The sequence below is a fragment of the Nicotiana tomentosiformis genome, chromosome 5 (genome assembly GCF_000390325.3).
Source record: "Nicotiana tomentosiformis chromosome 5, ASM39032v3, whole genome shotgun sequence".
Classification (NCBI taxonomy): domain Eukaryota; kingdom Viridiplantae; phylum Streptophyta; class Magnoliopsida; order Solanales; family Solanaceae; genus Nicotiana; species Nicotiana tomentosiformis.
In genome coordinates, this window is record NC_090816.1 from 106,863,648 (window position 1) to 106,935,736 (window position 72,089).

General features: G+C 37.7%; 2 protein-coding genes and 1 non-coding gene across 5 annotated transcripts; 1 reads left to right on the forward strand and 2 right to left on the reverse strand.

Moving 5' to 3' along the window:
• Window positions 1-4,647: 4,647 nt before the first annotated feature.
• Window positions 4,648-5,810, reverse strand: LOC104106608 (heavy metal-associated isoprenylated plant protein 23). Its single transcript, XM_009615186.4, has 2 exons — window positions 5,509-5,810; window positions 4,648-5,374 (listed from the first exon to the last, which is right to left on the reverse strand). Exons 1-2 carry the CDS (start codon window positions 5,663-5,665, stop codon window positions 5,070-5,072), a joined length of 462 nt encoding a protein of 153 aa, XP_009613481.1. The 5' UTR covers window positions 5,666-5,810; the 3' UTR covers window positions 4,648-5,069.
• A 27,035-nt stretch (window positions 5,811-32,845) lies between these two features.
• Window positions 32,846-32,952, forward strand: LOC117279270 (small nucleolar RNA R71). Its single transcript, XR_004509686.1, has one exon. It is a non-coding gene; the product is annotated as a small nucleolar RNA R71 (small nucleolar RNA).
• An 18,309-nt stretch (window positions 32,953-51,261) lies between these two features.
• On the reverse strand, window positions 51,262-58,978 carry LOC104110630 (aspartic proteinase-like protein 1). Of its 3 annotated transcripts, none has more exons than XM_009620158.4 (11): window positions 58,288-58,978; window positions 56,433-56,571; window positions 54,333-54,375; window positions 54,134-54,236; window positions 53,777-54,004; window positions 53,509-53,647; window positions 53,365-53,435; window positions 53,181-53,280; window positions 52,942-53,002; window positions 52,709-52,780; window positions 51,262-51,842 (listed from the first exon to the last, which is right to left on the reverse strand). In XM_009620158.4, exons 1-11 carry the CDS (start codon window positions 58,590-58,592, stop codon window positions 51,586-51,588), a joined length of 1,518 nt encoding a protein of 505 aa, XP_009618453.1. In that variant the 5' UTR covers window positions 58,593-58,978; the 3' UTR covers window positions 51,262-51,585. The 3 variants fall into 3 exon arrangements, with proteins under 3 accessions (XP_009618453.1, XP_070031295.1, XP_009618452.1); XM_070175194.1 differs by adding an exon at window positions 56,690-56,783 and having other exon boundaries at window positions 54,134-54,375; window positions 58,288-58,415; XM_009620157.4 differs by having other exon boundaries at window positions 54,134-54,375.
• Window positions 58,979-72,089: the final 13,111 nt, after the last annotated feature.

Genomic DNA, 72,089 nt, shown 5'->3' on the forward strand with positions numbered 1-72,089 from the left:
CCCCTACAGCCGTACCTACTCTTGGCTCATTATGGTGGGAGGCATCTTCAATCCTCGATGACTCGGGGACTTCGCCCAAGTCTCTCTTCCCGAGACTCCCTCACTCGAGATGGAGTCTCTGCAGCCTCGGAGGTTGAGGTCTTTTTCCTCTTTTTGTCCTTCGTCGGTTTCGGTGCCGGGATCGAAGTCTCCTCCGATCCAGATAGGGGCCTCATGACAGCATATTTGCCAAGGCCTATATGAAAGGAAATTAAGTAAGAAACACTTTAACAAAATCATCAAAGACGTGGAAAGGGGGCTTACCATGATGGCCTCCCATCGGCCCTTGGATAAATCGCTCCATGAGCGCTTGGCGTACGTAGAGGTCGAGGCCAGGTCCCGAACCCAGCTCTCGAGGTTAGGAATTACACCGGGCATTCAAGCGACCGCTACATCATGGAAAAGGATATTGATGAGAAGAAGCAAATGAGCAAAACAATAAATAGGAGCTAACAGTGGGATTGTACTTACGCTTCATATTCCATTTCTCGGAAAATGGCATCTTCTCGGTCGGTATTAGGTCGGAAGTCCTCACTCAAATGAACCGGCCCATCCAGCCTCGGTCCTTGTCATCATCTATGCTCGAGAACAACATCTCGGTAGCCCGACGCTGATGTTTTATTAACCCGCCTCGAAAGAGACGGGGGCTATACAACCTGATGAGATGGTCGAGAGTGAAATGCACCCCCTTGACTTTGCTCACGAAAACTTGGAGCAGAATAAGAATCCGCCAAAAAGAGGGATGGATTTGACCTAGGGTTATTTGATAATTGCGGCAGAAATCGACGATAATGGGATCGAGGGGGCCCAGCGTGAAAGGGTAAGTGTAAACACTCAGAAACCCTTCCACGTGGGTAGTGATGTCTTCCCCGGGGGCCGGAATCACCACCTCTTTGCCTTCCCAGTTGCAGTCTTTCTTCAACTGCTTAAGGAAGCTCTCAGTTATCGAGCATATATACCTCGACATTGGCTCGCATAGACCAGGGACCAACGAAGTTTTGTCGGTCTTAAAGTCGGAAGTGAGGACGGACCTCCCGGGAACACACTCCTCAGGGCGCGGGTCCACTTGTGTTTTGTCGCTGGCCGGCCGCGATGAAGAAGCGCTTTCCTTTTGAGGAACAGTTTTTGATGTTTTCATAATTTGGATTTGAAGTTAAAAATAGATGGAGATGATAAGATTTAGTGTTCTAAGAAGAGGTTAGCAGTGAACATTGTAGATTTGCAGATGAAGAACTTAGAAGATGTAAAAAGCTTTGGAGATTAGAAAAGGTTGAAGATAAAGTTTGAAAGAGTGTAAAAAGAGGCCTATTTATGGGATTCACGGTGACAGTTCAAGGGCACTAGTGGCCGACCACCAACTGATACACATTAATAACTTGGAAAATTGTACCGACGGGACGTTTCGGTCACTTCCGTCACTTACGTCACGACGGTGACGTCATGGCAGGTCAACGTAAAAATCGAAGGCTCAATTCGTTTCTTGTCATTACACTCCAAAGAATGAGGGGGCTATCTATATACGGTTAAAATCGAGCCCACCTAATTTTTCTATCTGACCCGGACCAGGGAGCTGCATCGAAGGTCGGCCCCGTAGTGGATCAGACCAAGGTACGAGGACAAGGTATCAAGTTCGGGATTCGAGGTACCTGTCGAGATCGAGGACAGCAGCGATCGAGACCGAATGAGACATGCATCGAGCAAGATCGAAGATAACATAATAACGGAAAGGCGAAATATCCGTGACTAGTCGAAGATCATGGCGGAAATCTCGGAACGGATCAAATTAGGAACGATTAATTGGCTAATCATGAGATTTTCTTCTGTAATTAGAGTTATACCATAAGTAGAATTCCTTTACTATATAAAGGGGAGTATTAACCATTTGTAAGATATATTGTTCTCGCATAAAAAAGCCAATATAACGCTCTCTCTTTAGCTTATACTCTCTTGTTCATCAGCTTGCTTTATTTTTAACTGTTTTGGTATCAATCAGTTCGAGGGCACCCTAGTTCGAGGGTTGAATTCCGTTTCAACACTGGTTCGCTTTACTTTATAGTTCATTTCTGTTATTAATCTTCACATTTATCAATTGGTATTAGGTGCAATTACGTGTCCTTAAAACCACATTATAAGTTTAATTATTATCCAATTTTAAGGGTAAACACATACCTAACTTTTTTTTTAAAACAAGCACTAAATACGAATTGAAAAGGACATTCCGAGTTTTGTTTGAGAACTCAAATTTGAAAACAAGCAGTTGTTAGGACATCCTAATCCATGTTTTAAAAAGTTTGAGAACGTTTGTTTGAAATATGTTTTGCACTTTTCTAAGAAAATTTAGAAGGTGCGACTTTAAAGGACTGTTTCTTGCCTTTGATCCGACATGAGCAAATTAGGACATCACACATAACAATTATCACACCAACTCTTTACATCAAACCATATTCATTTACTATAGTTATGTGATTTAATGAGATTAGAATGCATATTAACTAAGAATGGCCAAATGTCATATATATATATATATATATATATATATATATATATATATATATATATATATATTTATTTATTAGTTTGGTATAAACACATTAGGTGAATAATATTTACCATAGAGGAATTCTGATCCCTAATTTTACCATAGTCTCATCATTAAGACAGCATTCTCCTTATGTAGTCCTAATTAAGTCGTTGAACATCAGTAAACTATCACTTGTAGACATTTGATTTATTTATTTTTCACCTGTAGACATTTGATTTGAAAAGGAAAAGCAAAGGTCAAATAACAACAACAACAAACCTGGTATAATTTTACGATTAGGATTTCAGGAGGGTAGTGTGTACGTAACCTTACCTTCTACGTTCTGAAGGTATAGGGGTTGTTTCCAATAGACCATCGGCTCAGGAAAAAGCAAAGTCACAGCGTAGTCGAAAAGAAATATAACAACAAATAAACTACGAAAATAAAACAGAAACACGAAACAATATCAACAACAACAAGATAACAAGAAAACACAAGCAACAAAATAACTGGTAATAATACAAATCTAAGTATAAGGAAGTACGAGAGTGCTATACATACTACAGGGAAGACAATGATAAACTCGCGACTAGCTACTAGCCTTCGACCCTAGTTCTCGACATCCATACCTTCTTAATCAGAGTCGTGTCCTCGATAAGCTGCAGATGTGCCATGTCATGCCTTATTACCTCTCCCCAATACTTTGGCCTGCCTCTCCGTCTCCTCAGACCCTCCAATGCCAACGTCTCGCACTACCTCACTGGGGTATCTTGACATCTCCTTTTTATATGTCTGAATCATCTTAGTCTTATTTCCCGCAACTTGTTTACCACATAAGTCACTCTACCATGTCCCGAATATCTTGCCTTTTCTCTATTTTTATTTTCTTATTTTTCATCATTTCATTTCTGATTATCTTTATAAAGTTGGCACCGTTTGTAAGTTACATATCTAAACTCTAAAGTATCGGGTGTTCCTTATTTATTGGTGTTCTCTGTGCCATAGGTGTAATGAATATTTAAATTGACGATAAGAGACTAAGTTCCAGTTTGGCCATAAGATTTGGGAGCTTTTTGTCAGATTTTATTTTTAAATATCTATTTCTTTATGGATTTTAACTATTTTTTGACATATTTTAAAAACAAAATCTTCAAATCTCAAAAATAACTTTAGAGTAGTTTTTGACTCACAAAATTTAATTTCAAATTCTTTGTAAGTAAAATGCATGTCCAGACACAATTGTAACTTTTAAAAATTATTTTTTATCGCATCTTTAAAATCTCGTTTTTCCAAGTTTCAACCAAATTTATGTCCAAATGCTAGCTAATAAAACATTCAAACATTCATTTTTTTTTATTCAATTTGTTTTCTTTTGGTTTTGAAAGGACTACACCTCCCCTGGCTCCCGTCCTCACCAACTCAAGAAGTCCTACTTAAACCGTGGGTGTTGGACCCAATATTATTTGTACCAACAGTTTTCAGCATCAATAGGAGATGGTTAGCGTCAACAACCAGCTTTGCTGTGATATCAATGTTACAGTTGTGCACAACCTGCAGAGAGGAAACTCATCATCAAACATCATCCCACGTAGAAAATCGAATTTTTATTCATAGGGATATTTGGATTATTTATTCCATGATTAATAATAAAGAGATTGTTATGCAGTGATGATTATGAGAATATTATTATGCATAAAAAAGTAGTATTTTTGTCTTTAAATAGTTTAGTCTCTTCATTGCTAATACACTTATATTATTTAATAAGTCAACCAGACATCGCATTAGTTTATAGGATAATCAATTTTTGCATGAAGCCAACCAAAACGTTGTATTATCTTATATGTTACAATTAATTAATCGAGGTCATAAATCAAACTACCCTTAGTACCAATATTTTTTACATTATCAGTATATTTTAATCTATTGTATTACTAGCCCGTCTTATTTTTTAGGTTGCTAATTTCCTTTTTTATGCACAATTACATATAATTATCTTTTAGATATATAATTTAATAGTAAAAATTTCTGTAAATATATAGTAGAAATTAAACTAAAAGAAAAAACAAACAAACAAGCAAAAGAGAATATAACATTCAAAATGACAATGTAGTATTCTTCTATTACTACAAGTTGTAGGTTTATTACAACCACCCCAATTCTAAATTCCTACTAAGTATTTGCCTGACTGCTCATTCAGTACTCCAGACTGTACCAAAAAACCCAACCCTACTCATTAACACCCATGCAACAACAATAACAAAAAAAAATCTAGTGACATCCCACAAGTGGTTATGTAAAAGGTAGCGTCAGACACCCTTACTCCAATCTTGTGAAAGTAGAAAGCTATCTATGATAGATCCATTAATTAACAGTACCCATGCAAAACTTACAATTACAGCAATTAACCTTTCGATCCAATCCCAAAACCCTGCAAACAAACTTGCAGTGCTCTAAAACTTGTGTGTGATAATAGCTGACTTGAACTTGTTTGGAATTAAAGCGGAGTTATTTACATGATAGAACAAGCATTAGGGTTGTCATCACTGAACATGTTGATATAGGCAGGGTCCTCATATCTTGCAACTGTTCCAGTAGTTGGGTTGTTGTGATCAACTCTTCTGACATAACCAGGTGGTGCTTTCTTGTCATAAGCTGCTGCAGCATAGGGCTGAGACACCAAATTGTAAGGGACATAAGGCCATATCTCTGCCTTCTTCCCTGTTGACTTTGCCTTCTTTAACACCTTGTTTGCTTCCACATACCCTGTTACTGTCACCTTTTGTTGTTTCCTGTTTATCTCCACAGACTTCACTCCTGCAAATATAACCAAAACCAAAATATATCACCTTGTTTTCATAGGAAGTTTATAAAAAATGAAGCTACGTACATAGAAACTGTATTACTTTTTAATGGTGCAGGACATTTTGGAAAAAGATTATGGTACTTACCACTCAAGGAAGAAAGAGCTTTCTTGACTTTAAGTTCACAGCCATCACAATCCATTCTGACTTTGAGCTCCACTGTATTAAACTGCTTCTTCTTCTTTTTGGGCTTATCACTGCTCATGATATCAGAAATATACTCCAAAGTTCCTCCTAAACCCATTTTTCTTTTCTCTCTTTATGCAAATATATATCTAAGAAACACAACTTTAATTTAGAGGAAGAAAGTGAAAAACAGAAACTTTGAACCTTTTCTGAGGAAAGAAAGTGGGATAATTATGAGTTAATTTATATTCAATAGATTTTGATGAAATGGAAGACTTTGTAAGAAACTTCCCTTGGATTCTTTCCTTTGCTTTAGAACAGGCTTAAGGACAAAAGGAAGAAAGCAAAAAGGCTGCTCTCTCTACAAACAAAAACTTTTCTTTTTTGCTTCCTTTGATGAGATCTTTCTTTACACAGGCCTACTTCTCTTTTTATAGGCGTTTTCTTTTCTCCAACACTGTTTAAAAAGAGAAGGATGGCCCCCCATTAGACACCACGAAATTAATAGTATGAGCTTGGTTTTTTAAAAGAGTTTAGTACTTGACGTCAATCAGTAAATAATACTCCTTCCCTTTACAACACCAGATATACACGAGCTCAGTAGTTTGGTACGCGAACTAAATTATTTCGGAATATTCCAGGTTTAATTTATATTACATGAGAGATAAGATAAAATAATCTCATATTTAAAAGGGTAAGGTAAGATATGTAGGATTAAATTTATACCTTGTTTAGTTATACCTCAAACCAAACAGAGTATAAATTTATACTCTTATGACACTTTATAAGAGTACTAGAAGAATATTAAATACTGTAATTGGCTATTAAGATATGAACGGTAATACTTAATGGGGAAGAAACAATTTGGGGTAAATGAGAGAAGGTCAAAACTAAAGATGCACACAGTAATAATGAGCCACTAGGGGTCGTTTGGATCGTAGACAAATACATGGATTAGCAATGCCAAAATTAATAGTGTGATTATCTCTTGTTGGGTGTTTGGTTTATTATACTAAAATTGAGTATACAAAGTATCATCTAAATTATTTGTTAGTTTTTAAACTAAAAAATAATGAACTTATAATTGTACAGTAAGATATTTTGTCAAAAAGATAATTTTGTCATTTTGGTCCATATATAGCTTATATATGGATTAGTTATTTCTCGTTGATAGAGGGATAAGATAATACAACACTTGGTGCATATATATATATATATGGATTAATTATCTTACATTTGAAATCACAATCAAACAATGTATTAACTCAATACAAATTCTTATATAATGATTAATTGCTATACAGCATCCCAAACGACTCCTAAGAGTGTGACTATATCAAATAGTGTGTGTGGTTTTTTCTTTTTTATTTTTTTGTATCAAGAGTTAATTTGAAGAAAACTACTGTATGAGAGACTGTTGTTAATTTGAAAAAATAGACCTTGGATGGAAGGTGCAAGAGTGTGGGCCACGTTAAAAAAGAAACCCACCAATAATAGAGAGAGTAGCTTCTACGTGTTTCGACGAATATGCAGCCTTAACACGTGTCCATTTCTGTTGAATACAACCGTCAATATAGGGGAAGACTAGAAGGGGGAGCTGGTTTCAATTTGTTTTCTTTTTTGTTTTTTGATTGAAATAAAGGAGTTGTTAGGAGTTGATTTTGACGTGTGTGAGTTGTATTTGTGCTTTATTTTGGGAGCCTAATGGCGCGTCGTCTATTCTATGCTTAAAGAATTGAAGCGCATCGGGTATTTTTCTAAAAAAGGCAAGATTAGATACGAAATTTTAGAAGAAAAAAAATTTGGTATAAACAAATATTAAAATTTATGTGATTATAAATTATTTCTTTAATGAAAAAATAAATCAAAAAGAAATATTCTTTTTAAATATAAAAATACAATAACTTTTTTAAGCAAATTAAAAAAATAATAGTGTCACAAAAATTGAAACAAAGTGAGTAATTTGAAATGGTTTCACGAGTTTAGGTTCCAATATCCAAGATACTTCTATAAACCTAACTAATATTTATTCCACTTTGTTTTAATCTCAAAAGAGTGAGTGGGAACACTTTTTCCTACCTTCGAATAATGTTAATCAGATAAATAGCATGTTTCGCCAAAATTCTTTTTGCCATAAATATTTTTATTTTAGGCAAATATTTTTTTTCCTCAAAATTAAGGTCTTTGACCAAACTTTTAGAAGAAATTCAATCGAAGCTGAAACAATTTTTGAAAAAATAGAAAAAAGTAGTTTCTCCCTAAAAGTATTTTTTATTGAAAAGCAGTTTTGAGAAAAATATACTTTAAAATACTTTTTAAAAGCTTGGTCAAACATTAATTGGTGCTCAAAAAATATTTTTTAAATTAATTAACCAAATATAAAATACTTCTCGCCAGCTACCAAAAATACTTTTTTGAAATTACCTTGCAAAATAAACTTATTTTAGAAGCGGGCTATAAATTATCTTCCATTCAAGAATTCAATATATCTTCTCTACTAAGACAATAATGTAGAAAACTATGGAACATGTTTTGCTGCAAGTTATAGCTGGAAGAAAGTTGCCTTCTTCACAAAGTAGAGTTAGATCAACAACCCTAATTATTCATGGTATACGGTCAAAACTGATTTCGGCCTTCGTACGTCTGATCGAGACGGGACCATAATGGACCGAAAAAAGTCTTCATAAAATCGAGATGGATCCGAAGATGGCACAAACGAGCTTCAGATTTCAGGTATAAGTTAAACACCGAGCTCGAAGTTATTATCGAGCTCGGGTCCGAATCGAACTATGATAAGATGTGATTGAATCGAGTTTAAGGGCCAGAGTCCAACCAATATCGAGCCCAAATCATTTTCGGACCCCGAGTCAACATCGACCTCAAACCCGCATCGAACTCTAAAGCTGGAAACCAACCAATATCGACCGATACCGAGTCCGATCAGGATCGAGCTCACAGACAAGAGCCGTTGTAACCGCACTAAGGGAGAGAAGCTTGGCGGGAATTAGGGAAAAATTGATTTATCATGGGTTCCCCACTATGTATTTTTAATTATATCTAAAGTAGGGTTCTCCCACTATAAAAGGGATGGCAATATTCCTGTAAAGGACCAAGTTTTTGCTTACATTGTAACTTAAATATCATATACTCTCATACTGAAGAATTATCCTTTTTTAGCTTCATAGATGGACTTATCTTGCTTAATCCATAAATCATTCTCTTCTCAACTTTGTTTATTTTTCATTCTTTACAATCAATATTCGATATTTCCATTTATCCTTACGATTTGTGTCAAGTTATACCACATACCTTTAGAACTATGTATAAATTTAACTCTATCCATTTTTCAGGTAAACAGTTTGGCGCCCACCGTGGGGCTTAGGATAACAGTGGTTATTTGGTACAAATTCGTAAAACACGCCATTTTATGCTTGTTTCCGGAAGTGTCTTTGATTTCGGATTAGCAACGACGAGCTATCAATTAAATGGCCTTACCTATCGACAACGACACTGGTCTTCAAGGTGAGAACAACAACTTGACACCTAGGACCGAAAGGCCGTTTGTCGACACCGTTGAAGCTCGAGTCGAAGTGCCATTAGACGTTAATCCGCATGTGGCCATTAAGGCAAACCTACATTCTGAACCTGAAAATAGCATTCATGGTAGCACTCGATCTGCAGCTCGAGATACCCATAACGTCGAAGAAAACGGCGTCAGCTTGCGCATGATTTACGAAATGTTGCAAGCTCAACAGACAGTAATAGCTCAGTTACAGAGTCAAACCCAGATACCGAGCAGGCCGGAGCCCAGTCCACCCCGAGAAATCGCCCACAGAACGGAACCAGCTATAGTAAGGTCAAATAAGCAAGAGTCGGGGACTAATCCCGAAATTGCTAAGATGTTCGAAGAACTGACCAAACGAATAGAATCATGTGAAAGGAGGATCGAGGAAAACGACAAAAAGGTGAAAATATATAACTCCAGGGTTGATCAGATCCCGGGGGCACCACCGATATTGAAGGGCTTAGATTCCAAAAAATTCGTACAAAAGCCTTTCCCTCCAAGTGCGACTCCTAAACCGATCCCAAAGAAATTTCGAATGCCCGAGATTCCTAAATATAACGGAACTACCGACCCCAAAGAACATGTCACCTCTTACACATATTCCATCAAAGGGAACAACCTAGAGGACGATGAAATCGAATCGATATTATTGAAGAAATTCGGTGAAACCCTGTCAAATGGAGTAATGATATGGTATCATAATTTACCATCTAATTCTATCGATTATTTTGCTATGTTTGCAGATTCCTTCATAAAAGCACATGCCGGGGCCATAAAGGTCGAGACCAAAAAGTCGGACCTGTTTAAGGTAAGACAAAAGGATAACGAGATGCTAAGGGAGTTCGTATCTCGTTTTCAAATGGAACGAATGGATCTGCCACCAGTCACAAACGATTGGGCTGTTCAGGCTTTCACTCAAGGTTTGAACGAACGAAGTTCGACGGGTTCACGGCGGTTGAAGCATAAACTGATCGAGTACCCAGCTATTACTTGGGACGATGTTCATAATCGGTACCAATCAAAAATTAGAGTCGAAAACGATCAGTTGGGTTCTGAACCCGCTGCTAGAAGGGACATCAATCGAGAACAAGGTCCGATCAGGGACCGATACCGACCGTATAGTGGAAGTCACAGAATCAATGAATCGAGACGTAACCCCGGACAAGGCAACAAAAGAAGTGATCGAGGTCAAGGGTCACGGGGGATGATGAACAGAAATGGGTTCGACAGGCCTACCGGACCTAAGGAAGCACTATAGTTATCGGAGTATAACTTCAGCATTGATGCATCCGCCATCGTGTCGGCTATCGTACGCATAGAAGACACTAAATGGCCTCGACCCATGCACACCGATCCTTCCCAGAGGAACCCCAATCAAATGTGTGAATATCATGGCAACCATGGCCACAGGACGGAAGATTGCAAGCAACTAAGAGAGGAGGTAGCCCGGTTATTCAATAAAGGGCACTTTCGAGAATATTTAAGCGACAAGGCCAAAAACCATTTCAAAAACAGAGATTTCGGCAAACAAAACGAACAGGAAGAACCACAACACATCATCAACATGATCATCGACGGCATCGATACCCCTCAAGGGTCGATGCATAAATGCAATAAGACATCGATTATGAGAGAAAAGCGACCTCGAACTCAGGATTGCTCACCCATAGGAACCTTGTCCTTTAATGATGAAGATGCAGAAGGAGTCATGCATCTGCATAACGATGCGCTGGTAATATCCGTACTTATGAATAAAACTAAAATTAAGTGTGCGTTAATTGATCCAGGTAGCTTGGCCAACATTATTAGATCAAAGGATGTAGAACAGCTCAGTCTACAGGACCAGAACCCTGGTTCTAAACGAATTCAATATGGCATGTGAAACCACCAAAGGCGAGATAATTCTGCCAATAAACGTGGCCGGGACCATCCAGGAAACGAAGTTCCATGTAATCGAAGGCGACATGAGGTACAATGACCTTTTTGGAATACCATGGATCCACAACATCAGAGTTGTACCTTCGACCCTACATCAGGTTCTTAAATTCCCAACATCGAAGGGAGTCAAAATAGTGTACGGAGAACAACCGGCCGCGAGAGAAATGTTTGCCGTCAAAGAAGAAATTCTGATATCCTCACCTTTGTCAACAAAGGGGTCGGACTCAAAAGAGGAACGAGATGCCAAATAGCAATCACATACGTCAGCTTCAACCCAACCAGAAAATCGGAAGATCGACGAAGATGATGATCAAAGGATCCATCGATCCTTCGTGGTTCCCGATGATTCCGACGCTACCCAATCAACAATTGAAGAATTGGAGCAAGTCATACTAATCAAGCATTTGCCCGAACGAAAGATATACCCGGGAACGAGATTAACCCCTGAACATAGGAAAAGGCTTATTCAATTTCTTATCGATAACATAGATTGTTTTGCTTGGTCCCATGTAGATATAACAGGGATCCCACCATATATATCGATGCATCGGCTAAGCCTGGACCCTAGGTTCAAACCGGTGAAGCAAAAGAGAAGACCCCAGTCCGAGGTAAAGCACTCATTCATAAAGGACGAGGTTACTAAACTTCTTTAAATAGGATCCATTTGGGAGATGAAATATCCCGAATGGCTAGCCAATGTAGTTGTAGTCCCTAAAAAAGGAAATAAATTTAGAATGTGTGTAGATTATAAGGATTTAAACAAGGCGTGCCCCAAAGATTCTTTTCCGCTGCCCAACATCGATCGCATGATCGATGCCACGGCCGGCCACAAGGTCCTTACTTTTCTCGATGCCTATTCCGTTTATAATCAATTCCGAATAAACCCGAAAGACCAGGAAAAGACTTCATTTATCACCAAGTATGGAATATATTGTTATAATGTGATGCCCTTCGGGCTAAAAAATGCAGGAGCTACTTACCAATGCCTAGTAAATAAAATATTCGAGGAACAAATAGGTAAATCAATGAAAGTTTATATAGATGACATGCTAGTTAAGTCCCTGCGCACAGAGGACCATTTGTCTCATTTGCAGGAAACATTCGAGATTTTAAGGAAATATAACATGAAGCTCAACCCCGAGAAATGTGCTTTTGGGGTTGGTTCGGGCAAGTTCCTTGTCTTCATGGTATCGAATCGGGGGATCGAGATCAACCCCGATAAAATCAAAGCCATCGAAGACATAGCCATTATGTATAGTGTAAAAGCCGTGCAGAGGCTAACAGGGCGGATTGCTGCCTTAGGCCGATTCATTTCAAGGTCGTCAGATCGAAGTCACAGATTTTTCTCTCTACTCAAAAAGAAGAACGATTTTGCCTGGATCCCGGAATGCCAACAGGAATTAGAGGAATTGAAGCGATACCTATCGAGCCCACTACTACTTCATACTCCAAAAGCAGACGAGAAACTTTGCTTATACTTGGCAGTATCAGAAATCGCGGTAAGTGGTGTCCTAGTTCGAGAAGAGCAAGGTACGCAATTTCCCATTTATTATGTAAGTCGAACCTTAGGAGAAGCAGAAACTAGATATCCATACTTAGAGAAATTAGCACTTGCACTGATAAGCGCCTTGCGTATTAACCACTTACCCACTTCGTGCACAAGCCCAAACTACGCCTTACGTATTAACCACTTACCCACTTCGTGCACAAGCCCAAACTATCAGGCCGATTGGCCAAATGGGCCATCGAACTCAATGGGTACGATATCGAATATCAACCCAGACGGCCATCATGTCTCATATTTTAGCGGACTTCATAGACGATTTCACGCTAGCCCTCGTACTCGAAGTTGAAAAGGAACTCTTGTTGAAATCGGGTACATCATTTGGGGTATGGACCCTTTTCATAGACTGGGCTTCGAACGTGAAGGGGTCCGGGCTAGGCATCGTTTTAAAGCCGCATACGGGTAGCACTATTAGGCAATCTATCAAAACTACTAGGTTGACTAATAACGAGGCCGAGTATGAGGCCATAATTGCAGGTCTCGAGCTAACTAAAAGCTTGGGAGCAGAAGTCGTTGAAGCCAAGTGTGACTCTTTACTTGTGGTAAATCAAGTAAACAAAACCTTCGAAGTTCGAGAGGATAGAATGCAAAGGTATTTGGACAAACTGCAAGTAACTTTGCACCATTTCAAAGAGTGGACTTTACAGCATATACCTCGAGAACAAAATAGTGAGGCCGATGCACTTGCAAATATGGGACCATCGGTCGAGGAAGATGAGATCAGCCCGGGGACTGTCATTCAACTCTCGAGATCCGTGATCTAGGAAGGTCATGCCGAGATAAATTCTACAAGCTTAACCTAGGATTGGAGGAATAAGTATATTGAATACTTGGAGAACGGAAAGCTCCTATAGGATCCTAAAAATTCGAGGGCCCTACGAACCAAAGCTGCTCGATTCACATTGACTGCATATGGAACATTATACCGAAGGAAATTCGATGGACTATTAGCGGTATGCTTAGGTCAAGGAGACACCGACTACATCATACGTAAGATTCACGAGGGTACTTGTGGTAATCATTCATGTGCCGATTCATTAGTCCAAAAAATAATCAGAGCAGGATATTATTGGATTGATATGGACAAAGATGCAAAGGAGTTTGTTCGAAAATGTGATAAATATCAAAGGTTTGCACCGATGATCCATCATCCCGGAGAGCAACTTTACTCAGTCATATCCTCATGGCCATTCATGAAATGGGGAATGGATATCGTCGACCCTCTGTCATCGGCCCCAGGTAAAGCTAAGTTCATTTTATTTATGACTGACTATTTCTCTAAATGGGTTGAAGCACAGGCGTTCGAAAAAATAAGGGAGAAAGAGGTTATAGACTTCATCTGGAATCATATTGTATGTCGATTTGGGATACCCGCCGAAATAGAATGTGACAATGGTAAACAATTTATCGGCAGCAAAGTGACAAAATTCCTCGAAGACCATAAAATAAAAAGGATATTACCAACACCGTATCACCCTAGTGGGAACGGACAGGCCGAATCGACAAACAAGACTATCATTCAAAACCTAAAGAAAAGGTTGAACGATGCTAAGGGAAAATAGAGAGAAATTCTACCCGATGTTCTTTGGGCATATCGAACAACATCAAAATCTAGTATGGGGGCAACCCCGTTCTCCTTAGTATATGGCTATATAGCCTTGATTCCAGTCGAAGTCGGAGAACCCAGTGCCAGGTTTCGATATACAACAGAAGAGTCAAATCATGAGGTTATGAATACTAGCCTCGAATTATTGGATGAAAAACGAGAAGCTTCTCTCGTCCAATTGGCCACCCAAAAGCAGCGGATCGAAAGATACTATAATCGAAGAACCAATCTACGCCATTTTAAAATCGGGGACTTAGTGCTAAGGAAAGTCACCCTCAGCACCTGAAATCCAAATGAAGGAAAACTGGGTCCAAACTGGGAAGGACCGTATCAGGTTCTCGAAAACATCGGTAAAGGATCCTACAAGCTCGGTATTATAAACGGCAAACAACTACCAAGCAATTAGAATGTGTCGCACCTAAAACGATACTACTGCTAAGGTACGACCCTCCTATGTTCGTTTATATTTCAAAACTAACCCTTGCAGGAGTTCGATCAGGAACAAGGATGGATCATTCAACACGAAGCCCTAGGTCTGAAAGCACGCGTTGCACTCTTTTTCCCTTAGATCGGTTTTATCCCAAATGGGTTTTTCGGCAAGGTTTTTAATGAGGCAATCATTGATCGTGCTAACTTAGAACAATTCAACAGTATCCGAGGCCTCTTTACAATCGACCTCGAATACTTGGGGGGCATTACCCCTCAAATATATCAAGTTCGATGTAAGAAAGTTACTTCATAACAACAGGGTTCCGATAGGAAAAATTGTAAGAGCTAAATGGTCAAAACGAACCTTGCTCATGTAGTTGGCCCGAGCCCTGACACAAAACATGAACACATGTATAATGACTTACAAAAAAAATGTCTTCTTTACCGGTATCTTATATCCAAGAAACATTCCTCTATTTCGAGATTTATTATGCCAACAGGCTTAAGGGCCGACCATTACCCCATAAATCGGGGACTGCCAACCGAAAAATCAACGAGTTCGAGCAATCACTCAACCATTAAGCCTACGGGCTACACTACTTCGAGTTCGAGCAAGCACTCACTCGACTACTAAGCCTACGGGCTATTCTTATTTTGAGTTCGAGAAATCGCTCACTCAACCATTAAGGCTATGGGCTACATTACTTCGAGTTCGAATCACTCACTCAACTACTAAGCCTACGTGCTACTTTTATTCCGAGTTCGAGCAAGCACTCACTCGACTACTAAACCTATGGGCTACTCTTATTTTGAGTTCTAGAAATCTCTCACTCAACCATTAAGTCTACGGGCTACGTTACTTCGAGTTCGAGCAAGCACTCACTCAACTACTAAGCCTACGGGCTACTCTTATTTCGAGTTCGAGCAATCACTCACTCGACCATTAAAGCCTACGGGCTATATCACTTCGAGTTCGAATCACTCACTCAACTACTAAGCCTACGGGCTACTCTTATTTCGAGTTCGAGCAATCATTCCCTCGACCATTAAAGCCTACGGGATACATCACTTCGAGTTCGAATCACTCACTCAACTACTAAGCCTACAGGCTACTCTTATTTTGAGTTCGAGAAATCACTCACTCAACCATTAAGTCTACGGGCTACTCTTATTTCGAGTTCGAGAAATCACTCACTCAACCATTAAGCCTACGGGCTACGTTACTTCGAGTTCGAGCAAGCACTCACTCGACTACTAAGCCTACAGGCTACTCTTATTTCGAGTTCGAGCAATCACTCACTCGACCATTAAGCCTACGGGCTACATTACTTCGAGTTCGAATCACTCACTCGACTACTAAGCCTACGGGCTACTCTTATTTTGAGTTTGAGAAATCACTCACTCAACCATTAAGCCTACGGGCTACTCTTATTTCGAGTTCGAGAAATCACTCACTCAACCATTAAGCATACGGGCTACGTTACTTCGAGTTCGAGCAAGCACTCACTCGACTACTAAGCCTACAGGTTACTCTTATTTCAAGTTCGAGCAATCACTCACTCGACCATTAAGCCTACGGGCTACATTACTTAGAGTTCGAATCACTCACTCGACTACTAAGCCTACGAGCTACTTTTATTTTGAGTTCGAGCAAGCACTCACTCGACTACTAAGCCTACGGGCTACTCTTATTTCGAGTTCGAGCAAACACGCACTCGACTGTTAAGCCTACAGGCTACATTACTTCGAGTTCGAATTACTCACTCGACTACTAAGCTTACGGGCTACTTTTATTTCGAGTTCGAGCAAGCACTCACTCGACCATTAAGCCTACGAGCTACATTACCTCGAGTTCGAATCACTCACTTGACTAATAAGCCTACGGGCTACATCATTTTGAGTTCGAGCAATCACTCACTCGACCTCTAAACCCACGGGCTATATTACTTCGAGTCCGAATCACTCACTCGACCTCTAAACCCACGGACTATATTACTTCGAGTTCGAATCACTCACTCGACTATTAAGCCTACGAGCTATATTACTTCGAGTTCGAGCAATCACTCACCCGACTACTAAGCCTACAAGCTACCTTATTTCAAGTTTGATCAAGCACTCACTTGGTTATAAAAGCTACAAGGTCCAAATTTGATCAAATTGCCTAAAGCCTTCTGAAAACCTTCATAAGGCATGAATGAAACAAAATCTTCAAAAGGCAAAAAAATAAAACAGAGGCAAGTCGGGAAAATAAAAGATATTTATATATATATACAATATTGTTTACAATGTTGAAAGCCAAGGCTTCAACATCGTCGTCGTCGTCATCATCGTCGTCGTTATCGGAAGCCAAGGCTTCAGCATCGGCTTCGAGCTCTTTAGCCCTTTTTATCTCTTCGGTGAGATGAAACCTCAAGTGTGGATCTCCTTAAGAGTCTCCCTCCGAGATCGGCATTTAGAAAGTTCGGCAACCCAATGTGCTCGAGTTCTAGCGGTCTCGGCTACCTCTCTTGCCTGTACCTGAGCAGCTTCAGCATCGGCCCGATAGACGGCCACGAATGCATCCGCATTAGCCTTTGCTTCCTCGGCATCAGATTTGGCCTTGGCAAGTTCGAAGGCCAACCGAGCCTCGAGTTTCTCTATTCTTCTCGCTTGAAACCAAGCTCTTCTTCTTCATGCCTTAAAGTTGGATTGCAGTCGATGACAATTGGGCCCGCACAATTTCTTTTTCTGTAGCAAGACGGTCCAAGCCATCTTTCCATCCCATGGTCTCCGCCCTTCCTCACGAAGCTGCCCGATCGTCTCTAGTTTCTGCTGCAACTGTGAGATCGAAATATTAGCCTCCAATCCTGAATCAACCCCATGAGTTCTTAACATTATCATTACCTGCTCAGTCAGGTCGGTCTAGTCTTGATGAGTCTTGGCCAACTCAGCTCGAAGGCCTTTCATTTCTTCTTCCCTTTGCCCGGAAAGGAGTCTAAGGGCGTTCTTCTCCTCTGTAACCCGTCGGAGGTCGACCTCGAACCGATGCAGCTCAGCTCGAGACCGAGAGCATGCTTCTCGATGAACCGCCACAGCCTGTGAAAACAGAAGAAAAGAAGTTAGAAAAGAATAGCAAACATAAAAGTAATATCAACGAAGAGAGTTAAAGCTTACCCGATTCAGAGCTTGCTGCACTTCGCAGAAAAGGCCTGATACATCACTAGGGCCAGCACCATCTTTGACCCCAGTAAACAAATCGCAGAAGGGGTCATCCCCTTCATGAGACCGGTTCATTTCGAGGTCCCCCAAAGCTTGGGCTTCCCAAATCGCCCCTTCAAAAAAGGCAGGGATAGTGGGCGAGTCTCCGATTACTATTGCCCCAAGTGACTCGCTTGGAGAGTTCTCCTCAGTTCAAAGAGCTTCAGGACCGACCTCTTCCGATATACCCACCGTTTGTTGACTTCGGTACGAAGCACCCTCGATCTCTAATGATTCGGGGACTCTGCCCGAATCTTCCTCCGATATATCCTCAGTCCGAGGTGGAGCCTTATAAATCACCATCGATTCAGCTGCCTTTGGGGCATCGATGGTTTTCTTCATTCGGGCCACCAGCACGGACCCGTTGTTTTCTTCTTCTTCTCCGTCTTCATCCCTTAGCCGCAAAACTGATTCTATGATCAAAGGAATGGCATTTTTCCTCGGTTTACGAGCCATCTTCGTTTTCGATTTTGGATCTTCGGAAGCAGAGGCTCTTTTTCTCTTATTATCCATCACCAGCTTTGGAACAGAGGCTGAAGCCTCTTCCTCGACGGACGAGGGCCTCAAAATTGCATCTTTGCCAACACCTACATATAGGAAAATTGATTTAAGTATATGAAAAGCATCTCGTTCGAACTACCAAAGATACGAGAAAGGGGCTTACCATGATTTTTGGCCTCCCATCGGCCCTTTGACAAATCACGCCATGAGCGTTTGACATATGTGGAGGTCGAAGCTAGATCCCGTACCCAGTTCTTGAGGTCGGGAACTGCACCGGACATCCAGGGAACCGCTGCATCACAAAAAGGGGATATCGGTGAGAAAAGAAATGAAAGGGAAAAATAGTAGTAGATAACAGTAGAATTACATTTACGCTTCATGTTCCACTCCTCGGGAAAAGGCATCTTTTCAGTCGGAATCAGGTCCGAAGTCCTTACTCGAACGAACATGCCCATCTAGCCTCAATCTCTGTCCTCGTCTATGCTCGAGAACAGAATCTTGGTAGCCCGACGCTGAAGTTTTATTAACCCGCCTCGAAAGAGGCGAGGGCAGTACAATCAGATGAGATGGTCGAGGGTGAAAGGCATCCCCTCGATTTTGTTCACGAAGTAACTGATTAAAATAACGATCCGCCAAAAAGAAGGATGGATCTGGCCTAGGCTTATTTGGTATTAACGGCAAAAATCGACAATAATGGGGTCAAGGGGACCTAACGTGAAAGGGTAAGTATACACACTTAAAAATTCTTTCACGTAAGTGGTGATATCTTCTTCAGAAGACGAGATTAATATTTTTTTGTTCTCCCAATTGCAATCTTTTTTTAGTTGTTCGAGGTGCCTCTCGGTTATCGAACACATATACCTCGATACTGGCTCACATCGACCGGGAACCGACGAACCTTGGTCGACCTTAAAATCAGAGGTAAGAACACACGCCCCAGGAACGCACTCCTCAGGCCGTGGCTCTACCGGTGTTTTGTCGATGGCAGGGTTTGAAGAAGAAGCTTTCTCTTTCTGAAGAATAGTTTTTGATGTTTTCGCCATTTTTGGATTTAAAGATCGAGAATAGAATGAGGTAACAAAGATTTGGTGTTTTAGAAGAAGGATTTTGCAGAGAAGAATCACAGATTTGTGAATGAACTCAGAAGATACGAAAAAGAACTTGGAAAATTTGGGAGATTGAAGATGTAAAAGTGATAAATGGTAAAAGGAGGGGCTATTTATAGATTGAAGCAATGGCGGTTCAATATCAGCGGTGGCCGACCACCGTCTGACACGCATTAAATGCCTTGGAAAACTAAACCGACGGGACAGCTATCACGTGCGTCATGATCGAGCCCAATGTAAATGTCATCTTATATCTGATCGAGCCATTAAAAAATCATATCGTTTCTCGCCACATCGTTCCCGAGAAACGAGGGGACTATCTGTATACGGTCGAAACTAATTTTGGACTTCGTACGTCTGATCGAGACGAAACCATAATGAACCGCAGAAAATCTTCATAAAATCGAGATGTATCCGAAGATGGCACAAACGAGCTTCAGATTTCAGGTAAAGGTTAAACACCGAGCTCGAAGTCATTATCGATCTTGGGTCTGAATCGAACTATGATAAGATGTGATTGAATCGAGCTTAAGGGCCAGAGGCCAACCAATACCGAGCCCAAATTATTTTCGGACCCCAAGTCAGCATCGACCTCAAACCCGCATCAAACTCTAAAGCTGGAAACCAACCAATTTTTTGACCGATACCGAGTCCGATCAGGATCGAGCTCACAGACAAGAGCCATTGCAGCCGCATTAAGGGAGAGAATCTCGGCGAGAATTAGGGAAAAACTGATTTATCATGGGTTCTCCATTATGTATTTTTAATATATCTAAAGTAGGGTTCCCCCACTATAAAAGGGATGGCTATATTCCTGTAAAGGACCAAGTTTTTGCTTACATTGTAACTCAAATATCATATACTCTCGTACTGAAGAATTATCCTTTTTAGCTTCATAGATGGACTTATCTTGTTTAATCCATAAATCATCCTTTCTCAACTTTGTTTATTTTTCATTCTTTACCGTCAATATTCGATATTTTCATTTATCCTTGCGATTTGTGTCTAGTTATACCACATACCCTTAGAACTACGTACAAATTTAACTCTATCCATTTTTCGGGTAAACATTCATAACTTGAAGCTTCTCAGTTCCCTCCTCTTGCTTAAATTAATCCAATACTTGGTTTCTCACAATTGAATTTTTCCTAATAAATTCTTTATCGATTTTCTCTTTTCAATTTCTTTAGTTTGTTAAATATTTTGATTGAAAAAGACAGTAGGGTTCTAGGGTTACATGCATTGTCTCCTAAGTCCTAACATACATTTAGCTGGATATTTCCATACAGGGCTATGTTGACCGCAACATCCTCTTTGACTTTATTATTATAATTTCAAAATTTTGTAGCATTTGTTTTTTATTTTCTTCTGGTTCTGAGAAGTCTCGTTAAAATTTGCAAAGAAACGCAATTATGAGTACCTGTAATTATTTTAAATAATTTTGGACGAAAAATATTTTTTTCACGGTAAGAATATAAATGTTAAACTATTGTGATAAAGATTTCCTTTTCTTGATATAAATGTATAGAGTATTTTAAGAGAAGTTGACAATTATAAAGCACACCATTTAATTTGTTTGGTTGTCGATTTGTGTAATTATCTTTTAACAAGGACCATTAATCAACTTACATATAAGACAACCAATATATGATTATTATAGTGGTTAAATCCAAAGTAGTCATATATTATATTAAACTCATCTTTATCAACTTTCCTGTATAAGGAATAGTTTATGAATATTTGTTTCATGACGTTCCACTGATGGAAAGACATGCATTAAAACTGATTTTTATACAATTAAATACCTTAATATGTTTAATCATTAAACTGTTGAGACGTAAATCCTTTTCTGAAAATGAGAAAAGTTAATTAGGCACACCTCAAAAATATCATCTTCAATCACTTTTTTAAGGAGCCCATTGGAAATTGATTGACAATGATTTTCAATATTTTAAAAACAAATTGTGCTTTAATTGGATAAATTACACTTATCTTCCTTGGTTTATCATAATTACAAAGAGCTCACTTGTAATTCCAAGATTTCACAGTTGCATAAAGCACCAAAAATGTTTGCACATATTATATATTTTCCTTCTGATCTTGGAATATTTTATCTCCTAATTAATCTTGTTTCAGTTACTAATAGATATTCATAAGACGCTCCAGTATACCTTTTACTACAGAAGTAAACAATTGAACTCATGACGCTACAATGTGCGTATGGATAAATGGATTCCTATCTCTTTATGGTATATATGGCCTTTCTTGTACTACTCTGGTACGAGGGATAAAGAATAATTAATTTCAGGATTAAATTTGCACTACCAGAAATTCGGCAAAAACCGACCAAGGTCGACCGACCAACTTTGGTCGGTCAAAAAATTGACCAAAAAACCGACCAAAGTTGGTCGGTTTTTCAAAATATTTTATTTTTTAATTTTTCTTTACGAAACCGACCAACTTTGGTCGGTTTTCTTTGGCGCAAAAATGCGAAAAACTATTTTTGAGTCGCACAAAATTTATTTTTCAAGAAACTGACTAACTTTGGTCAGTTTTTTAATTAAAATAAATAAAAAATAATATTAAAAAAACCGACCAAAATTGGTCGGTTAATTTGGCCGGTTATTTAAAAAACCGACCAACTTTAGTCGGTAATTTTACTTTTTAATAAAACCGACCAACGTTGGTCGGTTATTTTCGTGCGAAAATACAATTAAAGAGTATAAATTAAATAAAAGACAGTCTTAACACAAAATGCACTAATGGTCTAGTGGTAGAATAGTATCCTGCCACAGTACAGACCTCGGTTCGATTCTCAGATGGTGAATCTTTTGATTACATAATTAGAATACCTACCAACTTTGGTCGGGTTTTTTTTGCAATATTTTTTTTTTTGAATTTAATTAACCGACCAAAGTTGGTCAGTATTCCTTTCCGACTCCTAAAATACCGTCCACACGTAAATGGCGCGTTTTGGTCGGTTATTGGCCATTACCGACCAATTTTGGTTGGTTTTTACCGGATATCTAGTAGTGTTGAGATGAGTCTATCCCACGTTTAGTTGGGATAAAATCGCGGTATAACTAATCTCGGGATTAGTTATCCCGAGATTGTAGTGTTATTTTTATCCTTATGGAATGGTAGAATAATAATTGTGGGATAATTAATTATGGGATAATTTGTTTCCCAACCAAACGACCAATCTTATTCCAAGCATTAGGATAGAATATGAAAACTTCGATTTGGGTTTTCAATTTTCGAATTTAAGAAATTTCAATCTACATGCAATCCAACTAAGCTCGGATTAATTTGATTTTTAAAAGTTTGATTACGGGATTAAACGATTTGGTTATTTTAGATTTTTAATTTTAAGTGTCACTCTAAGTGATTTAGGAGATTTCAGTATAATAGGAATTTGATAGCCATTGAAACGATAGTTCAGCATCTTCTTCGACACCATATCTCAAGTTGCATGGGAAAAAGTTATAATCAAATGGGAATATTCAATGAGCCAATGGCAGTACGGCACAAGTATATATCACTTTAATTTGATCTGTAGAAGTATGGTGGTTCATATCAGTAGAAACTAGAAAAGAAGATACCATGTACTTAGTCTGAAACTATATTCTTCTTTAAGTGAAGTGCATTTTTGGCTGATGGACTAATGTCCAAATTGGTAAGCCTGGTAGGGCTGGGTGAACCAACTATAACGACATATAGCGTATAAAATAATTTCGGATTTTCAAATATTTCAATTTTTTTTTTGTCTCAAATTCAATATCTAATCTGAAATTCAAAATTTTCAAAATGTAAATTCAAGATCCAAAACATTATTCAATAGCCTAAATAAAAAATTTATAAAATTTGGATTTCAAGTTCAGTACCTTAAGGTTAAAGTACACAAAATAACAGTACTCAAAGTGAATGGTCTTAAATTTTTGTCCTCGCTTGTCCCATCATCAGAACTTTAAGTTTAACAAATGTTGTCTCTCGTTTGTCACATGGACTACACTTTAACTTTTGACCTTGAATAGAATAAACGGGGATCAAAAGTTAAACACCTCCCAAAAAAGTGTCATATTTCTGCAATTTTTTGCCACCCTACACTCCAGTTTGTGTAATAACATCACAGCTACTAAACTCTTGGAAAGAATTTACTAATAGAATTAACCAACATAAATATGACGAAAATATTAAATATTCACCGAGTTTTTATATTTTATTAGGAAGATGAGAACCCTTGAACACAATTTTGTATCGTATATACATGGTAGGTACTATGAACAGAAAAGGAAAGGAAGATCACAAATTAAGGACAAAGTAGCCAAAAAAACCAAATGCAATGAGGTTAGATTATTTTAACAATTTAAAGGTAAAAGCTTTTAGAAAATGAAAGGTGGAGCCCTAAAGCCAATCATGCACCCTTATTAGGCCCCCAATAATTCCTCTTTTTCTTCATTGTCTTCTTTCGTATATGCCTATCCATATTCCAAAAAACTACCAAACCCACCATTTAATTGAAATAATGTATCAAATAAGTGTTTGCTAGATTTGGCCATTGTCTTAACCTTTCTAAAAAGTTCATGCACACGTAGCTATAGCCTATAAATATGCGAGCCAGATTTTGATATAAAAAATTTTGGGTAGTACCACTTGGAAATAATTTAGTATGCCTTTTAGCACTTGTTATTTAACTAATCTTGCAGAAGATAAAGGAGAAATACTATATATAATAACTATCTCCCCGGCCAATTCTTATCTAAAGATAAAACTATGAAAACTCCCTCAAAACAAGAACTCAATATCTACAGGTTTTAGAAAACTGATCTAAATAAGAAAAATATCTTCATTAAATATGAAGCCCCACAATAATAATAAAAATTTCACAGAAGTATATATTATTACAAGAAGGGAGAAAGAAAAACAATAATATTACAATTCAGTGTAACCATTTCATACTTAACAAGATTGATATTTTTTCTTCCTAAAAGAAGGCAAAGATTTTAGATGCCTATAAACATTATTAAATAGTTTTACCTAAATATTACTCCTAGTGTATACAACATAGAAACTGAGGTAGGACCCCTGTTTGTTGCTAGAGAGAAAAGAGAGCAATTATTTGGAAAGGTGATCTTTATTAGAACCATTATTGGCAAGAAGAAAACAAAAACTTCAATCATGCATCTCAAGGAGACAAGAATAGAAAACAGAAAGTATTGAGTGTTGATGACAGCTCAAGAGTTTCTGGAAACATGTTTTGTTGGACTTAATAAGTATATACTGTATACATATTCTTCAACCTTAATTTAGAAGTAGGTACTCAAACAATAAAGGCAGGAGAATAATTTTCCAAGTTTGGCTAAGATGACTAAATTAATTTAGTCTCTAGCTTCAAACAAATAATTAAATCTATAAACGATAAAAACAAGACTAAATTGAACGTAAAAGTGCAAGAAAAAGATTATTCATGTAACTTTATAAAGTAAAAATATTATGGAGGAAGTTCTTAGCTGTGATCTATTATTAGTTACACAACAATCAAGTCTCAATTATATTAAATAGGAAATTTTACCTCCTATAGCAAAGGTATACACCCTATTTATTATAAATCATTTTTAAATTTTATTTTTTATAGATATCTTTTATATTTTATAGCAAAATAAGTATTTTATGGTATATACTACCATTTGAGGCATGAAATACGCTATTTATATTTTTCCTCTCTCTTAGACAGTTGGACATACCTATTTTTAAGGGATTACCGTTACTATATTCATGAATACATGGCGCAAATACATGTGAATATATGTGTGTACAATTGTATTCATGAATAAAGCAGCGCAAATACATGTGAATACATGCGCGTACAGCTGGACTGCCCTGATTTTAGGCGCTTTTTGTTGCTGTATTCATGAATACATGGCGCGAATACATGTGAATACATGCGCGTACAGCTGGACTGCCCTGATATTAGGCGCTTTTTGTTGTTGTATTCATGAATACAGCAACGCGAATACATGTGAATAAACTACCATAACAACTGAATAGTAGCTATATGAAGTAATTATGTATATGGTAGCTATAGAAAGTTAATAACCACTAAAAAAAAATAGTGGTTTAGAAAATTCCTCTATTAAATATATGTTATAAGGCCCTATGTTAGTATATTGGTGTTTATTGTTTGCTCCTAAGTGTCAGATTACAACAGTTAAATTAAGTGAAAATTAAGTGAAGGCCGCATGATCCTTAACACCATTATCAAAACAGAGTATCATTTGCCAAATATAATATGTTCTTCAAGATAATTTTTCTAAATTAAAAGATTCAAATTTACCCCTCTATTATAACACATGTATCTTAATTGTAGCCTTCATTATACTTTAGAGTCATCTGTACATTGCTGTTAAGGCTTATAGCAAATGGTTTCATATTTGTTATTGACTTTAATAGAGCTCTAGCATAAATTAGATGAAACTAATGTGTAAGAATACTTTTGGTTGGAGCTCCATTACGGTCCAGGGCAAATAAGACATAATTTACTAGCGGCAAGAGTATTAATCACCCACAATATACAGGACGATAAAATTAGTTGAGATATTTCATACTTTGGAGAAGACCCTTTTCCCTATAGTTAAATCTTTGGGCACTTTAACTTAAATATTTGCATCATTTCTATATTAATTAACTATTTGTAAGAGAAAACGGTATTAGTTGTGGGGTCACTTATCCAGAAGAGATCCTTGGCCTAAAATGATTAATCAAAAAGTAAGCCCAAAATAATCTAGCCTTTTTCTCAAGGCTCAAACAATAGCTCCTGCCTAGACCCTAACCCTTATGTAGTTATATTTTAAAGAAAGCTGTGGATAAGAATTATTCGTACAACCTGTTTGTACACACAATATGATACATACTGGAATGGTTTGTTCATAAATACTAGACTACTTATGATTAATGTATTTGTTTATTTAGTGCTCAGGTCTGCATTCTTGAACTAACTCCCATTTTTAGGATATTATACAAACATTATGAAGTCTATTGTCTTCCTAGTTGCAGAATAATCCAAAGAAGAATCAAGCTGTCCTTTTGGACTTATTCTAATACATTGTGTTTATAATGTATGCAACAATGACAGTAATGACATTATAATACTTGCCATCAACTAAGGTTGTTAGGTTGTGGAATCTTCTTGGATTTGCTAAATGGAATCTCACCACAACAAAACTGGTTTTGAAATAATTCTGCAAAATATCTACCAAGGGAGTTTTTCTTTTTTTAAACACTTGCAATGTAAATGCTAAAATATATGGGGCAAAGAATTAAACCCCATGCGAGTTAGACTAGCCTTGAGTCATGAATAAAGCTGTTAATACGGGCTTTGGCATTTGACGGGTTAGGTTGGGCTGGCCCATTATTTTGATGGGCCGTAAAATGGTCAGTCCAGCCTCACAGGCCTCCACGGGATGGCCCACTATATATGTGTGTGTATGTGTATGAGGGAGAGAGAGAGATAGAAAGTTTCGGCAAAACTTAATAAATTTTGACATTGTTCTAATATATTACTATAAAACACAAACAAAATGAGGACAATATTTCATTCATTAAAAGTCAATAATCAAAACAAACTACTCAAAAATATTTTGAAGGTGCTTATGACATATCCAATACCAACAAATCATCTTAATCAAACATATTTGAATCCTCTTGTGAAATAAAGATGTCTTAACGTCTTCATTTTCATCTAAATGTATAATTATATGCAATGTTAATTAGTTAAACATTAAGAAATAACTTATATATTTAAGAATAAAAAATATTTAAATTCACATACAAAATATTACCAGTTTGAGATTGGACTACTCTTCTTGTTATTTTTAATTAAATATATTTATTAAGCACATGCGCCAACCCGGCCCAGCCCAGCCTCGGTGAAGCTTCACGGGATGTGGCTTACTTTGGCCAAGCTTAAAAGCCTAGTTTTTAAATAGGCTCCAAAATTCTTGGCCCACCCTATTAAATCACGGATTGAGTTGGGCCGGCCCAACGAGTCAAACCCATATAGACGGCTCTAATCATGAATCTTAAGTGGCCCATGTCTCTTAATTTGTCGTACATTTAAAAATTAAAGAGACTTTTGCCTCCTATATGTGCAATTGAAATATCTAATTTACTGGCATATCATATATATTTTCATCGTCTTGTAGATGTCCTTAATAGATGCACATATAACAACAATAACAACAACAATAACCCAATAGAATTTCGCTAGTGAATCTGGGGAGAGTAGAGAGTACGCAGACCTTACCCCTACTCCGGAGGGGTAGAGGCTTTTCGAATGATATACTTAATTATTATTATTATTATTATTATTATTATTATTATTATTATTATTATTATTATTATTATTATTATTATTATTATTATTATTATTATCTAATTATATAAATTATTATTAAAATAAAATATAGTAGACTCATAGTGGACTAATACATGAATTGAATCAAATGAGGTCTTTCAATTTAACTGCACGATGGCCCTAGCCGGGCCTTTGATATACATACTAGTGTTAGAACCCACGCGATGCGAATAATTTAACAGAATATTAATGTTATAAAATTATGATCTAATATATTAAATTATTTTAATAAATATAAGTTATTATTTTATTATTTCATGTAGTGTACAAAAATATTAAAAAATCTATACAAAAGAAAATAATACACATTAAATAGTAATCGAATAAATTATTTATTTCTTATTACTCTTTATTATTATAAAATTAGCAAGTACTTAGTATTATACACTTACTAATATGACTTTTGTTAACTTGTCAATTATTTTAATATTTTGAAATTACTTCTCTTTTTTTATAATATAGATATATATTTATTACGCTGAAAATATTTTTAAAAAAACTTATGTTATACTGTTCAAAATTCTTCAATTGTTTAAATTTATCAATAATTTTATTGAGTGTTATTTATTTATTTATTATTTATTATTTATTATTCATTATTTATTAATTAAGTCTATAAATATTATAAATTTCTCTTTATCCTTGATGAGCGCAAAACACAACACAAAATTATGCTCGCTAGTCGAATATAGTATAATATAATATCGTATCCACGGGGATTGGAGTTAAACAATATTATTGTAGTTTGTAGCTAGATTGCTATCCAAGATGATCGACAGTTGAGAATTATGTGAATTAAAACTAAAATTATCTAAGAATCTAAAACTAATTGACTAATGACAATCTAACAAAAGCAAACAAGGAAGATATCAATGGGGGAGAATAGGGGTTGATTGGATAGGTGCAAGATAAATGTCTGGGATTTAACTCTAGTTAATTCACTTCTAATGTTCAAGTGAGTCTCTCGAATTCACTCAATTATTAGTTCAAACGTTTAGTAGAAACTCCTCTCTCGATTAAGTCTCAACCTCACAATATGAACCAATTTAAGCTCGGTAAAGATATGCAAGAATTCATAGTGGATTGGTCTTTAGGAGAACCTCTCTCAATTATTCTCCTAACTAGGTCTAAACAATAATTCAACTAGCCTCTTTCGATTACTAAGAAGAATTAATGAAATTAACCCACAAGATAATGCAAAGATATCACAAGTTATGAGTCTCTCGGTTATATGAATATGTGAATATAGATGCAATAATTAAAACACCCAAAACGATTCATGTATAAAAACTAGAGTTAATATCCATAAAAAATTATCAATACACCAAATCCATCAATCCCTAAAGAGAACTACTCCATAGATATGGAGTAATTCATCACAAATATAAAGAAAAACATAAAACGATCCAAACTCTTGTCTTGAGTGAGGATTGAATGATGAATCCCTTGTGCTTTCGCTTCTCCACCTCCTTCTTAGCCTCCTTAAGTCTTAGATATGTCAAAAGTCTTAAAAATAATATTTTTACATGTATTTATACCAAGTAGGTTCGGGCCTAAATGAAACCGCCTTTTCCTACGCGAATTAGGACACTAGCGCGTCGCACAGTGCGTCGCATTAGTGCAAATTTCTCAGAGTACAAATTTTGCTTTGATTTTGACATCCAGACTTGGGCCTCGACCCCCGAACACGATCCTGGCTTAATCCCTTTGACTTTTACTCAGACTTCAAAGCTCCAAATAGCTCAAATTCATTCCATAACATCTACATGGCTCGGAATCACTCCTACAAGGCATAAAACACACCATTAGTGCAAAACACTAGCGCTTAAAGCTCAAACTCAATTAAAGTGCAGTAAATTAGAGTGAAAAAAGTGACTAAAACATGTAATTATAGCCTACCATCAACACCCCCACACTTAAACCATTGTTCGTCCTCGAGCAATCAAACTACACTTCATATAGACACGACCTTTTTAAACAACTCTCATAACTCATCAAACCAAGAATATTTAAAATAGATTAAGCACAATAGTGTATCATCCTAGCCTCGAGATTTGACTCACAAGTACCACGTATTTTTCACAACTTGCTCACTTAATATAACATAGAGGTCAACGACATTACTTTCCTTCGTGAATCATGTGCCCTCACACAACAATATAGAGTAGTTCCACACACAATAAAAGTTTTCACAGTCAAACACTTTTTTTTTCTTTTCTTACTCCCTTCAAGTGGCTCTTACTTTTATTTTTCAATACAATACACCTTTCTCCTTATTTCATTAGTTCCACTCAAAAGCCAAACTAACTACCCCACACTCTAACTTTTACAAGGTTTATAATCAATTCAAGTGCTTACGAGAGGTAAATAGTTTAAATAGATGATCAATTCAAACAAATGCGTGAGGCTTGTAATGTGGTTGCCAAAGAAACAGGATTACAAGATCAAAAGATTTTAACTAAGATACATAACAATTAGGTGGGTAAGAGTATATAACTGGTTGAACAAAGAAATGCCTAAATTACTTCCAAGACTGAACAACACTACTATTTCGCTTTGCAAACACACAGGGCAAATTCTAGACATCAAATGCAATGCACAGAATACACAAAATCTTGCACACACGTGGCACATAACTCACTCAAGATTGGACTATCAAGACACTCTAGTCAAAGCAGTTAAGTAAAGTTAAAATTATACAATTTAAAGTGCTTATGCAAGAGTCAAAAACTGAGCCTAAGCGTCACAACTAAAGCACTCACTATTCTCAAGGTATAATACAGTCAAGAGATATTGCTTTCAATTTAAAACACTATTCTACAAAATAAAAACTAATTACACTCGGTTCAAACAAAATCCTTGGAAAAGAACCGCGGCACAAAGAAAAATCAAAGGGGAATTATTACACTAACTACAAAAGAAAATTATTTTGTCTCTTTCTTTCGACTTTAATCCCTCAAGAAACCCGTCGAATGATATCCATCATCGGGAAAAGTCAAAAATTTTAATTTTTTATGGTTTTTCTCATTTTTCTATCTCTAACTACTAGAACAACAAAACTAAATTACTAACACATACAATTTTCTCCTCCCCACACTTTAATTTGTGGCATGTCTGCATGACACACAATTAAAAAGCATAAGGTGAAGGAAACTTCACTGAAATTTTCAGTCGGGGTCTGAGTCGAAGTCGGGCTCCATTCCACGCGCCCGAACCAATGCACACATCCATGCGGACAACTTCTTCTCAGCCTTCTTGGGGTACACCCCACACTTATATTTTCCACTCGTTGCAGCCTTTTCTTTCGAGCTCTTCAATTTCCACTAAACACTTGGAGTTAGCTTCTCCTTTTTTTTACCCCCGTCTCTACATTCATCTCGAACGTTACAGTCTCTTCACCCACTCTAAGCATGAGTTTTCTATCATGTATATCTAATATTGCTCTACCCGTTGCTAAGAATGGTCTTCCTAAAATGAGAGGGACCTCTTTATTCTCCTCCATATTTACCACTATAAAGTCTACAGGAAACACGAACTTATCTACCCGCACTAAAATATCTTCCACTATTTCCTTGGGTATCAGAGTTGTTTGGTCTGCCAACTGCAAAGATATTGGTGCAAACCTTATCTCTCCAAGCTCATTCTCCAGTTTCCTGTAAATAGACAGAGGCATTAAATTAATTGAGGCACCAGAATCACATAAAGACTTATCAAAATTAAGAGGGCCTAACGAGAAAGGTATAGTAAAACTTCCTGGATCTCCATACTTTTATGGGAGTTCGTTTTGCAAGATTGCGTTGCAATGCTCTATGAGCTTGACCACTGAGGTCTCTTCTATCTTTCTCTTCTTTGTCAGGATTTCCTTCAAGAACTTGGCATAAGCTAGCATTTGAGAGAGCACCTCTGTGAATGAAAAATTTACATTAACTTGTTTCAGCATATCCAGAAATCTCTCAAATTACTTATCCAGCTTCTCTCTATAAATCTTTTGGGGAAAAAGTAAAGCAGGCATGTGCTTGCTCTCTCCAGATTCATCCTTTCTTGAATTCTCTCTCTTTTTTTTTCCTCAGTTCTCTTCTTGTCTTTCTTCTTCTTATCAACTTTATTTTTCAGCTACTCCCCAATTCCTTTTTCAGATATCACCTCTTTTTGGATTGGATTGGGATCTTTCAACACTTGCTCGCTTCTCAAGATCACATCATTTACTGTGTTTTTGGGATTCTTTTCAGTATCAGCAGGCAGAGTACCTGGGATTCTCTCAGACAATATAGTTGCAATTTGTCCAACTTGCTTCTCCAAGTTTCGCAAACCAGTGTCAAGTTCTTTGATGGCTGCACCATGAGCATCTAATCTCTCATCAGTCTTGACAATGAAGGACTTCATTAGATCTTCTAACCCAGATTGAATTGGTTGTTGAGGCTGAAACTGCTGCCTCGGCTGATTCACAAAACCAGGAGCTCTTTGTCATTGAAATCTAGGATTGTTTTGTTGCCATGCATTTACAGTACCCCCAGGTGAACTTCATAAAAAATCGGGGTGCTTCTGACCCATTGCATTAAAGTTATAATTTCCCACAGCATTAACTTCCTCAATTGAGGCTTGACACTCATGAGTAGGGTGTCCTCTTCCACATATATCACACACTGCATGAGGCTCATTATATATTGAGGCTAAGGTAAGCTTCCTTATTTCTTTGGCCATGGAAACAAGGTGTACCTACACAGATGTATTAGCATCAACTTGGTGAACACCAATTGATCTTCTTCTTTCAGCAATCTCAGAGGGCCACTAATTTACATCTTCAGATAACTCGTCTAGAATTGTGACTATCTCCTCTGGAGTCTTTTTCATCTATGGGCCTCCAGCTGTATTACTTAATGTTCTTCGTGAGGCCGGTGTCAATCCATCCCAAAAGTCCTAGAGTTGCATCCAGAGTTCAATTCCACTATGTTGACATTTTCTCACTATCTCCTTAAACCTCTCCCATGCTTCAAACACAGTTTCAGTCTCGTTCTGGCAGAAGTTATGGATTTCTCTTCTAAACATGCCTGTCTTAGCTGATGAGAAATATTTGTCAAGAAATTTTCTGGTCATCTCATCACATGTTCTAATCGATCCATTAGGCAAGCTTCGAAGCCAGTGTTTTGCATCATCTTTGCGTGTCAAGGGGAATGCCCTTAAGTAAACTGCATCTTGTGACACACCATTGTATTGAAAGGTATTCATGATCTCCTCGAAATCCATTAGATGGTTGTTTGGATCTTCGTTTTGCTTTCCTCTGAAGACACAACAGTTTTGAAGAGTTTTAAGCAACCCTTGCTTCAACTTAAAATTATTAGTTGCAACTGGAGATGGTCTCACACTTAATAAGCCTTGATTGTAGGCTGGACTAGCATAATTGCCAAGTGGTCTCCCAGCACCGGGAGCTATGTTTTCGAACTGGTCTGGAACCATAGGTTGATTCTCAGTAATTCTTCGAGCCCTCTCCTTTTCATAGACAATTTGTGCATCTCTCAGAGTTGTTTCCTCAGCATCCCGTGTAGCTTTCACTCGTTGTTGGGTTGCCTCCCTCGCAGCCAAATCTGCATTATCATCATCTCCAGCCATATTTTCTTTGGTTGAGGATTGCCCAACCTTCTCTATGTCCTCGGGGAGATTTCTTTCCTTCCTCAACTGTCACAGTTGTTTCTCAATTTCTGGTTCATATGATAGCACTTCCTTCCCAGATGATCGAGTCATGCACCAATCTAACCTGTAGCCTGCGCACAATCAAAGAACACCAAACGTAAAAAGGTAAAAATAAAATAATAAGAAAAATGCATGAATTAGCACTACAAACTATTTCAAACACTATTGATTACTAATCCCGGCAACGGCACCAAAATTGGATTAGCGCAAAACACAACACAAAATTATGCTCGCTAGTCGAATATAGTATAACATAATATCGTATCCATAGGGATTGGAGTTAAACAGTATTGTTGTAGTTTGTATCTAGATTGCTATTCAAGATGATCGACAATTGAGAATTATGTAAATTAAAACTAAAATTAACTAAGAATCTAGAACTAATTGACTAATGACAATCTAACAAAAGTAAGCAAGGAAGATATCAATGGGGGAGAATAGGGGTTGATTGGATAGGTGCAAGATAAATGACTGTGATTTAACTCTAGTTAATTCACTTCTAATGTTGAAGTAAGTCTCTCGAATTCACTCAATTATTAGTTCAAACGTTTAGTAGAAACTCCTCTCTCGATTAAGTCTCAAGCTCACAATATGAATGTCACGACCCAAACTAACCCATGTCGTGATGGCGCCTATCGTGGTACTAGGCAAGCCGACTCATTCTAAAACAAACCAATATTTTTCATTTTAAGGATAATTCCAAGGCTATTTAGCTTAAAACCTTTTGTAAAGGAGTTCAAATCAAACAAAAGAGCGGAAAAGAAAAGCCCAACATCGGGGTGTCACTAGTCATGAGAATCTACTACAATCTGTCTAACAATATCAAGGCTAACTCAACCTAGAAAATAGCTAAATACAACTAGAGGAAGATAAGAGGGAGAAGAGCAGGGGCTGCGATCGCCAAACAGCTACCTTGCTATCTCCGAGAAAATCTGCAACCAGAATAATCAACAACTGCTACCGTGTCCAGCTACACTTGAATCTGTACACAAGGTGCAGGGAGTAACGTGAGTACTCCAACTCAGTAAGTAACAACAATAAATAAAGACTGAGCAGTAGTGACAAGCAATGAAGCATATAACGTTCATATCATGAAATCTCAGTAAAATACCTCATGCTTTTAAAATTAGGATTTGAATCAAAATATCTCGTTTAAACCCAGTTCCAGTAAAAATCATTTAAGGATATTTTTCAACAGTTTTCAAATAGAGGAAAAATGCAAAGGTGAGCAAAAATGATAAAATCATAAACAGCCCCTCGGGCAAAGCATCACTCATATACAGCCCCTTGGGCAAACCTCACAATCACTCTTGCCACTCGGGCATACCTCACAATCACTCTTGCCACTCGGGCATACCTCACAATCACTCATGTCTCTCCGTCACTCAGCACTCGGCACTCGCACTCAGTAGGTACCTGTGCTCACTGGGGGTGTGTACAGACTCCGGAGGGGCTTCTTCAGACCAAGCGCTATATCAAGCCAAATCATGGCATAAATCACTCAGACCCTCGGCCTATATCAAACATGCTGCGACATACAGCCCGATTCCATAAATATCCTCACAAATCAGGCCCTCAGCCTCACTCAGTCATAAACCTCTCAAGCCACTCGGGCATTTCAGTAAAAACATGGTATTCAGCCCAAAACAACATTTATATGCATCAAAATAGAGTAATAAAACTGAGCTATGCAGTAAACAAGTATAACCATGACTGAGTATAGATTTTCAATAGAAAACAGTGAGAGGATGGTAAGAAAGGCCCCTAAAGGTCCAAACAGCACTAGCACAAGGCCCAAACATGGCATTCAGCCCAATTTACAGAAACTCTTTCTAAAACATATAAGTATCATATAGTTTCAACAAAATATGCAACTTTACAATTGCTACGGGATGGACCAAGTCATAATCCTCAACAGTGCACGCCCACACGCCCGCCACCTAGCATGTGTGTCACCTCAAAATAGTAGAATGATACGAAATCTGGGATTTTATACCCTCATGACTAGATTTATAATCGCTACTTACCTCAACCCGGTCAAATCTCTACCCCGCAATGCTCTTGCCTCTGGACTCGGCCTCCAAATGCTCCAAATCTATTCACAATCAGTACAATATCATCAATATACGCTAATGGAATGAATTTCACCAGAAAAACTACCAATTTAGACCAAAACCCAAAATTGGCTCAAACCCGGTCCCCGGGCCCACGTCTCAAAATCCGACAAAATTTACAAAACTAGAAAGCTCATTTACTCACGAGTCTAACCATACCAAATCTATCAAAATCCGATATCGTTTGGTTCTTCAAATCTTTAAATTACTCTCCAAAAATTCCAAGCCTTAACCCCTCATTTTCACTAATTACATAATTAAACAACGGGAAATCAACATATATACGAGTATTAGGGCTCAAGAAACTTACTTCACTGATAGCCTTTGAATTACCTTTCAAAAATCACTCCAAAAACCGACTTGAAAATGGTGAAAATGAACCAAATTCACGAAGGGTTCTATTTATGGTTTCTGCCCAGGCTTTTTCGCACTTGCAAACCATTTCTCGCTTTTGCGCAACCGCACCTGCGGAAAAATCCATTGCAGGTGCGGAACTCACTTATGAGCCCAGGTTCCGCATATGCGGCCAACCTGTCGCACCTGCGCTTGCGCACCTGCACGTAACACGTCGCATCTGCGAAGCTAGCCTTCTTCCTTCCTTCCGCATCTGCGCCCCAGGTCTCGCACTTGCGGGCTCGTAGATGCGATAGCCTTCTCGCACCTACGCATCCTGCCTAGCCCAGCACTGCCCGCACCTGCGAACCCCCATGCGCACCAGCGGCCCCGCACTTGCGACTCCCTTTCCGCAGGTGCGGAAATAACAGTAGCAGCAGCTTCAGCTGCATTTTCCAACTTCGACAAATCCGTTAACCACCCGGAATCACCCTGACACCCTCGGGACCTTAACCAAAAATACCAACAAGTCATATATCAACATACAAACTTAGTCGACCTTCGAATCACTCAAAATAACATCAAAACACCAAATTACCCTCGGATTCAAGCCTAAGAACTTCGAAATTTCTAAATTCGACAACCGATGTCGAAACCAACCAAACCACGCCCGAATGACCTCAAATTCTGCACACACGTCACAAATGACACTACGAACCTACTCCAACTTCCAAAATTCCATTCCGACCCGATATCAAATTTTTTCACTGCCTACCGAAATCGCCAAATTTTCAACTTTCGCCAATTCAAACCTAATTCTACTCTGGACCTCCAAATCACATTCCGGACTCGATCCTAAGTCCAAAATCACCTAACAAAGCTAATGGAGCCATCAAAATTAAATTTCGAAATCGTTTACACATAGGTCAACATCCGATTGACTTTTCCAACCTAAGGTTCTAAATAAGAGACTAAGTGTCTCATTCCACTCCGAAAATACTCCAGACCCGAACCAACCAACTCGATACATCACAATGCAGCTAAATAACACATAAAGAAGCAAAAATGAGGGAAACGGGACTATAACTCTCGAAACGACCGACCGGGTCGTTACATCCCCCCTCTTAAACATCCGTTCGTATTCGAACGGGTCTAGAAACATACCTGCAGTCTCGAATAGGCGTGGATATCTGCTCCGCATCTCCTGCTCGGTCTCCCAGGTGGCCTCCTTCACAGGATTACCTCTCCACTACTCCTTCACCGAAGCTATATCCTTTGACCTCAAACTTTCAAATTTGTCGATACAAAATGGCCACCGGCTCCAAATCATAAGTCATATCACCCTCCAACTGCACCGTGCTGAAGTCCAAAACATGGGACGGATCGCCAACATACTTCCGGAGCATGGAAACATGAAACACTGAATGCACACTCGACAAGCTGGGTGGCAAGGCAAGCCTATAAGCCACCTCCCCTATCCTCTGAAGCACCTCAAAAGGCCCAATGAACTGGGGGATCAACTTGCCCCGCTTCCCAAACCTCATAACACCCTTCATGGGTGATACCTTCAGCAAAACCTTCTCCCCAACCATAAAATACACATCACGGACCTTCCTATCTGCGTAGCTCTTCTGCCTAGACTGCGCCGTGCGAATCCGCTCCTGAATCAATTTCACCTTATCGAATGCATCTGGACCAAGTCTGTACCTAAGAGCCTAGCCTCACCTGGCTCAAACCATCCTGCCGGAGATCTACACCTCCTCCCATATAAAGCCTCATACGGAGCCATCTGAATACTCGACTGATAACTGTTGTTATATACAAACTCCGTGAGTGGCAGAAACTGGTCCCATGAACCCCCAAAGTCAATGACACAAGCGCACAACATGGCCTCCAATATCTGAATAGTGCGTTCGGACTGCCCGTCCGTCTGAGGGTGAAAAGTTATGCTCAACTCAACCAGAGTACCCAACTCTCACTGCACTGCCCTCCAAAATTGTGAGGTAAACTGAGTGCCCCTATCTTAAATGATGGAAACTGGGACACCATAGGAGAACAATCTCTTGGATGTAAATCTCAGCCAACCGCTCTGAAGTATAAGTAGTACCAATAGGAACGAAGTGCGTAGACTTGGTTAGCTGATCCACAATAACCCAAATAGCATCGAACTTCCTCAAAGTTCGTGGGAGCCCAACTACAAAGTCTATGGTGATCTGCTCCCACTTCCACTCTGGGATATCTAATCTCTGAAGCAAGCCACCCGGTCTCTGATGCTCATACTTAACCTGCTGACAGTTGAGACACCGAGCCACAAACCCAACTATATCCTTCTTCATCCGTCTCCACCAATAGTGTTGCCTCAAATCCTGGTACATCTTCGCAGCACCCGGATGGATGGAGTACCGCGAGCTGTGGGCCTCTTCAAGAATCAAATCCCGAAGCCCATCTACATTAGGCACACATATCTGGCCCTGCATCCTCAACACAACGTCATCACCAATGGTCACATCCCTAGACTCACCTCTCTGAACCCTGTCTTGAAGAACGAGTAAGTGGGGGTCATCATACTAACGCTCCCTGATACGGTCATAAAGAGAAGACATGGAGACCACACAAGCCAATACCCGACTAGGCTCCAAAATATTCAATCTGACAACCTGGCCCGCTAAGGCCTGAATATTAAATGCCAAAGGTCTCTCTGCTGCTGGAAGATATACTAAACTCCCCAAACTCTCTGTCCGGCGACTCAAAGCATCAGCCACCACATTGGCCTTCCTCGGATGGTACAGAATAGTTATATCATAGTCCTTAAGAAGCTCCAACCATCTCCACTGACGCAAATTAATATCCTTCTATTTCAACAGATACTGCAAACTCCGATGATCAGTATAGATCTCACAATGGACCCCATACAAATAATGGCGCCAAATCTTCAAGGCATGAACAATGGCTTCTAACTCAAGATCATGGATAGGATAGTTCTTCTCATAGGTTTTCAACTGGCACGAGGCGTAGGTAATCACCCTACCCTCCTGCATCAGAACACATCTGATGCCTATCCTCGAGGCATCACAATATACAGTTTAAAAACCTAAAGCTAATGGCAGAACTAACACTGGAGCTGTGGTCAAGGAAGTCTTGAGCTTCTGAAAGCTCTCCTCACACTCGTCCAACCACCTGCATGGAGCACCCTTTTGGGTCAATTTGGTCAAGGGCGATGTGATAGACGAGAAACCCTAAACAAATCGACGGTAATAACCAGCCAAACCGAGAAAGCTTCTAATCTCTGTAGCTGAGAACGGTCTGGGCCAACTCTGAACCGCCTCTATCTTCTTCGGATCAACTTGAATACCCTCACTGGACACCACGTGTCCAAAGAATGCTACTGAACTGAGCCAGAACTCACACTTGGAGAACTTTGCATAAAGTTTCTCCTCCCTCAATCTTTGTAATACAATCCTCAAATATTGAGCATGCTCCTCCTGGCTATGAGAGTACACCAGGATGTCATCAATGAATACAACAACGAATGAGTCCAATAGGGCTGGAATACATTGTTCATCAAATGCATGAATATTGCTGGGGCATTAGTCAGTCCAAAAGACATCACTAAGAATTCATAATGGCCATATCGGGTCCTGAAAGCTGTCTTAAGAATATCTGAATCCCGAATCTTTAGCTGTTGATAACCGGACCTCAAATAAATCTTGGAGAACACCCTCGCTCCCTGAAGTTGGTCGAATAAATCATCAATACGAGGCAAAGGATACATGTTCTTGATTGTGACCTTGTTCAATTGCCTGTAATCAATACACAGTCTCATGGAACCATCCTTCTTCTTCATAAATAGAACGGGTGCACCCCAAGGTGACACACTAGGCCGAATAAACCCCTTATCAAGGAGTTACTGAAGTTGTTCTTTCAATTCCTTCAACTCCGACGGTGCCATACGATACGGTGGAATAGAAATGGGCTGAGTGCTTGTCACCAAATCAATACCGAAGTCAATATCCCTGTCAGGCGGCATGCCCGACAGGTTTGTAGGAAACACATCCGAAAAATCACATACCACCGAAACAGAATTAATGACAGGAGTCTCTGCACTAACATCCCTCACAAACGCCAAATAGGATAGGCAATCCTTCTCAACCATGCGATGGGCCTTCAAATATGAAATTACCCTACTTAGTACATAATCTACAGAACCGCTCCACTCAACCCTCGGAATTCCCTGCATAGCCAACGTCACCATCTTATAGTGACAATCTAGAACACCATGACATGGAGATAACCAATCCATACCCAATATCACATCAAAGTCGACTATACTGAGCAGCAAAAGGTCCACTTGGGTCTCCAGACCCCCAATAGTCCCACGCATGACCGATATACGCGGTCCACGACAATAGTATCGCCCACAAGAGTAGATATATGAACATATGAAACTAAAGACTCACGAAGTAAATCTAGAAAATAGGCAAAATACGAGAAAATATTTGAATACGTGGAACCAGGGTCAAATAATACTAAGGCATCTCTATGGTAAACTGAGACAATACCTGTAATCATAGCATTTAAAGCAATATCGTCTAGTCTGGCAGGGAGGGCATAGAAACGGGCCTGGCCACCCTCGATCTGCCTCCCCCTCTAGGGCGACCCCTAGCTGACTGACCTCCACCCCGAGCTGACTGGGCGGGTGGTGAGGTAATTGGTGCTGAAGTCGGAGGCTGACTCCTCTGCTGAGATAGAACTCCATGACGATGAGGACAATGCCTCCACATACGCCCAAACTCCCCACACTCAAAACAACTCCCTGGTACTGGTGGCGGGAACTGAAGGGAACCCCTAGCACCGGGATAACTAGTAGAAGAACCCGACATAGAAGAGCCCTGAACAGGTGGAGCACGGGACGAACTCTGATATGGAAGGGCACTAAGTGATGAGTGACCCTGATGAGAACTGTAATAACCATGGCCAGATGATGCACCACGGTGAAATGGCCGAGCTGACTGAGCCTGCCTGAAATGACGACCTCTACCGTGCTGAAACTGACCCCCAAAAGGAGCACCGTTGAATTCACCCTGACACGAGGCCTATTGGACTCCCTCTCAACCCTCTCCTGACCACGAACCATCTCAATCTGTCGAGCAATGTCGACAACATCATCAAAAGTAGCACTCGAAACCCTCTCTCTAGTCATGAGCAACTGTAGCTGATAAGTGAGACCATCAATAAACCTCATGATCCTCTCCCTGTCCGTGGGAACCAACCAGATAGCATGACGGGACAACTCAGAGAACCGTATCTCATACTGCATCACAGACATATCACCCTAGTGAAGCCGCTCAAACTGTCTGCACAGCTCCTCTCTGTGGGATCGTGGCACGAACTTCTCCAAAAAGACCACGGAGAACTGCTGCCAAGTAAGGGGTGCTGCGCCAACAGGCCTACGCCTCTCGTAAGTCTCCCACCATCTGAGTGCAGCCCCGAAAAAAACTGAAAAATAGTGAAGTAGACCCCACAAGTCTCCAGAATACCAGCAGTACGGAGTATCCTCTGACACCTGTCCAAAATGTCCTGAGCATCCTCTCTCTCTGTGCAATTGAAAGGTGGTGGCTGGAGTCTCCCAAACCTCTCCAACCTATGTTGATCATCCTCAGGTATAGCAGGAACTACATAATCCTGAGCAACTGCAACTGGTTGGGCTGGTGGTGCCCCCGGTGTCTGGAGTCCCTGAACAACCTTCGGGTGTACGAGCGATGGGAGTCTAAGTGTTTGTGCCTCCTCCGGCCTGAGAAGTGGTTGCGGCCGTCGAGATAGAGACCGCCTGAGCAAGGCCATTACATGTTGTCATAATCTGAGCTAGGGTCTCCTGAAGGCCTGGAATCACAATAGGCACAGGTGGTGCCTGAGCTGGTGCATCAACAACTAGAATATGATCCTAATCTGGGACAACTGGTGGATCTGTAGGTACTGCCCCAACTGCGGTACGGGCTGCACCTCTGCCCCTACCACAGCCTCTACCACGGCCTCGGCCTCTCGCGGCCTAAGCTGGTGGTACTGGTGGCTGGCCCTCCTGACCGGTAGTACGAGTCCTCACCATCTGTGAGAGAATGAAACAACAAATGTTTAGTTACAAGAATCAACAGATTCGCACGACAAGAATTCAAGAATGTGAAATCTTCCTAAAGGTTCTGCAGCCTCTCGAAGATAAGTATAGACGTCTCCGTACCGATCCGAAGGACTCTACTAAACCCGTTCATGACTCGTGAGACCTATGTAACCTAGGCTCTGATACCAATCTGTCATGACCCAAAGTAACCCCTGTCGTGATGGCGCCTATCGTGGTACTAGGCAAGCCGACTCATTCTAAAACAAACTGATATTTTTCATTTCAAGGATAATTCCAAGGCTATTTAGCTTAAAACCCTTTATAAAGGAGTTCAAATTAAACAAAAGTGCGGAAAAGAAAAGCTTGACATCGGAGTATCACTAGTCATGAGCATCTACTACAATCTGTCTAACAATATCAAGGCTAACTCAGCCTGGAAAATAGCCAAATACAACTAGAGGAAGATAAGAGGGAGAAGAGCAGGGACTACGATCGCCAAACAGCTACCTTGCTATCTCCGAGAAAATCTGCAACCAGAATAATCAATAACTGCTACCGTGTCCAGCTACACTTGGATCTGTACACAAGGTACATGGAGTAACGTGAGTACGCCAACTCAGTAAGTAACAACAATAAATAAAGACTGAGCAGTAGTGACGAGCAATAAAGCATATAACGTTCATATCATGAAATCTCAGTAAAATACCTCATGCTTTTAAAATCAGGATTTGAATCAAAATATCTCGTTTAAACCCGGTTCCAGTAAAAATCATTTAAGGATATTTTTCAACAGTTTTCAAACAGAGGAAAAATGCAAAGGTGAGCAAAAATGATAAAATCATAAACAGCCCCTCGGGCAAAGCATCACTCATATACAGCCCCTCGGGCAAACCTCACAATCACTCTTGCCACTCGGGCATACCTCACAATCACTCATGTCTCCCCGTCACTCAGCACTATGCACTCACACTCGGTAGGTACCTGCGCTCTAGGGGTTTGTACAGACTCTGAAGGGGCTCCTTCAGCCCAAGCGCTATATCAAGCCAAATCATGGCATAAATCACTTAGGCCCTCGGCCTATATAAAACATGATGTGGCGTGCAGCCCGATCCCATAAATATCCTCACAAATCAGGCCCTCGGCCTCACTCAGTCATAAACCTCTCAAGCCACTCGGGCATTTTAGTAAAAATAGGGTATTTAGCCCAAAACATCATTTATATGCATCAAAATAGAGTAACAAAATTGAGTTGCGCATTAAACAAGTATAACCATGACTGAGTATAGATTTTCAATCGAAAACAGCGAGAGGATAGTAAGATAGGCCCCTAAGAGTCCAAACAGCACTGGCATAAGACCCAAACATGGCATTCAGTCCAATTTACAGAAACTCTTTCTAAAACATATAAGTATCATATAGTTTCAACAAAATATGCAACTTTACAGTTGCTACGGGACGGACTAAGTCACAATCCCCAACAATGCACGCCCACACGCCCGTCATCTAGCATGTGCATCACCTCAAAATAGTAGAATGATACGAAATCTAGGGTTTCATACCCTTAGGACTAGATTTACAATCGTTACTTACCTCAACCCGGTCAAATCTCTACCCCGCAATGCTCTTACCTCTGAACTCGGCCTCCAAATGTTCCAAATATATTCACAATCAGTACAATACCATCAATATACGCTAATGGAATGAATTTCACAAGAAAAACTATCAATTTAGACCAAAACCCGAAATTGGCTCAAACCCGGCCCCCGAGCCTACGTCTCAAAATCCGACAAAATTTACAAAACTAGAAAGCCCATTCACTCACGAGTCTAACCATACCAAATTCATCAAAATCCGACATCGTTTGGTCCTTCAAATTCCTAAATTACTCTCCAAAAATTCCAAGCCCTAACCCCTCATTTTCACTAATTACTTGATTAAATAACGGAAAATCACCATATATACGAGTATTAGGGCTCAAGCAAATTACCTTACTGATATCCCTTGAATCACCTTTCAAAAATCACTCCAAAAACCAACTTGAAAATGGTGGAAATGAACCAAATTCGCGAAGGGTTCTATTTATGGTTTCTGCCCAGGCTTTTTCGCACCTGCGGACCATTTCTCGCTTTTGCGCAACCGCACCTGCAAAAAAATACATCGCAGGTGCGGAACTCACTTATGAGCCCAGGTTCCGCATCTGCGGCCAACCTGTGGCACCTGCGCGTGACATGCCGCATCTGCGAAGCTAGCCTTCTTCCTTCCCTCCGCATTTGTGCCCCAGGTCTCGCACCTGCGGGCTCGCAGATGCGATAGCCTTCTCGCACCTGCGCATCCTGCCTATCCCAGCAATGCCCGCACCTGTGAACCCCCATGCGCACCAGCAGCCCTGCACCTGCAACTCCCTTTTTGCAGGTGCGGAAATATCAGTAGCAACAGCTTCAGCTACATTTTTCAACTTCGACAAATCCGTTAACCACCCAGAATCACCCCGACGCCCTCGGGACCTCAACCAAAAATATCAACAAGTCATATATCAACATACAAACTTAGTCGAACCTTCGAATTACTCAAAACAATATCAAAACACCAAATTACCACCGGATTCAAGCCTAAGAACTTCTAAATTTCTAAATTCGACAACCAATGCCGAAACCAACCAAACCACGTCCGAATGACCTCAAATTTTGCACACACGTCACAAATGACACTACGAACCTACTCCAACTTTCGAAATTTCATTCCGACCCCGATATCAAATTTTTTCACTGCCGACCAAAATCGCCAAATTTTTACAACTTTCGACAATTCAAACCTAATTCCACTTCGGACCTCCAAATCACATTCCGGACGCGCTCCTAAGTCCAAAATCACCTAACGAAACTAATGGAGCCATCAGAATTAAATTTTGAGATCGTTTACACATAGGTCAATATCTGGTTGACTTTTCCAACCTAAGGTTCTAAATAAGAGACTAAGTGTCTTATTCCACTCCAAAAATACTCCGGACTCAAACCAATCAACCCGATACATCACAATGCATCTAAATAACACATAAAAAAGCAAAAATGGGGGAAACGGGGCTATAACTCTCAAAACGACCGGACGGATCGTTACAATGAACCAATTTAAGCTCGGTGAAGATATGCAAGAATTCGTAGTGGATTGGTCTTTAGGAGAACCTCTCTCGATTATCCTCCTAACTAGGTCTAAACAATAATTCAACTAGCCTCTTTCGATTACTAAGAAGAATTAATGAACTCAACCCATAAGATAATGCAAAGATATCACAAGTTATGCCTATCTCGATTATATGAACATGTGAATATAGATGCAATAATTAAAACACCCAAAACGATTCAATGCATAAAAACTAGAGTTAATATCCAAAAACAATTATCAATACACTAAATCCATCAATCCCTAAAGAGAACTACTCCATATATATGGAATAATTCATCACAAATATAAAGAAAAACATAAAACGATCAAAACTCTTCTTTTGAGTGAGGATTGAATGATGAATCCCTTGTGCTTTCGCTTCTCCACCTCCTTCTTAGCCTCTGTAGGTCTTAGATGTGTCAAAAGTCCTAAAAATAACTTTTTTACGTGTATTTATACCAAGAAGGGTCGGGCCCAAACGATACCACCTTTTCCTACGCGAATTAGGACAATTACTGTGTAAAATTTGTACAGGCACGCCACATGGGGCGATGCGCCAGGCGTGGCGTTAGTGGGAAACTTCAGAGAGCTAGTTCTGACAGGCAGCAAAGATTTGCACAGCGCGTCGCATAGTGCGTCACATTAGTGCAAATTTGTCAGAGTACAGATTTTGCTTTGATTTTGACATCCAGACTTAGTCCTCGACCCTCGAACACGATCCCGGCTTAATCTTTTGGATTTTTACTCAGACTTCAAAGCTCCAAATAGCTCGAATTCATTCCATAGCATCTACATAGCTCGAAATCACTCATGCAAGGCATAAAATACACAATTAGTGCAAAATACTAGCGATTAAAGCTCAAACTCAATTAAAGTGAAGTAAATTAAAGTGAAATAAGCGACTAAAACATGTAATTATAGCCTACCATCAATCCCCATCTTTTCGTACATTCTTTTCTATTATAATATTTGATTCGTTTTCTTATTTTGAAATTTACTGAAAATTTATATAGTGTAATATTTTTTTACTAAATTATAATTTTAAATTCATCAAAAATATAAAGATATAAGACTTTTTATTATTGTTATAAAAAAACTACCAATATATATAATTATTTTTAATTTAATTTAAATTATTATATATATATATATATATATATATATATATATATATATATATATATATATATATATATATATATATGAGAGAGAGAGAGAGAGAGAGAGAGAGAGAGAGGGAGGGAGAGAGACTATTATATTAGGAAATAACTACTCCCCAATTTGAATTGAAAGTTTTTATTTCTTTATTTTCGTTTTAATTATTTTAAAATAATTTTAAAACTCCAAGTTAAAACTATTCCCCAATTTGAATGTGCAATGTTTTTTAAAATTTCTATAACTCCAACTTGAAACTACTCCCCAATTTGAATGGGTAGTTTTTTTTTTTTTTTTTCTTATTGTAGCTAATTATAAGAAATCTATATTTTTTAATTCAAATAGAGTAACCAATTAATTTAAAACTTAAAATTCAAAAGGTTTTTTAGTTAGAAATGTAATTTATTTTGTCTTAAAACTCCAACTTGAAACTACTCCCCAATTTGAATTGGCAATTTTATTTTATTTGTAATTCCATTTTTTATTGTAAAATAATTTTAAAACTCCAACTTGAAACTACTCCTTAATTTGAATGGGTAGTTTTTTTAATATATATTTTTTCGTCTTTTTGTTACATCTAATTTTTTTATAAATAATTTTAAAACTTCAACTTGAAACTACTCCCCAATTTGAATGGGTATTTGATTTTTATATTTTCATCTTTTTATTATAGATAATTATAAGATATCTATATTTATATCATTCAAATAGAATAACCAATTAATTCAAAATTTAAAATTCAAAAGGTTTTTTTAGTTAGAAAAGAAGTTTATTTTGTCTTAAAACTCCAACTTGAAACTAATTCCTAATTTGAATTGGCAATTTTTTTATTTTATTTTTTATTTTAAAATAATTTTAAAACTCCAACTTTGTTGGAGCTTTGTCCTAAGAATCTACACTTGTCGTCTTATGGTTATACCACTTGGCATCATATAATTATTTACTTCTTTTATATATATATAAAAAATAAAATAGATATTTATATAGACTACTATATTAGGAAGAAACTACTCCCCAATTAGAATTGAAAGTTTTTAATTTCTTTATTTTCGTTTTATTATTTTAAAATAATTTTAAAACTCCAACTTGCAACTACTCCCCAATTTGAATTGAAAGTGTTTTTATTTTTATTTTTTATTTTTTATTTTAAAATAATTTTAAAACTCCAACTTGAAACTACTCCCCGATGTGAATGGGTTGGTTTTTTAATTATATATTTTTATTTTTTTATTATAGCTAATTCTATTTTTTTCTTGTTTTGTTTTTTTATTTTAAAACTTCAACTTGAAACTGCTCCCCAATTATATATATATATATATATATATATATATATATATATATATATATATATATATATATATATATATATATATATATATATATGTGTGTGTGTGTGTGTGTGTGTGTGTGTGTGTGTTTTTATTTTTTTTATTATAGCTAATTATAAGATATCTATATTTGTTAATTCAAATAGAGTAACCAACCAATTAATTCAAAATTTAAAATTCAAAAGGTGTTTTAGTTAGAAAAGTAGTTTGTTTTGTCCTAATACCACTTGATTTTTTGTGGTTATGTCACTTGTCTTAATATTCTACTTTTGCCTCTCCTTTTATTATATACTAGTATAAGAACCCGCACGATGAGCAGATAATTTGACAGAATATTAATCTTATAAAATTATAATCTAATATATCATATTAACTTAATAAATACTAGTTGTATTTTATTATTTAATATAGTGTGCAGAAATATAACACAATTTATACAAAATTAAAGGATACACATCATATAGTAATCAAATAAATTGTCTGATTCTTTTTATTTTTATTATTGAATTAGCAAGTACTTAGTACTAATGATAATTTTTTTGAGTGTTATTTATTTATCTTTTATTTTTTAACTAATTTAAAATATAAATATCATAAAATTATATATATCCCCATCTTTTCGTACATTCCTTTCTATTGTAATATTTATTTGATTAGTTTTCAAATTTTGTAGTTTATTAAAAATTTAAATAATGTAATATTTTTTTACTAAATTATAATTTTGAATTCATCAAAAGGTGGATGGATGCATATATATATATATATATATATATATATATATATATATATATATATATATATATATATATAAATATATATATATAAAATATATTCTTATAATATGTATAACATCCTAATAGTATCTTTATATTTTTGTATTTATCATTTGAATTGAAAGTTTCTTTATTTTTTATTTTATTTTTTATTTTAAAATAATTCTATAACTCCAACTTGAAACTACTCCACAATTTGAATGGATAATTTTTATTATATATTTTCATTTTTTTTTATTATAGCTAATAATATATATTTTTTAAAAAATATATTTGTAAAACTTCAACTTGAAACTACTCCCCAACTTGATGGATTGTTTTTTTTTCCTTTTTTATTATATATATTTTCATTTTTTATTATAGCTTATTTTTTGTATTTTAAAATATTTGTAAAACTCCAACTTGAAACTATTCCCCAATTTGAACGGGTAGTTTTTTTCTTTTTTTATTATAGCTAATTATAAGATATCTTTATTTATTAATTTAAATAGAGTAACCAATTAATTCAAATTTTAAAATTCAAAGGTTTTAGTTAGAAAGGGAGTAACCAAAACTATTCCCCAACTTGAATAGGTAGTTTTTCTTTTTTATATAATATTTTCGTTTTTACTATAGCTAATTTAATTTTTTCTTATTCTTTTTAATTTTAAAATAATTTTAAAACTCTAACTTGAAACTACACCCCAGTTTAAATGCCGCTTGAAAAATATTTTGTCTTAACAATGCCACTTGACTTTTTGTATTTTTTATTTGAATTGAAAGTGTTTTTATTTTAAAATAATTTTAAAACTCCAACTTGAAACTACTCCCTAATTTGAATGGGTATTTTGTTTATTTATATATTTCCGTTTTTATTATAGCTAATTTTACATATTTATTTGTTTTTTTATTTTAATATATTTTTAAAACTCCAACTTGAAACTACTCCCCAATTTTAATGGGTATTTATTTTATTAATATATTTTCATTTTATTACAGCTAACTTTACTTTTTTTTTATTTTAATATATTTTTAAAACTCCAACTTAAAACTACTCTCCAATTTGAATGGGTAATTTTCTTTCGATTTTTATTGTAGCTAATTTTAATATATCTATATTTATTATTTCAAATAGAGTAACCAATTAATTCATAAAACTCCAACTTATTTTGTCTTAAAACTCCAACTTGAAACTATTCCCAAATTTAAATTTGTAATTTTTTATTTTTTTCAATTTCGTTTTTTATTTAAAATAGTTTTAAAACACCAACTTTGTTAGAGCTTTATCCTAAAAATCTATTTCTTTATTTTTATTTTTTATTTTAAAATAATTTAGAACTCCAACTTGAAACTATTCCCCAACTTGAATAGGTAGTTTTCTTTTATTAATATTTTCGTTTTTTTATTGTAGATAATTTATTTTTTTTCTTATTTTTTATTTTTTTATTTTAAAATAATTTTAAAACTCCAACTTGAAACTACTTCCCAATTTGAATGAATAGTTATTATTTTTATATTTTTGTTTTTTTAATATAGCTAATTATAAGATATCTATAATTATTAATTATTAATTCAAATAGGGTAACCAATTAATTCAAAATTTAAAAAGGTTTTTTTTTAGTTAAAAAGGTAGTTTATTTTGTCTTAATAATGCCACTTGTTTTTTTGTGGTTACGCGGCTTGTCTTAATAATGTTCTTTTGCCTCTCCTTTTTATTATATATATTATATTATATTATATTATATTATATTATATTATATTATATTATATTATATATAGATAAATATTTGAATTTGCAATTTTTTTATTTTTTTTAATTTCGTTTTTTATTTAAAATAATTTTAAAACACCAACTTTATTTGAACTTTATCCTAAAAATCTATTTCTTTATTTTAATTTTTTATTTAAAATAATTTAAAACTCCAACTTGAAACTTGAGCTTTATCCTAAAAATATATTTCTTTATTTTTATTTCTTTATTTTTTTTTTATTTTAAAATAATTTAAAACTCCAACTTGAAACTAGAGCTTTATCCTAAAAAACTATATTTTTTATTTTTATTTTCGTTTTTTATTTTAAAATAATTTAAAACTCCAACTTGAAACTATTCCCCAACTTGAATAGGTAATTGTTTTTTATTAATATATTTTCGTTTTTTTAATGTAGATAATTTAATTTTTTCTTATTTTTCGTTTTTTAATTTTAAAATAACTTTAAAACTCCAACTTTAAACTACTACCCAATTTGAATTTGCAATTTTTGTTTCTAGATTTTCGTTATTTTAATATAGCTAATTATAAGATATCTATAATTATTAATTATTAATTCAAATAGAGTAACCAATTAATTCAAAATTTAAAAAGAATTTTTTTAGTTAAAAAGGTAATTTATTTTGTCTTCACTTGACTTTTTTTGGTTATGTCACTTGTCTTAATAATGTGTTTTTGTCTCTCCTTTTATTATATATTATATATAGATAAGATAAGATAAAATAGAAGATAGATTTATTCTTTCAGATGTGTAAATCATGTATTTACTTCCAAAATGCGATAATTGACTATGTATGTTGTTTACACACTCCCTTTTTTACCTTTAATTTCACTAGCCACCTCTAGATAATATAAGAATATACACCAGAACTGCAGTTACTTTAGATTTTCAAGTGATATCAAATTCGTTACTAACTGAATATGTGAAGAGTAGGTAGTTGCATATTCGGGCTAAAGCGGCAAATAGGCAAAGTTTATTAGAATCATATGAATGGAATACAACACTGAGCATTATGTATGTATAACAGCACCTGATAAGGGAATAAGAAATTAAACATCCGAAGTTAGAAGATGCATAAAACAAGCTCTTCATCTAGCAGCCCCATCCTATCTGACTAATAAACAAAATCACAATAAACCAGGGGGAAAAATAGGTAAGGGAGGAGGGTGGGATGGGGAATAAGAAAACAAAAACGGCTCCACATGACAGGATTTACAAGGAAAACTACACATATATTATGAACCTATAGGCCATTACCATTATCAGGCTTATAAGGTCAATGAATATAAGGATTGTCGGAAGTTACTTGACACGAGCAGCAATGGAAACAGCAAATTCGTTAAACATAACTTGAATGAGATTCGACGATTAGTTGGTGCTGCAGATTTTGAAGGTGTCCTTCCAGCAACAGCAGGTGTAACTCCGGAGCTATTAGGGGAATTCTGCTGCTCTGTTGGCAGTGAGTTTGGCGAACTACCATTTGCTGGTGTCATTGGCAGTCTATTACTATCAGTAAGGTCTTGACCTGACAAGCAATTGAACATGCAAAAGATTAAAATCAGACATTCAAATACTCAGAATTGGAAAACGAAGTAGGGTTAAATAGTTAATTGACAAGGAGCATTTTTCTGCCCCTTTTTCTCTTTTGGAGCAAGTAATGAAGCAAGATAAAGTAATATAAGAAATGGAAAGACGTGAAGGTAGGAAAGCAAGCTTTGTTGGAAGACTAGCTGCAAGCCGCACCATCACATACTCCAGATGACAGATAAAGTGTAGCTAATATTCTTAAAACTGGGGGATCAATCAGAAAGATCTTGCAAACATCTTCCCTACCTGCAACCTGCCACAAAACTCTGAATACTTCTTGCAGGCACCACATCTTATCATTTTTTTCTGATTAGTTTGTATCTTCCTCCTATATGTGCAGCTAATTAACTAAGTATCTGAGGGATATTAAACATCAGAATTACCATGTAGGCTGACGCAGTGAGCAATGAAGACTAATAAACGACAAAGAAACAGAAGGATGGAGACAAGTGAAGCGACTGAGGAAGAAAGTGACTCAAAGTACAGATGCTAACATGAGTAGAGAAAAATTCCTCTCATATGTTAATCGAATAAAGTCAATAGCCTCCAGAAGACCGTAGTTCATGTACAATATTAATCTTTGGTGAAACTGCAAACAAGCTTTTATGTATATCACATTGACTTTTGCTGGGCGTAAAAAATGCAGTTCAACTTCTCAATACACAAGAATGGGTTATAAGGAATGAAGTAACAGAATACGAGTAATAGCATTTAAGTTAATCGCCCATGGGTAGAGACAAGAAAGCAGTTATAGTTAAATCCAGAGCAAACCAAGAAAATTAGTGATCAGATGTTGGTACTCACAGTCGGACAGTGACCAACCCAAGTTCAGGTTTTCTCTATCAAACACCATCCGATATCCCGTCATGAAGTTCTCTGTACAGGAAATGATTGTTAGCACTTTCAAAAGTTGAGAGGAAATTGCAATATCACCTTTGCATTATAGTTTTAATCCCCCTTCCTTCCTTTGCAGTTAGAAGTTATTTACAGTTGCATATAGAAGAAAGAAACAACAAGGGGAAGAAAGTCAGGCTTACGTCCAATCGTTCCGATATCTATGCCCGAAGGCTCCACAGCTAAACAAAATCCAACAGCACCCTACATCATGATATTGAACTAATTCATGAATGATTGGAAGTGAAGGAGCAAAAGCTGGCATAATAAAATAACCAGGAGAAATAAAAAATAGGACGCACCACAGATTTACATGTAATCAAAAGAACAACAAAGTTCATCTCTGAGCTAAAACACAGATGGAGTACATTCAAGGACTTACCTGACTACCATAAATCACAAATACAGGATCCTGGACTATAAAAGTGCTGTTCGTCATGAACTTCAGAGTAAATGAAGGAATCTTTGGTAACCCTTCAGAACTGTCTAGGTTCAAATACGCATTCAGTACATATAATGAGGCAGAAAAAAGAAAGTAGATCTGTCTTTCTCTTATATTCCATTACCTGGATTTGTAGCAATATTGCCAAGGATATCCTTCAAAGCTAGCTTTTGAAGCATTCACTTCCCTGTCAAACTGTAACCGGAAAAGGACATGTAAAAATATAGCACTTTAAAGTACAATAAGCAGCAAATAGTTGTAAGCCTACCTCTTTAACGACTCTATCGTAAATTTGATCTGGGAGAAATGTAAAGGATGTCCCGCTATCCACAATGGCTTTGAAGTTTGTCTGTTCAATACAGGAGCTCCCAACACAACATGATTCCACCCCAACAACATAAGTAACACTGGACCATGAATCACTCATTATCAACAGAGAGTTTAGCAAACCATACATGCAAGACAACAGTAGAGGTAAACAAACAAATACAGCTCAAACTAATAAGCAAGTCTCCGAAATTCACAATTTTACATACAATTGTCCATCTGAAGGCAAGAAGGAAGTTTTCTGCTGGCTAGCAGGCCCTTGGTCTCCAAAGAAAATCCTTCCTGAATCATCTTCCTTAAAACAAAGAGAAAAGGAGTTTTGGACTAAACCAGCTTTTGCAAGACGACTAGGAACTGAAATCTCTCCAGGTCCCAAACCCAAAAGACCATCAGGTGCAACTCCATTTAGGTAACCACCAGTTTGCTTACTACCACATCTGACATGAAAAAGAACTTAGAACTGCTTAATACAGTTCTTTTTGCACACGGAACCATGTGAAACTAGTCCCGTGCACGAAATGTTTTATTTGAACTTAAGATACAAGTAGCAATTCAATGGCACACACCCGAAAATGACTGGAGCTCTAGCAGAGCTGTTGGCTGCCATACGGCTGCCTGATGCAAGGTGCAAGATATCTTCCACGAGCACTCCAGATGTGGATGTATCATCTGACACATAGTTCACAGTGTATGGGCAAGGCTGCTTAGGGGTTTTGCAATTTGAACCCAGTTCGCATAACTGATGGCTGCATGACAGGAACTTACTTGTGCTTGAGCCGGATGGATTGTACTCGTTTAGATCTTTATCCTGCATAATAGATGCCCCAATTACCAGGGAGCACCTGCCAATCAATCATCTGATATAAGTGCTAAACCTGTAGGCTGCATTAGCAAAGACTCTACATCTACATCCAGTAACTGATATTTATCTAGAGGATGGGATTAAGGTTCTTCTAATAGGAGAGCCAGCAACTCCAAGAAAAAGATTCGGACTTACCATAATCTGGCAAGACAACAACTCGCAAATGATATTGAACAAAATGTACAAATTTCTGAAGTATCCATTGTAAATAATGAACTGCATGTTATAAGTTCAATAGAACCCGAAAACAATGTAGAAAGATAAGATGACATAATACTGCATGAAGACATATCTTTCAGGTTTGCTTATCTGAAGCCTATTCTGTAGGAATCTTTTTTCCTTTTATTCTCAGTTTTTCAACTAATCTGTTTCTCTGATCCCTTAATGTACTCTAGGGGTGTCAAATCTAGCCCATATTAGTGTAACCTGACCAATTGATAAAGTATTGATTGGTCAAGTTGGGGACAACCCAAGTTGACCAGGTTGCACAAGTTGACCCCAGAAGATAACTTTGTTAAAAAGCAAACAAGTCGTTGGTTTAGTCTGTGTTCATCTACTCTCTGTATATATAAAGAAAAGTCATTCTATTTGATTAGTAATTAAATGAACACTAGAAAAAGACAAAAAAACAAAACAACAACATACCCGGTGAAATCTCACAACTAGGGTCTGGGAGGGTAGAGAAAAATGCAAGTCGCAAACAAACAAAACAATGATTTTGAATTAGACAGGTTGGTCCATGACCCATTGTTTAGCCCAAACTGACCCAACCTATCTTGACCAAAACAACCACTGGTTGGGTTGGGTCATGAGCTGTTAGTTTACTCAACCCATTTCAAGTTGACCCAAACTGCCTTCTTTATCACTCTTAGAGTAAATGTTTCTGTCTACTGTAGGCCTAAACTAAATGAACGTAAGGATCATATCCGATGGAATAGGTGATACTGATTATGTACCTGAAATGGCCTTGGACCCTTCTGTTATTCAATATTGAAAAGTAAAACTTCAGTTTAAGGAAGAGAACCTTATTTTCAGATATCTCAAAATAGTAACTGCGATACTTGTTTTGGTGGCATAAATAGTCACATAATAGATCAGCTATCAACTAAAACCAAAAGAACAAGAAATTAAAAGACAAATGACAGACTAAGAAACCAAATGAACAAATAGGAATAAAGAAGTAGACAAGTAAGGCTGATTATAGACAGGGGTACTTAACCACTAAAGGCCCTATATTTTCAGTTATAGCAAGTCTACTATAAAATTTAGAAATTCTGAATAAACAATAAACACTCACTAATGCAGTATGTGACCTTGTCTACCTAATAACTAAAGTATTACAAGTTCCTGTGAGTCTTAAAATGCTAAGGAATTTGACATTAAGGCTTTTTCTTCCTTTTGAAGTAATTGACATTAAGATTTAAACAGCTTTTTTTGAGAGAGAGAGCGAAACAAAATTTCTAACTGCTTAGTATGATTCCTAAAGCATTAGAAAAATCAGAAATCACCAAAGCACCTAGTGGACATGATCTCTCACCACTGAAGGTTTAGAATAGGCACTTTATAAGTTCCAATGGAAACTTTCACCAAATATTATTGAACTCTGGTAAGACTTGAATGAGAGCTCAAAAGGGAATGGTGTTAGGTTCCAAAGGTGAGTCACAACAAACAACCATATTCTCTATCCTTCTATCGTAGTCCAAATGTCAAAGTACAGAACAACAATAACAACAACAACAACAACAACAACAACAACAACAAACCCGGTGAAATACCACAAAGTGGGGTCTAGGGGAAATGTCAAAGTACAGAGATAAATAAAAAGTTAGTGTGCTGTATTAACTTGATAAATAATTTTGTAGCGTGGTTTGGAAATCAAACCACCTAACTGAAGCCAGCAAAGAAAGATATCATTTATAACACTATTGCAGTCACTAACAGCAAGAAACTAGCAACACACGTTTATAACAGTGATATAAACAATCTCGATTAGTATTGCATACCAGGCTGCTATAGTAACTGGCTGATAGAGGAGCGCATTGTACACATTCACATGGAACCCAAAGCAAGTCACTTCCAGCATCCAGTGCGATGAGAAAAGAAACAGATGGGGTTCCTATATCAATATACATGTAATGTAACCTGAGCAAAATTGCATAAATTTGGATTAAGATCTTCATATAACCCGGAATGCCAACTCTTACAATGTAATAAACAGAAAAGAATAAAATTAAGCACCAAATTCGAACTTGCGTCAAACCTTATGGGCCAAAAATTGCAATTCACGCACACTGAAACCTTCATTTGATGAACCCGTAACCATGTTTTCTTTTTTAACATTCAAGCTGAAACCACTAATTTCAGGGGAAAAAATCAGTAACATCCTACATTTCACCACCAAAGAGAACATACATAAACCAAACCCCAAAATCCTTCTATCAGCTGATATATGCATAGTCCCACCATATTATTCCATCCCGACTACTCCACTTCATCCCTTTTTAGCATATGTTAATCTAGTATATTCATCAATAGACAGATTGACTCCCTCCGTTCATTTTTACTTGTCCACTGTACTAAAAATATATTCACTTTTACTTGTCCATTTTAGCAAATCAAGAGAAAGACTTCTTTTTCTTGTTTCTCTTGTCATTAATTATTCGTTCCCCAAATCATTTCTCAAGACATTTTGAAATACTACTATTATTATTATTATGGGTATTACAACAACAACAACAACAACCCCAGTGAGTTCCCACAAGTGGGGTCTGGGGAGGGTAGAGTGTACGCAGACCTTACCACTAGCCCGGAGAGTAGGGAAGCTGTTTCTGAAAGACCCACGGCTCAAGAATTATTATTATGGTAGATTATGGTAGAAAATATACTTCATTTATTATTTATTAAGGGGAGTGCAAAGTCCATTGTGGACAAGTAAAAGTGAATGGAGGGAGTAGTTATGATCATTATGGGTGTATTCTTCAATAGAGAGATCACAGAAAAACTCGATTATGGACTAGTTTTTAGTTATGATCATTATGGGCTAATTCATAACCTACACAAGCAAAATGTTCCAATTACGATGGAACAAGTAAATATTTCCATAGTACATACATAGCCATCATCCATGAAATGATATTCTTTCAAAACCCATCGACTTTCCATTAATGCTTTCCAAACTTAAATTTCTGTTTCTATTTTAGCAACAGACAATAAATTGGTCCGACGGGTAAAAGCCAAATTCAATTAAGTCCTAATTAAATACACTTAAAAATTAACAAAAATCCCAAAGCTTCCAAACAAAATAATGTCACATCATCATCCCCAAAATAGTACTACCAATATTTTTCCATCTACTTTGACTAAAAACCCAATTTTAGACCGTATAGTTAGAAGAGAGATAGTCCATATTCTTTAATGACCCATTTACTTTTCATTAATGCTTCCAAAACACCTAAATTTTAAAATTCCCAATGGACATACTATAATAATCCTGTTAGATAGTTACAGGCTAGAATCACAACAAAGTCTTAATTAAATACACACTGATTAAAGTTAACAACATTCACAACCCTTTTTTAGAAAGTTACATCATTAATCATCAAACAGTATTTTCTATGAACTGCTTTGTTTTAACACTAAGATCAAAATAAATACTCCCTCCATTCCATTTTATTTCGTTATGTTTGATTGGCACGAAGTTTAAAAAAGAAATACTATTTGAAACTTTGTAGAACAAGATACAGACGTTTGGGTAAAATAGAAAATTTAAAGTTAAATTACTTTTAAATTAAAAAATGCATTTTTTATAGACAGACTGAAAAGTAAAGTGTGCCGTAAAATGAAACGGAGGTAACGGACCATCCAAAGTCATTTCCCAAGGGCATCGTTTTGCTACCCTCAGAAGGGAAAAGAAGCTGAAACTGAGGACCAAGTTTCATTTTTTGCCGCTGCAAATCGCTGCTCATCAACCTCCCATAATACTCCAAGCTCCTATGCTGCGGCCACACTTCCCCATTCCTTGAAACCCCAAGTTTCCTCACCTCGTCGGAGAATCTGTGGACTAACTTTGAGGAATACAACATATCCGCCGCTACCACCCCACATTCAACCACCATAGTTAACCCCACCACCATCGCTGCAAAACCCACCTTCCAAATCTCCATTGAACCCAAGATCTAGCTTTTTAAAGGGTGAAAATGGAAGGAACATGTAGTGGTATAACTATATTTATATATAAAGGTGTGTGTGTGTGTATGTTTTATGTGTAGGTTATATTTACAGAGTGAATGATGTAAGCTGAGAGGAAATGGCTTGGAGTAGGAGGAGGGGGGTAGGTGGATGATTCTGGTGTGTGTATGTATATGTGTTATGTGTAAATGAGATGAAGATTTGAGGGGTTAGTGGCGAAGTGAAGAAAGGAAAGTAAGAGAGAGTGAGGAGGAGTAAGGAAGAAGACGAAGATGGAGATCACGCGTGTCACCGCGCATTGTGGTTGGAATCTTACACTATATAATGTGTTTAGATACTTCACGCCTTTTAAGCTACTCTTCTCTCGAATCAATTGAAAATTTGAAATCGAGTATATAATTTTCTTGTAGCCACAGTTAGGGTGTGAGGGGAAATGGAATTATTCTATATTAACGAAAGTTATCTTTTTGTATTCGAAACAGGTAAAAGTATAAATAAAAATAAATTTTAGTTACAAACAATAAAGTTACGTCATTTCAAATTATAAAACTTTGGCGAACTTAAAAATTAAAGTAAATCACACTTGATACTTACTTTATTTGAAAATGTAGAGAAGAGGGAAGAAATTTTTGAAATTTTTGCTGCAGAAAACTACGATAGAACCTCTCAATTTATAGCCAACAAAGTGGAGATTCGTAAGTGTTTAGTAGGAAAATGTTATTCAAATTCAGTTAGTGACCATTTGGAAAATGCCATATGGCTTTTAAAAAAATGAAAATAAAAATTATAGAGGAAATATTACTGCAAAAAATTTATCAATCAAATCAGATTTGACCGAAGTCAAAGTAACACAACGATGACGGCACAAGATTTGCCTTCTTTTCCCGTTCACAACAAACTCAACATGAATACCTAATGGTTAAATAAAAAAGATAACAACTAATGTAAATTAGTCTATGATCATTATGTATATAAAGACATGTATCAATGTTTACTCGTAAAACGGTATAGTTGAATGTATACGTGATTTCTAGACAAGTGAATTAGTTCGATCCTGAAATAATAAAAGAATTGAAGAAATACGCAATACTTAGCCTTGAGATGAAGATGAAATAGTAGAAATAGTAAATCCAGGAGCAAGGCATCCGGGTACAACAGTAACAAAATCGAAAAGTAAGAAGATAAAATTGTACGGAGATTTGAATAGATTATAGCATAAGTTTGCTAGAAAATTTGTGTCATTTACAATGATAACAGAGCTCATTATTTATAGTTGTACCTAAGGAACAAGGTCCTAAGATCATACCCTTCTTTAATGCCAATTATGAGGGCCATTGAAAAATCTGTAACGATAAGCATAAATGATAAATTTTTTATAACGGGCAATGTACTAAATGCTGCAGAATATTCTCCATTAAATGTTACCGAGTGGTAGGCATTTATTGCATCTTTATGAGCATCATTCTTCCCGATAACAAATGGAGCAGTTTTCTTCGATTTTAGTTATTATTTGTCTTCGGCTCTCAGTGTCTTTCTCTTATGCAATTACTTAGCATAGCATATTTTTACTCTATACATATAGTCCTCCTGCTTTTTGCTGACATAACTTCGTGTCGCCGGAAAATTGGTAAAAATATTCTTTTTGGCGGAAATTTCTCTGACCCCCTCTAAAAAGCTTCTGACGGTTGATTAGACGCACGTCTCTCAGCATGTAATATCTCGAACACGCGTCATCCCACGATTCTGCATAATTGCTAGTTATCGAGGTAATTATGGCCACGAATTTGGCCGCCTAAACCTTTACTTATACACATCAACCTCATTCATTCATACCCCATAATTCTCCAAACCCTCTCAAACTCTCTTCATTCAATTTGTACTCTGTTCTTCAACCTCTCTTCAAACGAGAAAAGCTTTTCCTTCTTCCATAACATACAATGGCTTCGTCTTCAAAAAATACTGGTTCTTTAAAGAACAAAAACAAAGCCGATGATGTCGCTCCTCCTACAGTGAGCACCACCATCCCTAGAAGTCTTGTCACAACTAAAGACTGCGAAGAGAAATTTCATTCTGTTAGCCCTCATACATGGGCCGTTAGCAGATATCCTTCTTTCATCCGTCTTTCCAGCATTCCTGTTGTGAAGGAAAATTGTCGTTGCCAGGATTTAGACATTATCGCTCCCTATCTGGCGGAGCGGGTAACCTTACCCAAGAAGGGTTTTACGTACTTCTATATGTATCCCTTCACTTTGGGGACATTTTCTCTGAGTGGAGAGCTTGACTCCGTTATTACGGAGTTTTGCCTCTGCTACAAAGTATGTTTGGCGCAAGTGAATGCCTCTGTGTGAAGGACGATTGCTTACCTCCGGCGCCTGTGCCAAGAAACAAGGGAGAAGTTATTCCTAGCTCATGTGATGAACCTTTATTCCCCCAAGATCTTCCGTGAGAGAATGATTAAATTCAGCAAACGAGGCCACCATGCACTGCTATCGAGTATGGATGATGATAATGATCGTGGGTGGATGGAACGGTTTGTTTCAGTTGCCACCAGTGAAATCTTCCCGGCCTCGGCTCCTTCCTTCCCGGAATTGTGGAACTGCACTCGTAATTATGCAATTTGCTTCTACTCTTGTTAAATATCCTTTTCCTCGTCACTATTAACTTTTCTTCCTTTACTTGCCTCAATGACTCGGTGGGTTCTCCCTAGGGTTGAGGGCTTGGATCAATGGATTCAGAAAATTTTAGACGTTACTACGCCCGAAACCCGCTTGTGGAAAGAGATGTCCCTGAAATATGGATAGAAGGCCAAAATTCATGTCCTTACCTTTTCTTATGAGAAAGTTATCAAATTTTTCTCCCCTATTGAATATAGTTCTACCCCATGGCTCAGTTGTCATCTCCGAGGAGGACGTTTGGCTGTTCCTGCTGATACTGCGAGGCTACTGCAGAAAGCCTTTTCACATATGATAAGTGGAGATTTTGACTACTTATTAGCAACTTTTTGCTTTTGTTTTAGTACGAAAGTATTGATTTATGTTTCCGAAACTAGTAAAACTTTGCAAATTGCAGGAATGTTGGAAGCTTGGTCTCCCATGATGATATCCAACCCAAAAAGGAGTGCTTCGAAGCACAAAGCATTAAAGGGTGCAGAGGCAAAGAAGTGCGGTCCGCAAAAGGATTTCTGCGGTCGTAGAAGAAATTGTGGACCGCAGAATTCCATCTGCGGCCGCAAACCAAGCAACAAAACCTAACAGGATTTTGACCAATGTGCGGACCGCAGATGGAAAGCTGAGATGAGGTCACTAGGTAACAGAGTGCGGATCGCACATGAAAATGTGTGGCCGCACTCGTCTTACTTCCCCTTAGCGAACCATCAGTATAAATAGAGGGACACGGCAAAATTTACACTTTTCACTCTCTGAACTAAAACATGTGCTCTGTTGAATTTTCTTGAAAATTTCATCTGTCCACACACACAGCCACTTTGATCGTTCACTCATTACACTCATTTCATCTGGTATGCTTCAATTTCACATTACTTTTTGTTTTAGCTTAATTTGTAGATTTTTAGTTCTTTTTAGGCCATTTGTTATTCGAGTTCAATTATGTGTCCATGTGGGGTAAATCTGAACTGGTTAACTTGATACATGCTCTATGGGGACGGGGTTAGTGAAATTTCATGATTTTATAATGTTGTCATGTCTAATTGTGCTAGAATTTGAATAACCTAGGTAGAAAAGTTTGGTATGTACGTAATTTTTGTAATCTTGAATTTGTGCGGTCCGCAGATGTTGAATTTTAGGCAACTTGGTGAAGAAGGGATCTGCGGCCACAAGTTAAAATGCGCAGATCGCAGAATTCTCATCGCGGCTGCAGAACAGCCAATCTTCTGTTATTAGAGAGTACTCACTTTGAGATTCCAATGTGCGGCCACAAGTCTATTTGTGCGGACCGCAGAACTTAAATTGTGCGTACCGCACTTCACTTCTGCGGACACACAACAAAAATGTTTCCCCATCTGCGATCGCAAGTGAAATTGTGCGGACCGTAGATCACTTTCCCTGCAAGCATGATTTAGCAACACACCCCCACAGTGTTCTTTGGTTTATCCTTTACTTGCATGTGTCTTGTGTATGTTTGAACATTGAATTGCAACTAACAATCACCTCTGTTTGATACAGACAATGGTTCGATCAAGAGAACGAGGCTACACTTTAAAAGGGAGAGGCAAATCTTCTCGGGGTCGAGGCAAAAGTGCCTTAACCCTTGGCCAGCCAAAGACAATAAGAAAGAAAGTAACAATCGCTAGAGGGAACGGTATAGACCTCTCTGAGACTAGCTCAAATGTCCCATCTTGGGAAGTGTCAGAGGGAAACTCAGCCTCTATTCTGGAGCAGCCGGCCATACAGTCGAGGCTGCAAGGGAGATACCAGCCTTGGTACGAGCCGTCCTCATCTCATAGCACTTCCGAGGGACCGGAGAGTGCTAGTCAGGCTTCTGAGCCATCGGCTACACCAATTCCTGAGACACAAGTGTTTGCACCAGTTCATGATATCCCCGATGATGGCATAGGGGGAGATGCTACAGTTGCCGACCTTGAAAGATAAAAAAAAAAGTTTGGGAGGATCGTTTTGTCAGCCTGGCCGCCTTCACCAGCTTTCGTATGTGGTGGCCAGTGAGGTCGCTAACTCTTAAGCGATAGTTTTGGTTGAAGGATTTAGAGAGCTACAACCCAACCATTTTGAGACAGTTCAGGGCACACAAGGTGTGGATGTGGTTCACCCAGAGTATAGTGGATGCCAAAGAATACCTCGTCTATAAATTCGATGCCAATGTGGCTCATATAAAAAAGGGAACGAAGATGACCAAAGTACGTAACCTCAAGGTGAGGTTTGATCAACATACACTCAACACGTACTTTGGCTTTGAGGATGTTAAGCCAAAGGAGTATTTAGAGAAGTGCGCATTGAGGGACGAAGTCCGACCTTCGTTAGCTGATATTCTAGCACCACCAGGGCCACCACCACCATGGATTACCATCGGGGTTCCCATTCAGTGAAACACTCTGAGTTTTGAGGTTAAGGGTGGAAGATATTTGTGTGTAGTAGGTTGGACCCGTGCCAGAACAAAACTCATATTCCTATTCCTCGAGCCGTTCTTGTGGCATCTATTATGGCTGGGTACCCAATCAATGTGGGTGTTGTGATGTTGCCAACATCTCAGTGATCGCACGACAGGATGAATCATCATACCCGTATCCCAACACTATTACAGAATATCTCACTGATGCAAAGGTAGAGCCGAGGGATTATGACACAAAGGTGAAGCCGAAGAAGCCTTTAAATTGGTATTCACTAATATATGCGAGCAACCTAAAAAATAAAGTTCAACCTCCTAGCACCAAAGGCCAGTCTAATGAACCAGTCGTGGTAGTTTCTAAGTCAATTGATGTTCCATCCACTTTGGTTGAGCCTTCCTCCAGTGCCGCATCTATTCCTCCGCCATCATCCATAACCCCTACTACAGCTCCCACCACAGCTCTGATGCTAGTGCCCAGGCCACTGTCCACTATCTGCGTTGTGAGTCACCCATACATTGGCGAGTCTCAACAACTGAATGCAGATAACTACTGCAAAGTTGTATGATTTGTCCAGTACTGTTGCAGCGTAGTCCACTTCTCAGGCACCTCAGGCTCCTTCTACCATTGATGAGACCCTAAAGAAGATTTTGGAGAACCAGAAGAAAATCATAAGCACCTTGGTACAACACGGGTCGGTGATTGAAGAGCTGGGAAAAGAAGTAAAGAAGATGAGAAAGTCCCAGTCCATCAAGAAGTGATGGGAGGTTATAATATCGTGTTCTAGTCACTTATTGTACTCTAATTCACTACACTTTATTTATGTTTGAGTTTTAATTGGTAGTGTTTTGCACTTATTGTGTGTTTTATATCTTGTAGGAGTAATTCCGAGTGATGTAAATGTTGCGAAGCTAATTTGATCTAGTTGGAGCTTTGAAGTCTGAGTAAAAGCCTAAGGGAATAAGTTGAGATCATTTTCGGGGATTAAGGACTAAGTCTGAATGTCAAAAAATGAGAAACAAAATTACTCTGAGAAAATTGCACTACTGCCTCGCACCATGCATAGCGGGGCGCTAGTGCAAAATTCCTGCAAAGTGAAAAAATCAGCTCTCTGGATTTCCCCACTAATTACCCGCATGGCACATCGCCCCATATGGCGCACCTGTACAATTTTTATAGAGTGAAAATCCTATTTCGACTAGGAGAAGGTGGTTTCGTCTGGGGCCGACCCTACTTGGTATAAATACATGGAAAATGTTATTTTCTGGACTTTTGACACATATTTGACCTAAGGAGGCTAAGGCGGAGTTTGAAGAACACGAGCACATAGATTTCATTATTCCTTCCTCACTCAAGACACGAGTTTGGATTGAATTAATATTTTCCTATACTTTAACTTTATTTGTGATGAATTTCTCTATATATGTGGAGTAGTTCTCTTTAGGGTTTGATGGATTTGGTGTATTAATGATCGTTTGTGGATTATAACTCTAATTTTATGTATTAAAGCATATTTGAATGACTTAATTATTGCTTCTATATTCACTTGTCCATATAATCGAAAGAGGCATAACTTGTGATAACTTTGCATTACAATGTTGGTTAAGTTCATCAATTCTTCTTAGTAATCGAAAGAGGCTAGTTGAATCATTGATTAAACCTAGTTAGGAGAATAATCGAAAGAAATTCTCCTAAAGACCAACCCACTATGCAATCGTGCATATCTTCATAGTGCTTAATTTGGTTTATCTTGTGAGGTTGTGACTTAATCGAGAGAGGAGTTTCTGCTGAACGTTTGAACTAATAATTGAGTGAATTCGAGAGACTCACTTGAACATTAGAAGTGAATTAACTATAGTTAGATCCCGAACAATTATCTTGCACCTATTCAATCAACACCCTATTTTCTTCCACTGATAACTTTCTTTGCTTATTCATTATTTCGATTGTCATTAGTCAATAGCTTTAGACTCTTAGTTAATTTTAGTTAGAAATCATATAAATCTCAATTATTGATCATCTTGGATAGCAATCAAGCTAGAAACTAAGAGAATATTGTTTAAATTCAATCCCCGTGGATATGATATTATACTATACTATATTTGATTAGCAAACATAATTTAAGTGTGTGTTCCGAGCTCGTCAAGAAGTCAGTGGATAAGCTCCGGAGAGAGGTGAACAGAATTGCTACAACCGAAAACCTTCTCTTTGATATGCTGCTTGAACCGCACCAGTCTGCCCCAGATCCTTCAGCCACATCTGCATTGGTAGCACCAGCTAACCAGTCTGAAGAGCCAGACATTATTGTCGACACTGCTGAGGCAGTGCGTTAGATGTCCGCCAACCCAGCCACACCTAGAGTCGAGGATGATGAGATCCAGTTGGATAATCTGGAGGGCGGTGACATTGCGAGTTTTCTTCACCCTTTCCTCTTTTACTCTTATTTTGCTAAGCATTGGGGATAATGCTTACTTTTATTCGGGGGGGGGGGGGGGGGGAGGGAGTTTATTTGGCACATTTGATACATTTGGCATGTAATACTTTAATGATACTTTTTCTTTTTCTTACTTGAATTTAACTATCTTGTCTCTCTCTTACTATGTACATTCATTCTATCTTTAGTAGTTTTGCTCATTAGCTTCTTTATCTTTTCCATATTAGTTCTTTTTTTTTTTGCTTAGTAGCTTTTTTTTATGCTTTAGTAGATAATAAGCCTTTGGTTTTCTTAACGCCATGATTCTTTCCAAAGGTAGTTGTTGTGTGAACCGGGTGCCTCGTCCCAATGATGGATGGCATGACGACCTTCTTAAGGGATTGAGTCAGTTTTGTGTTTAGGTAATAATAGTAGTAGTAATGAATAAAATGACATAATTAAGTCATTCTCGAAGAGTCAACCATGATTCAATTGGCTCCAACAAACTTAACTATGTGCTTATGGTTAGAGATAATGTTTTTAAAAGAAATAGCTCTAGTTAGTGACTTTGTGACTCTTGAGTTGACTTTGGTAATCATCGAGTGGTTTAATTGGACCATAGTGATCTTTAAACTTGAATGTGGTCGTTGTAGGCTCTCGACTCTATTCTCTTTTACAATCTAGTTGCGTGAGGGGTGAGATGAATTGTTGCTAGTTCAAGTATCCGTGCGAAGGGTCTAGAACTTGTCCCGAATGTGTTTCAAGGCGAAATCCTAAGCTTTGCTTGGTTTGAGAAGTTATTGTAGGCTCTCTTTGGCCCGTTTGAGTTTTCTATTTCCAAACAATGTCGTTATCCCTAGTCAACCACTTTGAGCCTCTAGCCTTTCTCATTTGATAACCATGTTATAAGCCTTTACCCGTTTTGTTGTGACCCTCTCTTGGCACCCGGACTTTTCTTAACGCTCTTGTAAAATAAATGGCTTAAAATATAAGTTTGGGGGAGAGATGAGGAATTTGAAAAAGGTATCGAGGCACAAAAAGAGAAAAGAAATGATCTCTATGAAAGAAAAGGCAAGAAAAGAAAAGAACAAAAAGAAAAATGCAAAACAAATGTAAATAAGTGGAAGGGTTGAGGGATTCAAAAGAGATAATGATCCCAAGCATTGAGAAATCAAAAGAGAGAAAAAGAATGAAATCACAAGAAAGAGTGATGTTAAGTCTCTCTAGTCCCCAATGAAAAGAAAGTGCCTTTAAAAATTTGCAATTTGTGAGCCGAGAAATGAAAGTGTGGAGTGCTTAAGGAAAGATGTAACCACTTACCCATATGGTATAACCCTAATCCAAAAGCCTTCATTACATCCCGAAAGAAGTCCTACTTGATTTCAAACCGAGTAAGCTTACATTAGTGGTGATCTACATAAGGGGCAGGCCTATCATACTTGAAGCCGTACTTGTGACATTCTGTTGTGAGAGATGAGTGAGCCTTTCACGAAACTTCGGATTGAGTAATAATTTCTTAAATGAGCTTAGCAAATGGAAAGTAGAGGAGGAAGAGTTTGGAGTCCACCATGGCCTACATGATAGAACAAGAGTCCTTGATGAGTAAAGTCAATTCTTGAAGATCAAATGTCTCATTAGAACTATATGTGCATGAATATTTGACTTGTCGCCTTGTTGATAATACATGAGTAGTGTGGGTAATTGTTGGTCCCAACTGATGTGTGAATGGCTCACCTTTGACTCGTTGAAATGACCCTTAACTTTAGGAGATGGGAACTAATTTATTTGCTTGAGGACAAGCAAAGACTTAAGTTTGGGGGAGTTGATAAGTGGGGTTTCGACTACTTATTAGTACTTTTTGGCTTTTGTTTTAGTCTGAAGTATTGATATACATTCCCGAAACTAATAAAATTGTGAAAATTGCAGGAATGTTCGAAGTTTGGTCTCCCATGATGAAATCCGACTCAAAAAGGAGTGTTCCGAAGTACAATGCATTAAAGGGCGTAGAGGCAAAGAAGTGCGGCCGTAGAAAGATTTATGCGGCCGGAGAAGAAATTGCGGACCCCAAAATTCCATATGCGGCCGCAAACAAAGCAACAGAATCCAACAGGATTTTGACCATTATGCGGACCGCACATTAATTGTGCGGCCGCAGAACATGGCTTTCACTGACAAAAATTCAAAGTTCAGAGAATATGAAAAAAGACCAAGTCCTGACGCCTTGCTGATGGTAGGCTATAATCTTATGTTTTAGTCGATTATTGCACTCTAATTTACTGCACTTTTAATTGAATTGAAGCTTTAATCGCTAGTATTTTTCACTAATTATGTATTTTATGCCTTGTAGGAGTGATTACAATCTATGTAGATGTTATGTAATAAATTCAAGCTATTCTGGAGCTTTGAAGTCTGAGTAAAAGCCCAAGGATTAAGTCGGGATCGAGTTCAGGGATCAACGGATGATAGTGGAACGAAACGAAGAATCGAGCAGGCATATTGCGCAGTGTTCAGTAAAATGTACATAACGTTTCATTCGAAACTCCATTTGGGATCCACAATATATCGTTGGAAAGATATCTAAAAGGGCTACAACTTCTGTGTTTTATAGTTTCCCAAATTCCCAACTTAACACCCAAGTGAGCGACCAAGTGAGCGATCGCGCACTTGGGGTAGAACAATGTGTAAAATGTTCGACCAAGTGCGCGAGCAGGTCTCCAGGTGCGCGACCGCGCATGTCATGTCCGTAAAAAGTCCTATTTTGCTAAGAAATGGGTAGTTTCATATGGGATTTGTTTAAGGGGCGGATTAAATACCCCAAAATACCATTTTGACACACTTTAGACATACCTTAGACCTAGGGAAGCTTAGGAGAAGAAGGAGAATCAAGAGCACAAGGATTTCAACCATCCTTCCTCACTCAAATCCGGGTTTAGATTGTATTTATATTTTTCTCTATTTTTGTTTCATTTGTGAAGAACTCTTCTATGTCTATGGAGTAGAACCATTTTGGTTTTGATGAATTTGGTGTATTGATGGTTGTTTGTGGATTATAACTTTATTTTTATGTATTTGAATCATTTTTGAAAGATTTAATTATTGCATATGTGTTCACTTGTTCTTGTAATCGAAAAAGGCAAAACTTGTGATATATTTGCACTATGTTGTTGGTTGAGTTCATAGTGCTATGTGTTGTAAAGATGGAGTACAACCAGCCTAAGAAAATGGTTGAATAGTTAGCAGCTGAACACTATCAGCGATGTGCTATGTGTTTTAAATGCGGTAGAAATTATCTATGGGTTGATTATCAAGCAGGTATGTATTCTTTATACAACCAGACTAAGAAAACGGTTGAAGAGTTAGCAGCTGAACATTGTAAGTGGTCTGCTTTGTATTTTAAATGTGGTGAAAATCATCTATGGGTTGATTGTCAAGCATGTAGGTATTCTTCACATGGTTCATCTTTTGAACACTCTCACTTTGTATCTAATCCGTACAGGTATGAGGATTCATATGGGCATATTTCTGACTGTGGTTGAGATGAATACCCTTATTATGACTGGAATAAAAGCGAAGTGAGACAATCACCCCAAGTGGAGAATAGTAGTTTAGAAGAGCTTATGTACAAGTTCATAAATAAAGTGGAAGAGAGATATACACAAGACGATGAAGCCATTAACAACCTAACAATGCAAGTGAGTCAAATAATAAGTATACTTTCAGAATGCTCATTGCATTGTGATGGTGAATATATGGAAGAGATACCATGTGAAATTGAGCCTACCCGAGATGATGGACATCTACATAGAAAGTTTTCCACTCTACAAGAGGACTTTTGTTCAACTGAGATGATTGAAGATGAGGCTTGGGTTGATTGTGCATCAATAAAAAAAGAGTTCAAATCTCCATCCACCTATCAACAACCACATTTTTTATTAGAAGAGAATGAAAAACAAATGGTCTTGGACATATCAGAAGAACACTCACATGACCCTTGTTCTTCCTTATCTTATTTTAACCTTGATCATGTGGATTTTATTTTTGTGAATTTACAGGAATATGCAGGATTGATGTTATAAATGAATGCAGAAATAAGTTACGGATAATCCTACAAGAACAATCCTCCGCTCAAAATGAGGCCAAGAAAGAAAGAAAAGAGCGGGTCTTTCAAAAATCCCTAAAGGACTTTGGCCTGATGAGCCCCATAAAAGATCTTGAGGAGCGAAATCGAAAACTGCATTCAGAATTAAGGGTGGAGTTCACAAGTTCTAGGAAACGGAAAAAGACTAGGGGAGTTTTCTTTAGCTCTTACTTTTTATTTGCGTGTCATGGAGACATGACACAAATTAAAGTGTGGGGTCAGATGTAAATATGTAAATAACTGTTTGTTTGTGTTTCTTGTGCGAATTTTCGTTTCTTTTGATTGGAATTTTTTAAGTCGAAAAAAATAAAAATTCTTTAGGTAGTACAATAAATTATTTTCCCTTAGTTTTTTTTTGTACCGCGGTTCTTTTCCAAGGGTTTTGTTTGAACCGGGTGTAGTTAGTTTTTTAGGGAGTAGGAAACCTTGTGCTGTGATTTTAAATGAAAGCAATATCTCTTGACTTCATTATGCCTTGAGAATAATAAGTGCTTTAGTTGTGATGCTTAGGCTCAGTTTTTGACTCTCGTATAAGCACCTTTGTACGATCTTAACTTTGCTTAACTACTTTGATTAGAGTGTCTTGATGAGTTCGATCCTGAGTGAGTTATGTGCCATGTGTGTGTGAGGTTTCGTGTATCCTGTGCATTGCATTTGATGTCTAGAACTTGCCACGTGTGTCTGCAGAGCGAAATAATATTTTGTTCAGTCTTGGAAGTGATATAGGCATTTCTTTATTGAGCCAGCTATATAGTTTACCCACCAAATTGTTATTTATCGTAGTTAACCCCGTTGAGCCTGTAATCATATTTCTTTGGCAACCACATTTGGCCGAACTTACCCCCGCACGGGATCAACTTTTGGCCGAGCGGGAGCAAACTGTTGCTCGCCTTTCAGAATGGGAAGCCAAAGTTGCTGAGGCCATTGTGTTGGAGACTCATTTGTAGCAAAGCGAGCAAGAAATGGAAACCCTTAGCCAAGAGATTGGCTTGCTGAGCATTCAATTTGATAAGGCCAAGGCCAAATGGGCTGAAGTCCATAGTGTCGTTCTTACTGCACAACCGATCGCGAGGCTGCCTCCGCTGAAAGATTGACCAACTTAGAGGCAGCCTTGAACTCCAAAACTGGAAAACTTGCTGATGCGGGGGTGAAACATGGCCAATTGAAGGAGAAGTATAAGAAGACCATTGAGCATAATAGGATTTTTAGCTCAACTGTTAGTGAACTCGATGCTAGCCTCAAGTCCATTAGTCCACTCGGGAAAACCTTTCTGCCGAGGTTACCCAACTCAAAGAAGAACTTAAGCACGGTGCAGCTTCCCTCGTTGTTGAGGAAACTTATGTTATGTACAGCATGCAGAGAAAAACCTTAGAAGAGGCTAAAATGGGTATCATTGACTTTGATGCCGAAATCGCTAAAGCCTGTAAGCTAGAGTCAGCTCCTAAAAGGGGTCTCCCGGCAAGGCCTGATGATTCCGGTTCTTCTGGTTCCGATTCTGAAACCTCAAGAATTGGAGAGGAAACGAAAGGTGAAGATGTTGAAAGGCAAACTGATGAGGGCCAAGATGAAGCCATCGACGAATCTACCCACTTCCCCTAGGGGCGCAGATACTTCTCTTCCTCCGGGTTCCAGAGATGCAACAATTTTGCATTTCTTTTCTTTTCCCAACTTTTGTATCCGTGCCATTTCAGCATGCTTATTGTGAATAAGAACATCTTTTGCTCAAGTATTGCATGAGTCTTTTTTCATTTGAATATTTATGCATGCTTTAATCTTTGAATTCTTTTTTGCTCAAGTATTTTGCACAAGTTTTTACTATTTGCGTTTAATTATGTAAGGCCTTC

Bases quoted from the DNA above. Each gene is read 5' to 3' on its own strand.
- LOC104106608 (XM_009615186.4), bottom strand. From the start codon at position 5,665: ATGGGTTTAGGAGGAACTTTGGAGTATATTTCTGATATCATGAGCAGT. The intron at 5,375-5,508 runs GTAAGTACCATA...TTATATTTGCAG, and splicing joins AGCTCTTTCTTCCTTGAGTG to GAGTGAAGTCTGTGGAGATA.
- LOC104110630 (XM_009620157.4), bottom strand. From the start codon at position 58,592: ATGGAGATTTGGAAGGTGGGTTTTGCAGCGATGGTGGTGGGGTTAACT. The intron at 53,281-53,364 runs GTAATGGAATAT...GAACCTAGACAG, and splicing joins CAATATTGCTACAAATCCAG to TTCTGAAGGGTTACCAAAGA. The intron at 51,843-52,708 runs GTGAGTACCAAC...ATTGCTTGTCAG, and splicing joins GGGTTGGTCACTGTCCGACT to GTCAAGACCTTACTGATAGT.